This window comes from Lotus japonicus, chromosome 5 (assembly GCF_012489685.1).
Source record: "Lotus japonicus ecotype B-129 chromosome 5, LjGifu_v1.2".
Taxonomy (NCBI): domain Eukaryota; kingdom Viridiplantae; phylum Streptophyta; class Magnoliopsida; order Fabales; family Fabaceae; genus Lotus; species Lotus japonicus.
The window spans coordinates 44,738,438-44,810,310 of record NC_080045.1 but is presented as its reverse complement, the minus strand read 5'-3'; the positions used below and the strand labels follow the sequence as shown (position 1 = coordinate 44,810,310).

At 38.6% G+C, this 71,873-nt stretch overlaps 4 protein-coding genes across 7 annotated transcripts in view; 3 read left to right on the top strand and 1 right to left on the bottom strand.

The window, feature by feature from the left end:
- The first annotated feature begins 30,272 nt into the window (after window positions 1-30,272).
- On the top strand, window positions 30,273-42,009 carry LOC130717307 (probable galacturonosyltransferase 6). Of its 2 annotated transcripts, none has more exons than XM_057567489.1 (8): window positions 30,273-30,607; window positions 30,699-30,733; window positions 30,885-30,926; window positions 31,026-31,179; window positions 31,283-31,640; window positions 37,945-38,302; window positions 40,894-41,397; window positions 41,534-42,009. In XM_057567489.1, the coding sequence occupies exons 1-8, from the start codon at window positions 30,520-30,522 to the stop codon at window positions 41,813-41,815; spliced, it is 1,821 nt and encodes a 606-aa protein (XP_057423472.1). In that variant the 5' UTR covers window positions 30,273-30,519; the 3' UTR covers window positions 41,816-42,009. The 2 variants fall into 2 exon arrangements, with proteins under 2 accessions (XP_057423472.1, XP_057423473.1); XM_057567490.1 differs by having other exon boundaries at window positions 30,274-30,607; window positions 31,032-31,179.
- A 791-nt stretch (window positions 42,010-42,800) lies between these two features.
- LOC130718733 (photosystem II reaction center W protein, chloroplastic-like) lies at window positions 42,801-44,394 on the top strand. 2 transcript variants are annotated; one of them, XM_057569357.1, is made up of 2 exons: window positions 42,801-43,029; window positions 43,965-44,394. In XM_057569357.1, the coding sequence occupies exons 1-2, from the start codon at window positions 42,933-42,935 to the stop codon at window positions 44,267-44,269; spliced, it is 402 nt and encodes a 133-aa protein (XP_057425340.1). In that variant the 5' UTR covers window positions 42,801-42,932; the 3' UTR covers window positions 44,270-44,394. The 2 variants fall into 2 exon arrangements, with proteins under 2 accessions (XP_057425340.1, XP_057425339.1); XM_057569356.1 differs by having other exon boundaries at window positions 42,808-43,029; window positions 43,956-44,394.
- Window positions 44,395-47,845: 3,451 nt separating this feature from the next.
- On the bottom strand, window positions 47,846-55,891 carry LOC130719626 (uncharacterized). The gene is made up of 8 exons (XM_057570243.1): window positions 55,814-55,891; window positions 55,542-55,625; window positions 54,304-54,388; window positions 49,492-50,181; window positions 49,083-49,271; window positions 48,917-48,986; window positions 48,244-48,765; window positions 47,846-47,849 (listed from the first exon to the last, which is right to left on the bottom strand). Exons 1-8 carry the CDS (start codon window positions 55,889-55,891, stop codon window positions 47,846-47,848), a joined length of 1,722 nt encoding a protein of 573 aa, XP_057426226.1.
- Window positions 55,892-68,073: 12,182 nt separating this feature from the next.
- LOC130716944 (glutathione reductase, chloroplastic/mitochondrial) overlaps window positions 68,074-71,873 on the top strand; it is a 5,769-nt gene continuing 1,969 nt past the window's right edge. For both annotated transcript variants that reach the window (XM_057567006.1, XM_057567005.1), the window contains exons 1-7: window positions 68,074-68,470; window positions 69,049-69,274; window positions 69,385-69,663; window positions 69,758-69,934; window positions 70,482-70,535; window positions 70,632-70,780; window positions 71,792-71,855. In XM_057567006.1, coding sequence (XP_057422989.1) covers window positions 68,115-68,470; window positions 69,049-69,274; window positions 69,385-69,663; window positions 69,758-69,934; window positions 70,482-70,535; window positions 70,632-70,780; window positions 71,792-71,855 — 1,305 coding nt within the window. In that variant the 5' untranslated portion in view covers window positions 68,074-68,114. The remainder of the gene's footprint in view (window positions 68,471-69,048; window positions 69,275-69,384; window positions 69,664-69,757; window positions 69,935-70,481; window positions 70,536-70,631; window positions 70,781-71,791; window positions 71,856-71,873) is intronic.

Below are 71,873 nucleotides of genomic sequence, written 5' to 3'. Positions count from 1 at the left end.
TCTTCCTCAAACGCCTTCCTTCTGAGCTCTTCTAATGTCATTCTGTATGATGCCATTTTTTTTCTGAATATTATTCGAGATGTGAAGCTTACCTTTCTCTCCAACGCTTTATATAGGCCTCACTTTCTCTCTGAAAGTTAATGCTCTTACAGTTTCTCGAGGTTAAGTTCTTGGTAACTGACCCTTCTATTTACTCACTTGACCGGTGGTAAACGTTCATCCCTTGCATTAACTCTTCTATTTATTATCGCCTCACTCTGATTCTTACATCGTCTTCATTTTCTTTAAACTTAGACCTTCTCTAAGGGGGAGTACCTTGTACTTCACGCTAAGTTTTTCACACCCCGAGCTTTTTGCTTATGACAAAAAGGGGGAGTAAACCCAGTTTTTGATGTGTAAGATGTGTTAGTGTGACTTATTTTTCTTTTGGAGATTTTAAGAGTTCCACCTTCATGACCATAGATGTGTCACTGGGCAAATACAAGGAATACATTTCACTTCTTCTGAAGTGATTCTAAGTTGACTCTGATACCCAAGACTCTGATACCTTGTCCATGACTCTGATCACTTATGCGCTCTGATTATTCGTTTTTCATCTATGTCATAAGCTTTTCACTCTGAACTCTTATATGATTTAGCTCAGAATCTAGACTTTACTAACGTTTTCATCAAGTATTAGATTCAGGGGGAGCTAAGCTCAGAATCAAGCAGTGACTTGAATTCAGAATGAGCAAGATAAACTATTCACATCAGGATAAGTCTTATTCTATATCTCTAAACTCTGAGTGAATTCAGTTTAATGTTTAAGAATTGTTCATCAAAAATCTTAGTTTTGTCATCATCAAAAAGGGGGAGATTGTAAGATCAAGTTTTGATCTAGTAGTACAACTCTATGTTTTGATGATTACAAGTTAACCTTTTGATATGAACAATTGTGGTACTCTAACGTGTTTTTCTGAGTGTGCTGTTTACAGGCTCTGACCCTGACTCAATTTCACACAAATCAGAAGCACTGTGTATAAAGGGTAACCCAAGTAACGCTTTCGCATTCACCATGTTCAGTATGAACAGTGGAAAAGCTTCAGAAGATCTGAAGCTATACAAACTCTGATGAGGACTCAGTCGCTAGAAGCTCTGATGATCCAGAAGTTCTGACAACCAAGAAACACTGAAGGTTCAGATGTTCCGATGGTGTAGAAGACTCTGAAGATCCAGAAGCTGAATAGTGGAAACTCTGAAGTCCAGAAGCAAGAAACTCTGAAGGCCATGTTCTTCCCTCTGAGTTCAGAATCAGAAGATACAATGGTCAGAGGATCTGTGCTGTCCCTCTGACTCTGATCAACCGGCTTCACAAGTTCCTATACGAAGCATTCCTCTGATCAGAAGTCTCCTAGGTTAAAAGGTCAAGTCGCTATCCAAGTACAAAAGCAGTGTACCTTCCTGACGACCTACCTAACGTTCTCAGCCACAGCAGAAGCTGGATTTTCCAGAACTGCCCTCCAACGGTAGCATTTCCCATGCAACGCTCAACCCTAATCCTTGGAGTATATATAGAGGCTGAAGATTGAAAGAAGCGGCTAGAGAAAAGAAGAAACTAAGAAGCAACACACGCGCAAGACATTCAAAATATTCTAAGCTTTCTTTCATCTTGTAATTTATTTAGTTTACACTCAGCTTATTCAGAAGCAAACCCTTGTAAACACCAACCTCAAACAGTTGTTTGATTTTCCTTTAGGAGATCAAGGTTGATCGGATCCTAGAGAAGACTAAGAGAGTGAATCTTAGTGTGAGCTAAGTCAGTGTAATTGTTAGTCACTTGTAGGTTTCAAGTGCAGTTGTAACTCTTACCTGATTAGTGGATTGCCTTCATTCTAAGAAGGAAGAAATCACCTTAACGGGTGGACTGGAGTAGCTTGAGTGATTTATCAAGTGAACCAGGATAAAATCCTTGTGTGCTTTTCTATCTCTATCTTTTGCACTTAGTTCTCGAAAAGATTTGTTAAAATCTTTAAGGTAGTAGTTTTGTACTGAAAACGTTATTCAAACCCCCCCTTTCTACCGTTTTTCATACCTTCACTGCTGAGATATATTCTGCCTCTGCAGTGGATAGTGCAATGGTTGATTGTCTCTTGCTTGCCCATGAGACTAAATTGCTTCCCAGAAATTGACAATTTCCAGAAGTACATTTTCTCTCTGTTCTATCTCCAGCATAATCAGCATCACAATAACCTGAAAGCTTATACTCTGATGTTTTCTTACATACATGGTTTTCTTTCATCATGAAATGCATCATTCATGGCTTATGAACCTGTTTTTTTTTTTTCTTTAGAGCTATTAATTTTTTTACTTATTGTAACATGTTTGCTTTTATTCCCTTTGATATTGATTTAAAGAGGGCTAGAGACATGATCTCCCTTCAAAGAATTGTTAAGTTCAAACGTCATTTATATCATCTATCATGTTATGAATGATAACAATTTTCAAGAGTGTAAGTGTTGTGATTAAATATAACATGTGAATTATATTTCAAGAATTCACACTTATATCCCTCATCCTAACTCGTCTAAAGAAGCAACGCAAGAAGATGACAAGAAGAAGACATCTCCAAAGAAGAAGACTGACTAAATCATACAAGGCTATACAAGGAGTCAACCCAGTCAAGTGCAAGCAAGGACAAGGCTACAAGGGCAGAAGACACAGGGAAAGAAAGTCAAACATGCCACATCATCTAAGCATAAACAAAAAAGAGATTGATCAAAACGTCAACGCAAGATGGACAATAAAAGGAATGCTACATCTGCAAGCTCAGTTAAGCAAATAAAAGCGACATCTGCCAGGTCGACTATCGCTGAAGAAGAAGAAGAAGAAGAAGAAGAAGAAGAAGAAGAAGAAGAAGAATAGATCACGATACAAAGAAAGTCAAATCATCTAGATCATCTTCACAAAGGAAAAGCTCAAGCATCAAGATCATCTCTACAAGAACAATCAAAGCACCAGAAGTACACATGCAAGATCAAGCAAAGCTGTAAGATTGATTTACAGAAGAAGATTCAAAGCTTCAAGGACAAACTATGCAAGAGCATTCCAAGCTATTAGATCATTTGAGAATATTGTAATCAACGTCTACTACATTGTCTATCTCAATGCTTATCAAAGAAAGCAATGTTCAGAGAAAGAGCGTCATATTCAAATGGAAATAGCATTTTTCAATCAACTTCCACTCTACCTACTTCCTTCCTCTCAAAATACATCGAAACAAACAGAGTGTTAAGGAGAAAGTCAAGTGCTGAGAAATCACATGATACTCTACAAAGTGCGCTGACCAAGGAAACTAGTACAACATGTCAACATCAAAAGTATCCTCTTTCTCTCTCGTGCAAGAAATGGAGAAAAGCTTATTGTCTACGCCTACAAGCATCAATCTTATTTAGGCAACACAAGACAATTCATTTCTAAAGAAGATGATTTGGTCAAACACCATCAGGTATATTCTAAATGACGAATGGAAGAAAAGAATGAGTCGTGCTGAACTGATAGATCATCTAGAGAGCATAACAGTTGAAGCAAGGAAGCATCGTCTAAATTCTACAAGAACGATGAAAGCAGAACTTCAAAGAAGGACAACGTCTACCATGAAAATAAGTTTGTAGCTTCAGAAGGAAAGAAAGAAGAAAGGGCTTCACAGTCAAATCATCTAAAAGAAAACAGAATGACTGGAGCATGATTCATCGTCTGAAGATTTGAAGAACGATGAAGGACAGATTGTCTGAAGAAAGGTAAAGACGATTGAAGCAAAAGATCATATGAAGAATCAAGCTCTCACTTAAACAAGCTAAAAAGTCAAATCAAGTACACTTCCCGTTGAAGAAAAGGCTAAGAAAGCTTTGTGCAGAAGTTTCAAGATGAAATCCCAAGATCCGACACAATGTTTTGATGAAGATAAAGGAACCGTGGTGTCAGTATCACATTGTCATATTTGTTCACCAACGGATAGAAGTTCAGACCTCTGCTACCTGCTAGATGACAGATTGCATCTTTACGATAAAGTGTCTCCATCAAACAGTTCCACACTCTAACGTAAGTACGTACATTTTGTACCATTTGATCCAACGGCTAGAATCTTCATGACGAACAAACTCCAACGACTCTAAACCATCTCACAGAAGATTCAGAAGTATAAAGGAAATAAGTGAATACTTGAAGAGGCAGCGCTTGCGCTTGAAGGTATGAAAAACACTAGAAAAGGGGGGTTTGAATAGAGTTTTGAAGTTTTAAAAAGTTTCCCTCTAAGATTTTGGTAATCCTTTCAGTATAAAGAACACAAGTTGCAAGACATGAAGGATAGAGAAAAGCACACAATGATTTTATCCTGGTTCACTTGATAAATCCCTCAAGCTAATCCAGTCCACCTGTTAAGGTGATTTCTTCCTTCTTAGAATGAAGGCAATTCACTATTCAAAGATTGTTACAACTGCACTAGCACACCTTGCTCAGTGATTACCAAATCTAAGAACTAGCAACCCTAAGACAGCCTTGTCTTAGTCTTCGCAAGAATCCTGACCTCACTAGTCTCTCAAGGAAAATACAAACAAAGTTTGTAGAAGGTTTGGTTTACAAAGAGATGCTTCTAAAACAAGCAAAGATAAACACAGTAAGAACAATGAAGAAATATTGCTAAGGTATTCTCTTGTAGGTTTTCACTTGTATTGCACAATAGTTTCTTAGACAATTTTTTCTATCTTCAGCCTTTAAATACTCCACTGTTTAGGGTTTGTATCCGTTGAAAGAATCCATATGTTGGAGGGCACTTATGGAATTTCCAGAACTTGCTGTGGCTAATCATCGTAGGTAAGGCCGTTAGAATAGTACACTTGTTTTTGCACTATTGACAATGACATTGCCTTAGCCTAGTTGACTCTTAATCTTGGGCGACGCTTGTGATCAGAGTCAGAAGGAAGCTTGGATCTTCTGACCTTCAGAACTTTTGCTTCTAGACCGTTCACTCTGAACTTCTGGTCTTCAGAATTTGAAGTACTTTGGTCTTGAGAGCCAGCTTACTCTTGGACTTCAGAATCTTCAAGTGTTCAGCTTCTGGACCGTTCCTCAGAACTTCTGGTCTTCAGAACTTCAGTGCTTGAGTCTTTCAGAGTCCCCATTAGAGATTTAATCTTCAGAACATCTGAAGCATTTAATACCGTTCAAAAGAACGTAGTGATTGCAGAAGCGTTTCATTGGTTACTCTTGGGTCTTCAACTTCTGATAGATATATATATATATGTGTGTGTGTGTGTGTGTGTGTGTGTGTGTGTGTGTGTGTGTGTGTGTGTGTGTGTGTGTGTGTGTGTGAATCAGAATCAAAACCTGTTTGTCATACACTTAAAAGACAAACGTTAGAGTACCCTAATTGTTCATACACAATAATAAACTTGTTATAATCAAAACATAGAGTTGTTCCACATGACCAAATCTTGGTCTTACAACGCTCACAAAGATTGAGCTTCTATGCTCAAATCAATTAAGCATAAAAATAAGTCTCAGTGCTCATCACTCGGAGATGATCATCAACACAGTCTGCTTCAACATGAAGAGTAGTTCGGTCTAAGAGTCAAATCTTCTCTACATCTTTCATGTAATTGAACATACAATATATGCATAAGAGTCGAATATGACAAACTATACTTTATAGTTCCTAAGCTTAATTGATCTACAATCACTCTTAGAAGAAGAGATATGTGTAGAAGAAAGAAATCTTGAGAAAGATTGTTTTGAGAGAAGTCATGTATAATACTTGTTGTAAAGGAGGAGTCCTTCTAATACTTAGTAGGACGAGTCCTAATAATACTTGTAAGGAGGAGTCCTTTGAATACTTGTGCCTGGAGAAGCAGGGGCAAAAGAATACTCAACAATTCCTGGAGAGGCAATGGCCAAATAATACTCACTTATGCCTGTAGAGGCACTGGGAAAATAATACTTGTGTTTGCCTGGAGAGGCAGTGGCAAAAGAATACCCGTTATGCCTGAAAATGCATGTACAATAATTCTTGTATCGAGAAGTCCTTGATACTTGACCTTAGTGAAATAGGACTGGATGTAGCCCTATCGTTCTGGGGGTGAACCAGGATAAAATTGTTGGTGTGCATCGTCTACTTCCCTGCTCTTACATTTCTGTTGCACCAAATGATTTCAATAAAGATGATAGATCTTTCAATCGTTTGGAAATTGAAGTTTTTGGATGGAACAATTCAAACCCCCCTTTCTTGTGGTACTCTAATCAACTTCAAGAATAACCGACGTAAACCTTCATGTCTTCCAATATGATGATTGTTTCTCCCTAAGGGAATGTTATGGTTCCCTTGGAGAAAATCAACCATCACACTGGAAGACGTTATGCAAGGCCGCTCATAGTTGGTTAAAGCTCTTGGCTCCGGGACCCATTAAAACCTAGCAAGACCTTTCCACATAATTCATCCATCATTGGATCAACAACTGAGTTATGTCAAAGACTTTGCACTCACTCGTTCGGATTAAGTAGAGGACTAAGAGTGTTTAGATTCATTCTTGTCGAGGATCTACAAGGAGGGTTTCTCGATCCTGAAACTCCCTGTCGAGATCATGTTTCACATAGTAGTAGAATATTTTATATAGGGGTCACCCTTCGCATCACCCTTGGCTAATCGACAAACCCAGATGATAGCCGAATTCAAAAGGATACAAATGAAGTTTGTTAGCAAGGAAGACCACTTGGGTGGATTTGAGACAGTTGAGGACAAGCCGAGATAGAAAGGAAAGTCTAAGTCTAAGTCTAAGGAACTAGAGAAGAAATTACAACTTCCCAAACCGATAACTCAGTAAGTTTCCCCTAAGAGATATTTTAGCTCACACACTTCCTTAAACGCAAATTTATCAAAGATTTACCAATATATTTACTAGATTCTCAGTTGGCCCAAGTCTATAAGGGTGACTATTTTCCGCATGGAACTATTTGGGGTGCTGAGAAAGGGTATCGTCCTAGCTATGGTTGGTCAAGTTTCTGAGCACGACTTGGACTTTTGAGAAAGGTGGCCGATGGAAGATTGGTGACTGGCGAACAGTCTCTGTTCGTATAGATATGTGGCTTCCTATGCTAATGCATGGTGGACCTGATTCCCTATATTGGCCTAGCTCACTGGATAGTGTTTACACAACAAAGCTTGGGTATAATTTTATTATGAATTTTGCAGAAGGTTTGTTTTTTGGGGGAATGGGAACGACACAATAAGTGAAAAATCGCAACCGCTGAAGTTCATTGGTTTAAATTCAAGTTGGCAGGCTTTATTGTGATTTGAAGGGACATATCAGAGATAGTGGTTAAGATTTTGTAAGACCCGTTGGACCTTGTGCTATCCTAATGCGCTACATATGGCTTACACGCGTCAATTTATCGTGGTCCACGGCGATCATTGTTGGAACAGGGCGAGGGATCCAAGCGCTGTCGCCACAAGCCAACTTGTGGACTCATGGGATCAAAGGAATTCGCCGGGAAAGTCAAAGAATTAGTCTTAGGCTCTAGTTATCAAGCCATGTTGGCAATTATTTTAAGTCGTTAGGTTTTGGCTTTGGGTAACTTACTCGTGATTGTCGCCTTGTATTTACTTTTTCTTTAAAAGACACACTCAGCTCTCATGCTTCGAGCTCGGTGTCTTGTGGACTTGTGGACTGGGCGAGACCCTAGGGTCCCTCACCCAGGCGCGCCAGCTCGGGGCGACACGCGAGCCAGGGAGTTGGGCCTTTTCCTGGGAGGCCCAACTGGCCCATTAGGAGAAGTTAAGGGCGCCAAGCCCAAACCCCGAATCTATAAATAGGGAGCGGTTACCAATTGTAAGGGACTCTTAGCTCATTTGGGAAATAACAACTTGAAATTCAGTAATTTTCTCTCTCTAAGCGGTTAGGCTCTTACTCTCCCTAGATTCTCACATCACAATCCTCTCACTATGGGTACCGTACCTCATCTATATGTTCTTGGATAGAACAGTCGGAGATGAAAACCACCATAACAGTGTGACAGAACAAATTCACCTGAACCATCATTTGATTGCGGAAGGGAAGAATGGAGAAATAATAATCTAGAAGCTTAGGAAAAAGACTAAATTCAAACAAAATTCATAACAATAATAAATAAAAGGGTTTCGACAAAGTTTCCCGAATTGAAAATCCCTGAATGTTTAAAATCCGAATCAAACATGAACTAACTTTAATACCAAATCCAACATAAAACTTAAATGTAGGTTGTTGAGAATCAAATTGTCTTACTTTCGTAAGTTCTCATTCATGAGACTTGAAAGATTTACTCATCCTCACAACCTCACTACGCAATTCAAAGGTTTTTAGAGATCAAGTTTTGCTTCCTACACTTCAGCGCCGCTACTTGCTCCTTCATTGTCCATGGGTGGCTTGGATTCACAAGGAGGCAACCCCTGCACCAATAAAAAAGATAAGCATAACATTAATAAATATTTTTAATGAAGAAGAAAAAAGTCTAATTGTCTTTCCTACTTGTCCAGTATTCTCGGTAAACTTATTTGGTGACTCTACTTTTTCTTTAGTTGGCTCTTCAATTGAGATATTAGGAACTCTTTGACTGCTAGAACCTCTTGTGGTTCTTGGTTTCTTTTTCTTTCTAGTTGCAGGTGCCTCCTTCTTTTTTTCCTCCAAAGGGAAAATTTTGTTCCTAAATCCTTGCAATTGGTCATCTGGCCTGGTAATGAAATTTTTTTGAAACCGACATTTATAAATAGGAAAAATATAATAAAAAAAATTGTATGCTCAAATAGAAAAACAATTTATACTATGAAATCAATTCTTTTAAACAAAAACATTTATTTGTTTCTACATTTTTTAGGCATATCATAATTATCATATTTGCTTTAAATTTAGCAAATCCAGTAGTCCTAATACCTTTATTTGTTAATCCAGTTTTTTTATCAATCGAATTTCAGCATTATATTTTCTAAATCTTCCATACCAATATATTTTGTGATATACATACATTGAGAATAGGGACAAACTTGCATGAGTTATGTGCAAGGATAGAAAATAACAATATCCTCCCTCATAAATAAGCAAATGGGCTCTTATGAAAATAAAGGAGATTCTACGAATTGAATTAAATCATTCTAAACCGAACAATATCCAAAGTATAAGAAATCAGGGTCTATTATGTATGCCAAACATTCCACATATTTATTTGATTATAAAAATTATATATTATTCCTCCTTATTCTCTACATCAACTCATAGTTCCAATGAATACTATTCAAAGCACTTTGATGGCATAGACAATACAATTATTGATTAATGTAGCTTTAATTTTGGTTTCATGCATTTAAATATATACATCAATATTCACTGACAAAAAATACACACGAAATCTAACAAAGTATGACTATTAACCAACAGAGTAAGATCAGTAAGCAGAGTAGCTACATTTGCAAACTAAATGCATTTTATCTCCTTATCTGCTAGAGCTCATGGATATGCATTTTAGGACAAGGTAATTAAGATGCAAGAAATGAATATTTCAATAGAGATTTTATTTATTTATGAAAATGTGTGACCTTCTTGATAGCTCGATCATAATATCACCAATTCATAAGTCATGCATGGAATTGTTGCATAGTAGAAGAAATATTTGGTCATAGTATAATGTATGATGCTCATAAAGAGTGTTGAAAGCGAGCTTGTGAAATATAGTCATTTACACTAATTCCAAATTAACCATGTAAAATGAAAATGACTTTTAATACTCTCATTTATTTGGAAAGAAAAATACAACAAGAAGAGGTGAATTAGCTATTTGTCAAAGGGGACTAACCGCAGTTTGTTCAATGGAGTAGAACCTAAATCAATATTGCATATTGGACAGGTTGTCAACTCTTCATCTGTAATTTTATCATAAATGCACTTCCTGCAAACTAAACAACATTTGCAAAAAAAAAAGTCTATTAGGAAATTTAGCATGTCTTTGTCTAATCAGTGATAAATAGTCATGAAAAATGAATGTTTCACCAAACCAAACCTCACACGAAAAATCCATTATTACTTACATGAAAAATCCAGAATGTCATGAAATAAATTTAAGTAAATTAAAAACAATCTTGTTCATATAATGTTAATGCAGTATATGCTTGAATGTGATGTCCTAGACATTATTAGGAACATAGATACAGGAAATAGATTTCATAAGTGAAGTTAAAGATGCACAATCTCTCACAACTGTACACAATTATAAAAAACAATTCTGAAAAAACTACCAAAGATTAGTCACTCTACTCACAAATTCTTGTATAACTTTTTTTTATGATAAAGCAAAGAGTGAAAAAATAGCATAGACAGATGACTAAGGTCAAGGAAAGATTATAAGAAGTTCTTTATTTGTGTTGACTAAATTACCCAAGAGGATAACTTCACCACACCATAATGGACCAATAAAATTATTTATAAATAAAATATGAAATTTCAAACTCACTTATCTTAAATATTATTTGTCCTCCTAAGACAAGGATTGGTTTACCCAATATTTACCTTGGGTGATTTAAACAACCCCATTTTAGATATCATAATTTGTTATCTATGTATTATAAGAAGTTCATGGGAGATCATAATGAAGTCTTTACAACAGCTTGCTATTTAGGTATGATAGTAAGATACTACATGTCTATTAAAAACGTCATTTTAAAAAGGTACTTGAATTTCATAAATGATTCTCATATAGGTAATGATGTATGTGATCCTTTTACCTTATGTCACTGTTCAAAAAAAGAAGGTTATGTCACCAAACATCACATAACTAGGTGAATATCTAAGCTACCATTGGGCATACCACAAATAGGCAAGAGAGAATCTTTTCTTTGGGAAGATTGATAGAGTTCTTGATAATTTGGAGTGCAAATGAAGGGAACGGTAGAAGTTTTGGCCATAGATTATTCAGTCCGTAGCCCCTTTTTTTTTATCAAATTTGGAAGTAAGAAAGATCCTGAGGAAGACAGACCGTTTAGATTTGAAGTTTCTTGGATTGATCACCAATTAAGATGTTGAGAAAGCCTTGTAGAGGGAGAACCAGGTATCACAAAGGATCTTTCATAAATAAAAGATCATAAGTAAAAGAGGACTCATTGGTGTTTAACAAGGAGGCGTACAGTAATATCTTTAAACAAACTAGAGATAATGTCTAAATTTGCAAGAGTTCAATCTCTTATGAAAACATTATACTCTTTAGCTTTGCGATTTCAGCTTCACAGTCTGAAGAAAGAGAAGAATGACATCCTAAGTCAAGAAAAATTGCATTGGTTTCAAAATTCTCAAGCGCGATAAGTGTGGAGATAGAACTGCTTCCTCTTTTCACACTCAAAATGATATTCGTATAAAGAGGACTCAGTTCATAGATGTGACTCTTCAAAGGGAAGTCCTCACAACTTTAAATCACTTTTTTCTAACATTGAAGATTTTAATATGAGCTACCTTTTGACATCTCATCTGCCTAACCTCTAGAATGTTCAACGGGAGAAGTTGACCAAGGAGGTGAGTGGGAAGTAGATGTTCTCAACTGTGAAGTAAATGAGCTCCTATAAAGTTTTGGGTCCTGATGGGTTTCAAGCAATCTTTTTCAAGGAAAATTAGACTTAGTGGGGGATACAACGGTGTTGTTTGTCAAGTAGGCATTCAAATGGTCGTTCTCTGATACATTGGATTGTTGATAGTTTTGTCGTTATGATCCCCAAGAATGATAACCTCATCAATATAAGAGAGTTCCACCCGTTTAGTCTTTGTAATGTGCATTAAAATATCATTACGAAGATTCTTGTCAACTGTAAAGGGTTAATGCTTCATGATATTATTAGCCCCCACACAGAGTAGTTCTATCTCAGAGAAATGCACTAGTGATAATGTGATAGTTCTTCAATATGTTACCTACTAGTAAAGAAAGTTGAAGAGTGAGACAAAATACCTTATAAGCTTGATTTGGAAAAAAGGCTTGTGATAGGCTTGATTTCCACTTTTTTAGGCTACTATGAGGGAGTTTGGCTTTCTAGAGAGAACTTTGAGGTTTATGTTTTACGTGTCTACGCCATCTCTATCTTATGGAATGGGAAAAGAGTGATTGGGTTTTGCAAAAAAAAGGGGGCCTTAACCAAGGAGATCATTTATCCCCATTCTTGTTTGTCTTATTTATGAAAATGTTTAGTTCAGCTATCTTGATGAAAAATCTAAATGGAAGGTTGGAGCCAATTAGAGTAGCAGGTAATGAGTCGGGTCTTTTGCATTTGTTCTTTGTGGGACGACCTTTTATTCATTAAAGCTAAGGAAAGCTAGGTTAGAAAACTAAAAATATTATTGATGATTTTGTAAGGCCCCTAGGCTACGGGTGAACGAGGAGAAGTCAATAATCTTTGGGGTCCTTGGGTCTTGCTATGGTTGCGAGGGCAGCTTTGTGTAGCAATGCTTCTATCTAGTTTATTAATAGTATATATAAATTTCTTGTTTTCTTATTTTTTTAGAAGTGTATTATAAAGAGCGATTTTAATTTTTTTATTCACAAAATGAAGTCTAGATCAACGACTTAGAAGGGTAAGCTTCTTAGTAGAGCAGAGAGAATTACTTTACCATAGTCCGTTCTCGCAGCTATGCCTTCTTATTGCACAAGCAATGTCTGGATATTGCAAAGGGGTTGTGAGGAGGCAGATGAAATAATTTGGAGATTTGTGTGGAAAGGTAACAATTTACACATTCCAAAGTTTCAAAGCAAGATTGTTTTAGTTTCTATTGCGTGTTCATTATCGAGGTGTTGTTTTTCTCTAGCTTTGGGAATTAGAACTAATCTGCTTGTTTCACTTCTAAGTTACATCATAGGTTAGAGTGTGTAAAGGTTCTGGAAGTTGGATGCTTGCTAGTTTTGGGTTTATAGAATTTTTAAGAGAGATTTTGGTTTGAGGACTACAATGTGATTCTTGAAAATTAGTGGACGAAACTAAAAAAGAATTCGAAGACGGGATCCAGCCTTCGTTGGTGAAAGGTGAATGAAGATAAAATCACGGTGTGATCCTCTATAACCCTATCTCTTTTACGATTATGTATCTCTTTTACGATTATGCGTTGTTCTTAATTTGGGTATTTTCGCATATTAGGGCTTTTATGTGAATAACGTTTTTTTGGATATTAAGAATTGTATGTATTGTATTGTATTCTTTGATTCATTGATATCCATGGGTGATTTTTTGTTAGTTGTGTTTCCGATGTTGTAAACTTTGATTCTTACAAATTTTCTGTCTCGATATCCTCAAACGGAGAACGAGTAATAGATTACCAGATCGTTGGAACGATATTACCAAATCACTTGTAATAGATTGGCAGGTCGTCGTTATAGATTACTGCAACTTGCTGTTGAAAATTTAAGATTGTTAATTTTTTCAATACCTTATTCATCCTCCCACTTAGGTATATTATCAGAGTTTTTACATGCAATGCTGAGATAAACTAGGATGATATATAGGAAACACAAAATATAATAAAAAATTGAAAAATTGAGAAAATTAACATTAGATTGACTGGAAAAAAATGGTATCAAAGGTATAGAAGATTAAGATCAAAATTCTCACATGTATGAAAGCACAAGTAGATTTTTGTGGCCTCCTTAAGCAAGTTGTTACAAAGCTGACAAGAGAATCCAGGAATAAGTGAATTCGTCCTCACAGGGAGAATTGGGTTGTTCATCTTTTTTCCACTAATTAAAACCTCACTTTGAGCCTTGTTTCACACTCACACATGTATCAACCTCGCCACACAATTTGTTTTTACATACAACTCCTTATAATCACCTGCATTCACAACAGCATGCAAAACCACATAGATATCAATTGAAAAATGAACAATATTAAATGATTTTTGCTTAAATGTTAGAATGGTAGAGGGACCAAAACATACCTAGCTAGCCATGCCTGGATCATAGGAGATAGGTGAAAGATGATTTAGTGAGATTTAAAAAGAGTTGATGCAAATGAGGGTGGGAACTTTGATCCAGACACAAGTGCTTTTTTTTTTAACCTTGAGCGTGTGTGTGTATGACATCATCAATTAATACTCTTATGTTAGGTCTTTTAATATTTCATTAATTTTTAGTAACAACTTTGAAATATGAGTCAACCTGTATTAATTGGGGAGAATGCAAATTCAACATGGAATTAATTCTTATTTAACTTTTTATAAAATGTTTTACTTTTTACACGTTTTCATTAATTGTGGGTGACTTTATATGAAGTGTCAATTAAGATATACAATGATGACTTTGAATGTGGTCATCCAAAACAAAGAAGGATATTAATTTTATAAATATTTTACTTTGTTCTATTGAATTATGATAATAAATATAATACTAAAAAATGTATCCATTTTTGTAAAGTGATAAATATTTTTTAAATAATTAAGAGTCAATAAAACTTTTATTTGAAAATAATATTTTTAAAATGTTACACCCAAGAAAGTTTATTAACCACTTAAGACTTAAGAGAAGATAATATTACATATTTTTTAATATATAAGTCCGACAACTTATTTAATTATTTAAATATAAATTTTAAATAATTATAAATTTCATAATACACTTTTTATTACTTTTTAATTTGTTCTTGCTCTATTTTTATTATTATATCAATTTATGATGCTTATTATATGAATTTTATTTTAATAAACATCTATTTAAATGTTAGTCATGCTGTCTTTTGGTAAAAAAAAAAATCCGTCTATTAAAATGAGAAAGTGTATACTTTATGTTCAATATGTAAATAAATGTTATGAATTTAAAATAAATTTTCCAAGTATAACAATGAAAATCTAATATCCAATTTCTTTTTTTTTTCGGTACCGCGGAAAGACTAATATCCAATTTCTAAAAATATAATATTCGATAACAAAATATTCTAAATTTGAAGCGAAAATCTCATACGTTGCAAAGACTACTTAGTAGTGCGTGTGATATATATATATATATATATATATATATATGGGGCATATCAGGTGAGATGACTGGTTTATTGTGAGAGATGAGAGCATCTACTATAAACCGTAAGATTAATATCAACAGTTTGGATTCCAGATCAATACATTACTGTAGCTTACAATTCTAAATCTGGTTTCTCAACTTCCACGCGCATCTCCTTGTTCTCCTTATCTTCACCAAATCGAACTCAAGGCTTCCAACTTTAAACCACTGGTTAAAATGTTAAACGTAATAATGACGGATTCACCATGAACCTTCAAGATTTTATCATGCCATACCCAGAAAAAGGGTTTTATCATCCCTAATTTTGAAAAAGTCAAGTATAGATTTGATATACGCGTGAATTAGAAGAGGGGATTTGCAGAAATCGTGAATGGATAGAGTTTTTTCTGGGGAAAGCAGCGTTCCATTCTGGTCACAAACGACGGCGCGCGAGAGAAAAGTGAGGAGCCGGTGATGAAAGCGACTAGACTGCCATGTAAGGGGAGAACGAGGATGACGAGATCAGGCGATTTCCTTGCCAGGTGGGTTGAGAGACGAGGTTTTCGTTTGCGAGAGGGGAAGGGAAGAATGGTGAGGAAAAGAGAACATGTTGAGGAACAATAGGGAAGAGGGAAAAGGTCGTCGTTTACGCGTAGAAGGGAAATGAAGAAAGATGTGTGTGCAGTTCACGCGCGAGAAGAAGAAGTGTGACTTGCAATTTAACCATGGAAATGCGGTGATATGATTTTTTTAATATGAAAGTAATCTTAACTGTTAATCCAGATCCAATGGTTATCATTACGTGCTCTCACCTATCTCAATTCGAGAAATTACTTAAGGGAAAAGAAGAACTAAAATTCGAGAATCATCAATATGGATAGGAATTGATGTCGTTAGGATAAAAGTAAAGAAAAGAAATTTGATTCACAACTATATAATGCAACCTCATCTTACATAATTCAAAAAATATATTGATATTTATGCAATGGATAGTAATATGTTATTATTCATAAGTCAATTTTTTTTGGAGTTTTCTTGTCCCAAATTGTAAGCCACTTCTCAATGTCTTTGAAGCATTTTTGAAAAGCATAGAATCATGTCACATGCATTACCACTGAGAATGCCAACGTCCAACTACTCAATTATGGTTAAAAAATTATCAAAGAAACTAACTCACTAGTCTACATCGAACTTCGCATTTTCTTAATTCCCACATATTTGAAATTTATAACTTAAAGTTCAAACCATAATTCCATATCAGTTCATAATACACTCATCATTACAAAACATCATATCATTATTTTTATTCAACAAAAATCTCAATCTTAAACAAACTCAAAGTTCAAACATCACATGAATGTGAAACTAATGATTGAAGAAATTACTGAATGGCCTAGATGTATTGAAACAGGAAAAACACTCCTCAAAATGTTATGAAATGCATTTGCAATTAACAAAAGCCTTGACAACCGTTATCCCCAAAAAATCCTCATGCTCTACGTGGTTTTCATTCATCAGGAAATGCATCATTCATGACTTATGAACCTTTTTTTTTTTTTTTTTGCTTTAGAGCTATTAAATTTTTTTACTTATTGTAACATGTTTGCTTTTTTTTTTTGAAGTTGGCTTCAAATAAAATTAACTCAAAGCAGGCGATGACGCCATTACATCATTGATCACCAAATGATCAGCAGCATGAGGAACCTCCTCCACCCAAACAGAGTCGGGGAAATCAGAAGCATTCCTCGCTAAAAAATCCGCAACATAATTGCCAGAGCGTCTTACAAAAGATAAATCAAAAAAACTAAAAGCAGGAATTAAAGTACGACAATCACGAACAATAGCATCTAAATAAGATAAACCAGTTGTCCCCTTCTTCCACCAAGTAAAGAGCTGAAGACAATCCGTCTCAAAGCACACCGAACGAAATCCAAAATCCACAGCCAATTGCATCGCCCAACGGAGACTCGAAGCTTCTCCAAGCAAGGGGGAAATAACATTAACTGGATAATAAGCAGCAGCTCCCAAAACCTCTCCATTTGAATCTCGCGCCACCATACCATAACCACACACCCCATCCTTGATGGATGCATCCACATTAACCTTGATCAAACCCACATCTGGCCGCTTCCATGTTGCTGCGCGAGCCCCTACCTCTGGACGGTTAATGGGCTGTGCGTCGTCCCTAGGATGGAGAGTAGAGCATCTACGAAGCACCTCCCCCACATCCAAGCGTCTCCCTCTAAAAACCATTGAGTTTCGAGCTTCCCATGTCGCATACAAGAGAGCTTGAACAGCAGCTGTAAACTCAGGTTCATCTTCATGCAATACCGCCACCATAAACTCAACCATGGAAGTGAAATTCTCCATCCGTATTGCCAATTCAGAGGCAAACCAAACTCTCTCCACAGCTGGGCACTTGAGGAAAACATGCTCACATGTCTCCACCTCTGCTTCACAAAAAATACAACAAGGGTCTAGAAGCATACCTCTCCTTGCAAGGGCACCTCTTACCGGAATGAAACCTTGAACTACTCTCCAAGCCAACTCTTTACACCGAGGAAGAGCTGGGCTAGCCCAAAACTTCCGCCAAAGAGAAGCATGCAAAAGTGGCAGGGAAGAGGACGACGCCTCTTCACGGATAACCATATCCCTGAGATATTTATAACCTGATTTGCACACATAAACACCATCAGAGGTATCATACCAATAGAGAGCATCAGTATTACCTTGATTGGAAAGTGGAATGGCCACAATTTTCTGAACTGTGGAAGGACTAAAGACCTCCTCTAAAAGCTCTAAGTTCCAACGCCCATTTACCAACAAATCCGACACCTTTTCCAATCTCAGATCTGCAATTGCCTCATGCCTGTACACCAAAGATGAACCATATGGAAGCCACTTAACATTAAGCAAATTGATATGGGAACCATCCCCCACCCGCCACCTCAAACCCCCCTCAATCTTTCCACCTGCCTTCAAAATACTAGACCAAGCATAACTTGGTCTATACCCTTTTTTCGCCACTAAGATCGAAGAAGAAGGGAAATAAACTGCCTTAAAAATTCTCCCCAGAAGAGATTCAGGGAACATATAAATTCTCCACCAGTTCTTAGCCACCAAAGCCTCATTGAAGGCTCTAAAGTCTCTAAAACCAAGACCTCCGTCGCATTTATTTTTGCAAAGATTAGCCCATCTCGTCCAATGAAGACCTCTCCTAGTTACATCACCTCCCCAAAAAAAGCGAGCAATCATTCTGTCAATATCTGCCCATATACTATCAGGCAAAATAAAACAGGACATAACATAAGAAGGAATAGTCTGTGCAACAGATTTAATAAGTATTTCTCTTCCAGCTCTGGAAAGTGATTTTTCCTTCCAACCTTTCAACTTTTTCCAAACTCTCTCCTTAACAAACTTAAAAATTTGTGTTTTTGACTTACCAATAATTGTTGGTAAACCCAGATATTTATCAAAACTTTCCACTGCTTTTACTCCCAACAGCTGTGTAAGCTCATGAAAACAGTTCTCTGGCACATTGCGGCTAACTGAAAGCATTGATTTATCTAAGTTCACCACCTGGCCCGATGCTCGCTCATAGGTTCGCAAAATGGTTGTCACACATTCTGCTTCCTGAGCATTAGCACGGGAAAACACAATACTGTCGTCTGCAAACAAAAGATGAGAAATAGTAGGTGCAGAACGAGCAATTTTAATTCCATGCATACTAGAAGACATCACTTGACGCTCAATTAGAGCAGAAAACACTTCACCACAAAGGATGAACAAATAAGGAGACAAAGGGTCTCCTTGTCGCAACCCCCTCTCGGGTGCGAAATCTGGTTGTGGATTTCCATTAAGCATAATTGAAAAATTAACAGTGGAGACACAGCTCATAATCAAATTAACCCAACAAAGTGGGAAGCCCATTTTTTCCAACACCGACCTTAGAAAAGGCCACTCAATCCTGTCATAAGCTTTGGACATATCCAATTTCAATGCCATCATGCCATTCCGACCATTTATTTTCTTCTTCATGTAATGAAAACATTCGAAGGCAATCAAAGCATTGTCCGTAATTAATCGCCCCGGAACAAAAGCACTTTGAGAATGACTAATTAAATCAGGCAAAATCAGTTTCAAACGATTTGCAATTGTTTTAGTAATAATTTTAAAAACCACACAACACAGACTAATAGGCCGAAACTGATTAGCATGCACAGATTTCTTAACCTTTGGAATTAAAACCAATAAAGTACGGTTAATAGTACCTGGCGATCTTGTTCCACTTAAAATCTCCAAACAGAATTGAGCCACATCATCTCCAATTATAGGCCAGAATCTCTGATAGAAGAGAGCTGGAAGTCCATCTATTCCCGGTGCCTTCGTCGGATGCATCTGGAAGAGAGCCTCCTCAATATCCTCCTTAGTGAACGGCTCAGAAAGGATCCCCACATGAGCTGCAGACACCCTGCCGGCTACCAAATCAGTCGTTTCCTCTATCCCAACAGGTGAAGAGGTAGAGAACAAAGCTCCAAAGTAGTCATAAAGCACCCTAGCAATGTCTCTGTCATCCTCAAATTTTCTCCCACTATCATCCTTAATCAACTCAATCAGGTTCCGGCGTCGCCGCTGTGAAGCTTTCTGATGAAAGAAACTAGTGTTTCGGTCCCCATGTTTTAGCCATGATGCTCTTGACCGTTGAGCCCACAGAATCTCCTCCTGCTCAAGTAAAACATCTAGCTCCTGCTCTGCCTCTCTGGCCCTCACCACAACCTCCTCCGTCTGATCTTGCCTCTGCAGTCTCTCAAGTAACCCTCTCAACTCTGAAATCTTCCTCGGTAAATCCCCAAATTTCTCCTTCCCCCAACTCTGAATAGTGTCACTGAGCTGTGAAATTTTTGCTGTGAAATCATCCCTCATGCGCCCCCAAGTCTCTGTCACCACTTCTGCACACTCATCCCCTTCCTGGAGCCACAATTCCTCAAAACGAAACATCTTTGTCCTAGCCATCTCCTTCCTCATCTTCCGAGTACCGCTAAAAATAAAAATAGGATTATAATCTGACCTGTACCGCGGAAGGTGACTAACTGAAGTAACAGGCCACAGTGAGTCCCATGCCTCATTAACTAGAGCATAATCCAACCGCTCCTCAATAGTTCTTGGTTTCTTCCTCTTATTAGACCATGTAAAACGGTAGCCCGTAAAATCAACCTCATGCCAACCACAATCAACACAAGCCTGAGACGCCTCCTGCATACGCTCCACATTAGGTGGATCCCCTCCCAGTTTATCTGCCGGGGAGAGGATATCATTAAAGTCACCAAAACACATGAAAGGAATAGAGCTATCCGGGGTAAAACGGCGAACCATCTCCCAAGTCGCTTGCTTTCTCTCATCAGGGAACCCATAAACTCCCAAACACCTCATCTCGGATCTATCCTCAGGAATCATCACATTGAATAGCAAATGATTTAGCGATGCTGATATCATCTCAACCTCAACCTCATTATTCCAAAACAAACAGACACCACCTGCTCTTGATCTCCCTTGACCCGCACATTGAACTGGAAAAACATTCTGTAGCCCTCCAATACCTCTATGCCTCAGAACCTCAGACTCATACAACCTCGTTTCCATGACTAGTACCACATCAGGAGCTTTTGAGTGGATGAGCCTTTTTAGGGCCCGTACTGCCCGCAGGTTCCCAAGCCCGCGGCAGTTCCACGACAAGATCCTCATTGAGGTGGGCGGGACTGCTCCGCAGTCGCCGCCATCCCCAATCCAGAATCAGTATTAGATTTTTTAAAAGGTGGTGACACACTTGTAGGCAAGTGACCAGCCAGAGAAGAAGCCATAGCTCTCTTCCTGGAATTATTTCCCTGCTCTTGTTTGTCACGGATTTGTATACCTGTATTTCCCTTCCTTATCACATGTTTTCCTCCAGAATTATAAACTTTTTTGCTATCAAAATTAAAAGGAAGTGGCTCATTCACCATCCTATTCTTACCCTTCACCTCTTGCTGTTCACTTTTTCCTCCACCTTTGTTGCTATCTTCCACTAAATTATCATTGGACAACGTGGCTATAGCAGGGGGTGGAATTTGAGTATTATCACCTTGCTTTACTTCATCAATCTTCAAATTTAGCTTCTGGTCATTCTTCTCGGTTACGGTATTCCCCTCAAGGTCCCCGACCTCGTCTTCGTCCTCTTGTGCGTGATCCTCCTCAAGATCAAAATCTTTCTCTTCCTCTCGGTTCCAGTTCTGATTCCGGCGGCCTCCTCCACCATATTCCCCCTCAGCCCTCAGCCATGGCCCGAACTCTGGAACTTGCAGCACCTCCATCTCGCAATGCTTTTCTATATGATCTAACCGGCCACACCGGTAGCAAAAATTAACCAACTTTTCATACTTGAAACGTACCGCAATCGGCGCTCCACCCACCGCTGCTATTTTCTTTCCCCTCCTCAGTGGCGTCTCAACATTGACCCACACTCTGAAGCGTAGGCCAAGCCCAAAGTATTTGTCCCATCCCAGGAAACCATCGAACGCACCACTCAAGGATCTGGTAAGTTTTTCAGATCTGTAAGTGTACAGTAGGCCAACAGCTTGAACCCAGAATGGCACCCGGTTCAGCGGAACTGTGAACGGATCCACGCTGGTATTGAACACGTTCAGGGCGATCATGAAGCGATCGAAGAACCAAGGGCCCGATTGTAGGACAAGGTTTCTGGCGTTGGTTGAAGTGAACCTGAAAGCAAACAGGTTCCCCCCCACATGGCGAACTTCTTCGCAACTTCTTGATTCCCAAAGTTTTTCCATGCACCTGATGAACCCCATACGACTGACAGTATGTGGAGCCAGAACTCTTCCAATAAGCCACACATCAGCTACAAGCATTGGGTCAATCTCCACCTCTCCAATATTCAGAACCTCATCCTCATCACCCGCAAGAACAAAAGCAGGATCATCGTTGAGGGCCATGGTATAAAAGAGCAACAGCAAACGAAAAACGTAGGTGAGCAAAAGTAGAAACCCCAAGCAGCGTAGTAGAGAACTATGCCCTAGGGAAAAAAGCCAAACAAAAGGGCTAACTGGTTACGTTGAATGCAATATGGGCCCAGAAAAACTAGACGGCGCAAGCACTCCCAAGCGACGGCGGCGCTGACTTTGGTGACTCCCATGTTTGCTTTTATTCCCTTTGATATTGATTTAAAGAGGGCTAGAGACATGATCTCCCTTCAAAGAATTGTTAAGTTCAAACGTCATTTATATCATCTATCATGTTATGAATGATAACAATTTTAAAGCGTGTAAGTGTTGTGATTAAATATAACATGTGAATTATATTTCAAGAATTCACACTTATATCCCTCATCCTAACTCGTCTAAAGAAGCAACGCAAGAAGATGACAAGAAGAAGACATCTCCAAAGAAGAAGACTGACTAAAGCATACAAGGTTGTACAAGGAGTCAACCCAGTCAAGTGCAAGCAAGGACAAGGCTACAAGGGCAGAAGACACAGGGAAAGAAAGTCAAACATGCCACATCATCTAAGCATAAACAAAAAAGAGATTGATCAAAACGTCAACGCAAGATGGACAATAAAAGGAATGCTACATCTGCAAGCTCAGTTAAGCAAATAAAAGCGACATCTGCCAGGTCGACTATCGCTGAAGAAGAAAAGGAAGAAGAAGAAGAAGAATAGACCACGATACAAAGAAAGTCAAATCATCTAGATCATCTTCACAAAGGAAAAGATCAAGCATCAAGATCATCTCTACAAGAACAATCAAAGCACCAGAAGTACACATGCAAGATCAAGCAAAGCTGTAAGATTGATTTACAGAAGAAGATTCAAAGCTTCAAGGACAAACTATGCAAGAGCATTCCAAGCTATTAGATCATTTGAGAATATTGTAATCAACGTCTACTACATTGTCTATCTCAATGCTTATCAAAGAAAGCAATGTTCAGAGAAAAGAGCGTCATATTCAAATGGAAATATCTCTGACATTCTTATGCTCTGTTTGGATGGAGAGGGGAAAATGAGAGGAAGGAAAACAAGAGGAAATAATATAAGAGAAAAGAATTTGAAGGGAAAATGAAGTGATTTCAAAGTTGTTTGGATTGATAGAAAAAGAAAGGAAAATGAATGGAAAAGTAAGAGTAATATTTTCATATTACTATTTTACCCTTTTATTTAAATCTTTAAATCAAATCATATCTCACTTTTTAAATACATGTGAAATCAAGATATCTTTAAAATAAATTTAAAATATTTACTAAAACATTATAATTATAAATTTATATTTATTTATCTTCCATTTATAACTATTATATTCAATATATTTTTATTAATTTTTTTGTTACAATATTTTTATTAATTTAAATGACAGTAAAATATCTGAAATATATTAATTAATTAATTAAATAATAAAATTAAAATAGCTAATGAACTTTAAAATGTATACAATTGTTAATATATGAGTAAAAAATATAAACATTCACTAACTATCACACTTATCAAGGCATTTTTCTTTGCCCTTTGCTAGTTTTCACGGCAAACTTGGGTGGAAAACGTTTTTGGCATTGTGCTGGTACTGTTTTCCTCTCCCCTCCACTTTCCCTGCTGTTCCAAACGTCTGGGAATAGCATTTTTCAATCAACTTCCACTCTACCTACTTCCTTCCTCTCAAAATACATCGAAACAAACAGAGTGTTAAGGAGAAAGTCAAGTGCTGAGAAATCACATGATACTCTACAAAGTGCGCTGACCAAGGAAACTAGTACAACGTGTCAACATCAAAAGTATCCTCTTTCTCTCTCGTGCAAGAAATGGAGAAAAGCTTATTTTCTACGCCTACAAGCATCAATCTTATTTAGGCAACACAAGACAATTCATTTCTAAAGAAGATGATTTGGTCAAACACCATCAGGTATATTCTAAATGACGAATGGAAGAAAAGAATGAGCCGTGCTGAACTGATAGATCATCTAGAGAGCATAACAGTTGAAGCAAGGAAGCATCGTCTAAAGTCTACATGAACGATGAAAGCAGAACTTCTAAGAAGGACAACGTCTACCATGAAAATAAGTTTGTAGCTTCAGAAGGAAAGAAAGAAGAAAGGGCTTCACAGTCAAATCATCTAAAAGAAAACAGAATGACTGGAGCATGATTCATCGTCTGAAGATTTGAAGAACGATGAAGGACAGATTGTCTGAAGAAAGGTAAAGACGATTGAAGCAGAAGGTCATATGAAGAATCAAGCTCTCACTTAAACAAGCTAAAAAGTCAAATCAAGTACACTTCCCGTTGAAGAAAAGGCCAAGAAAGCTTTGTACAGAAGTTTCAAGATGAAATCCCAAGATCCGACACAATGCTTTGATGAAGATAAAGGAACCGTGGTGTTAGTATCACATTGTCATATTTGTTCACCAACGGATAGAAGTTCAGACCTCTGCTACCTGCTAGATGACAGATTGCATCTTTACGATAAAGTGTCTCCATCAAACAGTACCACACTCTGACGTAAGTACGTACATTTTGTACCATTTGATCCAACGGCTAGAATCTTCATGACGAACAAACTCCAACGACTCTAAACCATCTCACAGAAGATTCAGAAGTATAAAGGACCGTTCCTCAGAACTTCTGGTCTTCTGAACTTCAGTGCTTGAGTCTTTCAGAGTCCCCATCAGAGATTTAATCTTCAGAACATCTGAAGCATTTACTACCGTTCAAAAGAACGTAGTGATTGCAGAAGCGTTTCATTGGTTACTCTTGGGTCTTCAACTTCTGATAGATATATATATATATATATGTGTGTGTGTGTGTGTGTATGTGTGTGTGTGTGTGTGTGTGTGTGTGTGTGTGTGTGTGAATCAGAATCAAAACCTGTTTGTCATACACTTAAAAGACAAACGTTAGAGTACCCTAATTGTTCATACACAATAATAAACTTGTTATAATCAAAACATAGAGTTGTTCCACATGACCAAATCTTGGTCTTACAACGCTCACAAAGATTGAGCTTCTATGCTCAAATCAATTAAGCATAAAAATAAGTCTCAGTGCTCATCACTCGGAGATGATCATCAACACAGTCTGCTTCAACATGAAGAGTAGTTCGGTCTAAGAGTCAAATCTTCTCTACATCTTTCATGTAATTGAACATACAATATATGCATAAGAGTCGAATATGACAAACTATACTTTATAGTTCCTAAGCTTAATTGATCTACAATCACTCTTAGAAGAAGAGATATGTGTAGAAGAAAGATTGTTTTGAGAGAAGTCAGGTATAATACTTGTTGTAAAGGAGGAGTCCTTCTAATACTTAGTAGGACGAGTCCTAATAATACTTGTAAGGAGGAGTCCTTTGAATACTTGTGCCTGGAGAGGCAGGGGCAAAAGAATACTCAACAATTCCTGGAGAGGCAATGGCCAAATAATACTCGCTTATGCCTGTAGAGGCAGTGGGAAAATAATACTTGTGTTTACCTGGAGAGGCAGTGGCAAAAGAATACCCGTTATGCCTGAAAATGCATGTACAATAATTCTTGTATCGAGAAGTCCTTGATACTTGACCTTAGTGAAATAGGACTGGATGTAGCCCTATCGTTCTGGGGGTGAACCAGGATAAAATTGCTGGTGTGCATCGTCTACTTCCCTGCTCTTACATTTCTGTTGCACCAAATGATTTCAATAAAGATGATAGATCTTTCAATCGTTTGGAAATTGAAGTTTTTGGATGGAACAATTCAAACCCCCCTTTCTTGTGGTACTCTAATCAACTTCAAGAATAACCAACGTAAACCTTCATGTCTTCCAATATGATGATTGTTTCTCCCTAAGGGAATGTTATGGTTTCCTTGGAGAAAATCAACCATCACACTGGAAGACGTTATGCAAGGCCGCTCATAGTTGGTTAAAGCTCTTGGCTTCGGTACCCATTAAAACCTAGCAAGACCTTTCCACATAATTCATCCATCACTGGATCAACAACTGAGTTATGTCAAAGACTTTGCACTCACTCGTTCGGATTAAGTAGAGGACTGAGAGTGTTTAGATTCATTCTTGTCGAGGATCTACAAGGAGGATTTCTCGATCCTGAAACTCCCTGTCGAGATCATGTTTCACATAGTAGTAGAATATTTTATATAGGGGTCACCCTTCGCATCACCCTTGGCTAATCGACAAACCCAGATGATAGCCGAATTCAAAAGGATACAAATGAAGTTTGTTAGCAAGGAAGACCACTTGGGTGGATTTGAGACAGTTGAGGACAAGCCGAGATAGAAAGGAAAGTCTAAGTCTAAGTCTAAGGAACTAGAGAAGAAATTACAACTTCCCAAACCGATAACTGAGTAAGTTTCCCCTAAGAGATATTTTAGCTCACACACTTCCTTAAACGCAAATTTATCAAAGATTTACCAATATATTTACTAGATTCTCAGTTGGCCCAAGTCTATAAGGGTGTCTATTTTCCGCATGGAACTATTTGGGGTGCTGAGAAAGGGTATCGTCCTAGCTATGGTTGGTCAAGTTTCTGAGCACGACTTGGACTTTTGAGAAAGGTGGCCGATGGAAGATTGGTGACGGGCGAACAGTCTCTGTTCGTACGGATATGTGGCTTCCTATGGGTTGCCCTGTTAACTACCGTGAGGATATTTTTTCCGATGTTGGTGTTGTTTTTGTTTCTTATTTGATTAATGGATCTCATTGGAATAATAATTTAATTGAGTTTGCTTTCTGTCCTTCCACAGCTAAGCAAATATTGGCTATTCCTTTGCCAATGCATGGTGGACCTGATTCCCTATATTGGCCTAGCTCACTGGATAGTGTTTACACAACAAAGCTTGGGTGTAATTTTATTATGAATTTTGCAGCAGGTCATTTAGTGTCTTCCTCAAGCTCAGGTACCTTGCTGTCAACGAGTTTATTTGCCAAATTCTGAAAAAAGTCTCGCGCTTCCTCTCTGCAAGGAAGTGGCGTGGCGGTGGTGCTCGAATTATCTCCCTATGAGGGACATCGTTCTCCGCCGGCGAGGGATGGATGTGGAAGAGGTGTGTGGCTTGTGCGAATTGGAACCAGAGACGGCTGATCACGTTATGCTCCACTGCACAGCGAGTAAACATTTCTGGTTTGGTCTCTCTCTTTCTCTCCGCCTGGAGTAATTCCCTACAGTGAATGATTTTATGCAGACCTTCATGAACATAGTAGATTTGAAGGGAGTTTCTCAGTGGCAAACGAGTTGTTATGCCCTGTGGGAAGCCCGCAACCATGCAGTGTTTGATGGTTGTCGTTTCTCCTGTTAAGTAGCGTTGCAACGCTCCTCGGGCCTGGGATGTGCGCAGCCTCCGACGGTTCCAGCACCTTTAGCGGCAGTGCAAGCTTGCTCGTCCGGGAAGAGGCCAGCGTCGGGGCTTGTCAAACTGAATTTCGATGCCTCTTTCAAACCAGATGCGGGACTAGGGATGGTTGTTCGAGATGAGGAAGGCATGGTGTTAGCTGCAGCAGCGAGCTTTCCGGTAATGGTTTCTTCACCAGTTCTTGCCGAGGCTTTGGCGTTACGATGGTCCATATTGCTGGCCATTGACATGGGGTTCCGGACTATTTGTTTGGAAACGGATAGCCTCCAGCTTTTCCACCGTTGGAAGAAGCCTCCGGATGGAAGGTCTTATTTAGCAGTTCTTGTTCGTGAATGCATTGGTCTTTGTCGTTTTTTTTATGTTGTTCGTCGTTCTGGCAATACTGTTGCGGATGTTCTTGCCCGAGAAGCTTCCACTTACACCGATTTAGTGTGGATTGAGGAAGTTCCCCCGACAGCTAGCTCGTTTGTAATTTCTGACATTTTGTCTTCGATGTCTACCCGTTCTTAATGATATTTGATATGTTTCAAAAAAAAACCAATATATTACGTATACCAAGCTTGCAAACTTACCCCGACAACCAACACCTTGGAGTAGTTTCACCACAAATATGGCTAAACCTTTCTATCTTCCACAACGGATACGAGCACAACAATGAGAAGTATGTATACCTATGAGATGCAATGTACTCATACGAGAAGGGAAAATCCTCTATTAAGAAAAATGTAAGAGGTAGACTAGAATGAATGAGTATTTGGCTATATATTCATTTTATAAGTTTAAAAGGAGAACTTTGCACCTTTAATGAATTTGATTTGAATTTGATTGTTTTTGTCTAATTTATGCTTATCACGAGTGATTGAGTTCAAGCATTTTTTAATTTTAACTGAATTGAGAACTTAGTATTGTGAGCAAGAGGTCAAATGGAAACCCTCACACCATAAATAAGATATTCAAACCCATCATGCCTTGTTGGGCCCTCTTCAATCCATGACAAAGATTCAAAACCCTCGTACTGACACTATGAAATTGCTTCAACACATGTACTAATTTGAATATGTGAAAACTTTTAAGTGTGAGTTAAATTCAAGTGTTGACCTTTACTATTTAGCAATGTTCTGAAAACCAGACCGGACCGGCCGGTCCAACCGGTTCGACCGGGAACCGAACATAGTACCGGCCCGGAACACACAGAAAACCGGCTATACAGAGGACCGGAGTTGAACCGGACAAACCGGTCAAAACCGCGGGTCACCCGGTTATTTCCGGTTCTGTCTAAACCACCAAAACGACATCGTTTTGGGGGAAAATTTTTTAGAACCCTTGTCTGGTTCGAAGGGACAGAACGACATTGTTTCCAGGTTTGTTCTGAAACAAAGCTAAATCTGCAAACGGTGAACCCTTGTCTGGTTCGCCGGCCTTCACCCTCCCTGCGACGGCGTTGTCCTCTGCGGTGGCGTCTTCCGGCGAGCACAAGGGTTTCTGGCGCGGAAGGGACAGGGCAGAATTGAAGGTTGTGGGCTTGTGTGAGGTTGATTTAGGTGCTTTGGCTGGTTGTTGATGGGTGAGTTGCTGTGTTTGTGCGTGTTTTTTGGCTGGTTGCAGGTGGGTGTTTTATTTCTTGTTTATGTTGTCTGGATTACTGGTTTTGGGTCTTGCAGGTGGGGCTTTGAAAAATATATGCTAATAATGGGATTGGGTGCTGTTGTTTAGTTGAGGAGGGGGGACGAACGTGGCCTTATCATAAGGGATGATGGAGTTTTACAATGAGAGTAGTGTTGTTGTGATGATGGAAGTTTTTAATTTAGATTGTGATATGTTGATTATCTTTTCTTGTGTAAAAGGGGTTGCAAAGATGTCACAATTGAAGGGTATCTGATTATGTTGGTTAATTTGTATTTGGAACTATTTGGCTTCTCAAGTTTAAAGTTTTTATTTCAGTTTTGCTTTGAAAAGAAAATGTAATGTAATTAGGAGGTGAATAAGTGAGAAAAATTATCACTCTTAATTGGTAGTATTTAACAGAGATTATTTTTTATTTAAAAAAGTCATCACTCTTAATTGTTATTACTATAAAGATGTCATAATTATCTATATATTTTTTTATATGTATATAAAATTATATTATTTGAATTGATACAGTTCAACCCCGGTTCAACCTCGATTCAACCTTTAAACCTTAAACCAATACCTCAACCGGTTCAATGACCGGTCCGGTTTTCAAAACATTGCTATTTAGTTACGTACTCTGAGACACTTTTTCAAGTGCCTCATATTAGACATCACTCAGAAAGTGGTGTAAGTATCTATGATTTGCCTTGTTAGCTTTCACACTAATCTTTTATTCTAATGTAATATTATTTTTTTGAAATTTAATGTAATATCATTTTTTAGTTTTATTTCATTTAAATTTCTAAATATAAAAAGATAATAATAACAATAATAATAATAATAATTCTCACTTTATCATTTTATTTGTTTATCTCTTTTTCTATTATAAATATAAAACCATGAGGTGTCTGAGAAGTGTCAACTACTAGTATCATCCATCATTACTCTCAAATCGTCAAAAAATCATGGTTATAAAAACCGGACCGGTCGGTTAGATCGGTTGAATCAGGAATCGGACCCTTGGTCGGTCCAAAACACTCACAAAACAACCTGGGAGAAAAATCATTGCTGAATCAGGAGAACCGCATCAAAAATTTGTGTCATAAATTAAATACAGATTTATTTCCTTATATATTATATATTTATTTTAAAATAATATTATTTAACTTACAGCAGTAATACCGGTTGGAACACGGTTCAACTACGATTGAACCAATAAATCTTTAACCAGTTCCCTCACCCGTCCGATTTTAATAACCTTGAAAAAAAAAATGGATCAATAGAAAAAGAAAGTTAATTTTGGTCCTTCTCACTTCTCAGTTCTCACAGCTACAGGCACATCCTCACAGAGACAAACGATAAACATGGACGATTCTTCCCTCTCTAGCAACGCCAACTACACCTAAAACCCTGGCGGTTTTAACCGCGTGTTTCCTTCTGCCATCGGGATCTGAATCTACCAAATGTGCTTCTCGCGAAGAAGGATCTGGAACCACAACACTTGCTTCTTCTTCCTCCACTGATGAAGCAAATTCGCCACCGCCGGAGGATTCTCATCCTTTGTTTGCTCTCTCTCTCCGTCGTTGCTCCTCTCGTTTTCGTCTCTCTAGGTATTTCCCTCTCTCTCTCTCTCCGTCGTTGCAATGTCGCTTTGAACTGCTTTGGTTGACTTTGTGTGCATTTCTGTGACCAACGTTTCAGGGAGAAGTGAATTTCTTGAAGAATTGTATCGTGTTGTAAGAATCCTTACCAGTTTCTTTCTATGTTTATTGAAAATGTGATTCTAGGCATGAGGAATTGTAGTTAAACTGGAAGAAATTTTAGTCTGCTTCCTCAGTAGCAATTGAACTATATGTTGAAATTGGATTTGTTTATCTTTGGTTGCAGACATACAGGACAGGTAGTTTGAAAATAAATGCTGTAGAACAGGTAGTGGAAGATTTGATTAAGTTTTTGTTTTCGTTCTCCCAATGAATTGGAAGATAAATAGTTTAAATTTATGATTGCGATTTCGGGACTGTTTTTGAGATTCAGGAAGGTTCTGAAGAATTAGAAGAGCCAAATGAAGTTGTTTATATAGAGAAAGATGTTGTTTCAACAATTACTTACGATTCAGGGAAGAATAACGAGTCTAGGGAATCTAGAATTGCAGAGTTCAGAAGTATCCCTTTGGAAAGAAATGGTTGGTATATGTTGGTTTATGCTGTACTGTATAATTTTGGGTCTTACTTTGTGCTACTTAAGTAATCTAATCAACTAATACTGGAATTTGCATCGTTATCAAGTTTCAGGATTGGGGAATGGTAATAAACAACACAGAGGAGCTCAGCAGAAAAATTTATCCTCCAATACTGAAGATACAAATACACATGCTTATTCACAGGAAATGTCAAAGGAGAACATTAAAGGGACACATATGCAATCTGGTCGAAAAGCCGGCCATCATCACATTTTAAACTCTCGCTCTAATAAAGTGAAAAATCAGAAGGTTCTAGAGATTAAGGATCAAATTCTTACTGCTAAAGCATACTTGAAATTTGCACCACCAAACAGCAACTCACGCTTGAAGGAGCTGGAGCTACAAGTGAAGGAGTTGGAAATAGCAGTTGGAGAAGCCACCCAGGATTCAGATTTGTCAATGAGGTAAAGTTTCTTATGCAATTTTATGCTTGCACTTAGTTCAGAAAATAGCGTATGTAACAAACGCAATCTGGAAATTTAACAAGAAAACTACTGTTTTGCTCCTTGAAAGATTTATACATGACACCCTTTTTTCATTTGGGCTTCTGACTACTGGTTTTTTTAATTGAATCCTAGTATGTGTGTGCTTGTGTTTGTGTGTGTGATGTGTGTATTTTTAAATTCGATTCACTTTGGTCCTTCCTATCAACTGCACTGGTTGAAGCATGGAGGTTGTACAGAAGGGTTAGTTGAAAATTAAATGTACAATGAGTATTTAATAGAGCTAATTACAAATGGAGAGATCACATTAAGAGCTGATGAAAACCAGAATAACAGAGTAGAGGAAACAAGGAATGAGAATGAAAAACACTGATTAATACTGAGAAAAACAGGAAGGTACTCCCTCCGTTCCAAAACTATTGTAGTTTTAACTTTTTTATTTTGTTCCAAAACCATTGTTGTTTTACATATCCAAAGCACTTTATCTCATTCTCTTCCATTCATGCCCTCATTTAATATTACACCACCCAAGTATCACCTCTTAATTCCACCAATCACAATTCTCACCAATTAGTTGACCAATGATTTTCATTTTCTCTCTTTCATATAACTCATATTAAATAAGGGTGTTTCAGTCAAATTATAACATCAATTAATGAATTCTTAATCTTTGTGCATAACCCTTTAACTACAATAGTTTTGGAACGGAGGGAGTAAATACAATAGCTACTGCTATTGCCCAGAGTAAAACTCCTATAGAGAAGAAGAGACTCTCTTCACTCTAATCATAACATACTAATTCTCATCATACCCTCCTCATGCTAACAACCAACCTATATGAGGAATCTCTCACACACTCTCCTTCCGTAAAACCCGTAACCAACTCCTACCGCAGCTAACCTCTCTCTTCCAGCTCACCATTCTCCTATTATTCCTTCCTTTTGTTTCTCCTCACGTAGACTTGCCAGACTTTGGGCCCTGCATCAGACTTAGTGGCCCATTTGTCACCTGGGGGTCCATCAATGCCACCGGGTTGAGAAGCAACCTTGTCCTCAAGGTTGAACGCGGGGAATTGGTTCAAAAGGGTGAACTCATCTTCCCAAGTAGCCTCATCCATCGGTTTGCCTTGCCACTGAATCAAGTACTGCTTGACGTTCTCTCCATGTTGTTGGATGGTACGAGAGGCTAAAATGGTCCCTGGTTCCGCGGTAGAAGGTACCTCCACTGCGAGGCCCTCGGGAAAATCCTTGTCAACCTGGTAGTTCCCTACTGCTTTTTTAAGCAACGAGATATGGTAAACAGGGTGAATGCGAGAGGTAGGTGGCAACTTGAGCTTGTACGCGACTGCCCCAATGCGTTCCACTACCTCAAAAGGTCCATAATAACGAGGGGAAAGCTTGGGATTAATGCGTTGAGCCACTGATTGTTGCCTGTGAGGCCTCAGTTTCACGAAAACCCACTCACCAAGCTCCAGCTGTTTGTCTTTCCGCTTCTTGTCAGCCTGAGATTTCATGCGACCTTGTGCACGGAGAAGGTGAGCCCGGAGTTGACGCAAAGCCTCGTCTCTATCCATAAGTTCACGGGCCACAGCCTCCACCTTTGTCTCCCCAATTGTGAAGCGCAGCATGGAAGGTGGGGTTCTACCATAGACCACCTCAAACGGAGAAACCCCTGTAGACGCATGATAAGTCGTGTTATACCAGTATTCAGCCCATGGCAACCACTGAACCCAGGTTCGAGGCTGATCCGCGATAAAGCACCTTAAGTAAGTCTCTAGACAACGATTTATGACCTCAGTTTGGCCATCCGTTTCCGGATGATAAGCCGTGCTCATAGCTAGGTGAGTCCCCTGTAGCTTAAAAAGCTCAGCCCAGAAATTGCTTACAAATATGGGGTCACGATCACTTACAATTGCCTTTGGAATACCGTGCAAGCGTACCACCTCTTTGACAAAAAGTTCTGCCACTCCCCGAGCTGAAGTTGGGTGCTTCAAAGGAATGAAATGCGCGTACTTGGAGAGGCGATCCACCACGACAAAAATGGCATCAATCCCCTTAACCTTAGGTAGCCCTGTTACGAAGTCCATGGACAGTTCTTCCCATATACGCTCAGGGATCGGTAAGGGCTGGAGCAAACCTGCGGGTGAAGCTGCCAAATACTTCTGGCGCTGACAAACATCGCACTCTCTTACAAATTGCTGGATTACACCTTTCATGCCAATCCAGTACACATTTGCAGCCACCCGTCGATAAGTACGGTAAAAACCTGAATGACCACCTTGAGGCGTGGCATGGAACTCTTGCAACAACTTAGGAATCCAACCGGAAGACGCAGAAATCACCAATCGTCCCTCATAGTATAACACTCCCTGAGTGTAAGTATACCCAGGGTTGGTTGTTGGATCAACTTGGACTGCAGAGATTATGGCTGCCAGTTTAGGGTCTTGGTGGGCTTCTGCGACTAAGTCTTGTCCCGCAGCCCAATTGGAGTAAGAAATGATGGATTACAAAGCCCCATCCTCAAATTTTCTTGATAACGCGTCAGCTCCTTTGTTGGTAGGCCCGGGCTTATAGATGATGTCAAAGCGATACCCTAAGAGTTTTGCAGCCTAGTTTTGTTGATCTTCGGTGGTAATCCGTTGATGCAACAATTGACGGAGACTCTTTTGGTCGGTGCATACTGTGAAATGCCTCCCTAAAAGGTAGTGTCGCCAGTGTTGTATTGCCAGGACAATTGCCATCAGCTACTTTTCATAAGCGGACTTAGCCAGGTTGCGATCACTCAAGGCCTTGCTAAAGTAGGCAATTGGTTTCCCATGCTGTAACAGAATGGCTCCTACTCCACTGCCAGAGGCATCACTTTCAATCACAAACGGTTGGGAGAAATCTGGTAATGCTAAGACGGGCTCAGTGATCATGCGAGCCTTCAAAGTTTCAAAAGCTTGCTGGGCTTGAGGGTTCCATTTGAAGCCTTCTTTCTTGGTAAGATCAGTCAAGGGTCCTGCGATTTTGCCATAATCCCGCACAAACTTGCGGTAGTATTCTGTCAAGCCCAGGAAACCGCGTACTCCTTTTACATTTTTAGGAGTAGGCCACTCGGTGTTGCTCTGAACTTTGCTAGGGTCCATAGCTACACCCTCGTGGGACACAATATGCCCCAGATATTCCACTGCGCCTTGTGCAAACGTGCATTTCTTGCGATTGGTGACTAGCTTTTGCTCCCTTAGTCTTTCAAGCACCGTGTGTAACTGTTGCAGATGCAATTGCCGGTCAGAACTGTACACGAGAATATCATCGAAAAATACCAGGATGCTTCGCCGCAATAAGTCCCTGAATATGCTATTCATCAGGGCCTGAAAAGTTGATGGCGCATTCATTAACCCGAAAGGCATTACCATATATTCATAGTGCCCCTCATGCGTCCTGAAAGCTGTTTTGTGAACATCTTCCTCCCTCACTAGGACTTGATGGTACCCAGACTTGAGGTCCAGCTTCGAGAAATAACGAGCGCCATGTAATTCATCCAGAAGTTCATCAATTACTGGTATCAGAAATTTGTCAGGAACTGTGGCTTTGTTCAACTCACGGTAGTCAACACACATCCTCCAGGAATTGTCCTTCTTCTTAACAAGGATCACAGGGCTTGAAAATGCGCTTTGGCTATGCCTGGTAATTCCCGATTGCAGCATCTCTTTTACCTGCTTCTCGATTTCATCCTTATGGTGGTGGGAGTAACGATTCGGCCTCACGTTCACTGGTCCTTGTCCTGGCAGCAACGTGATTTGATGCTCTGGCGCTTTGGGGGTAAACCACTGGGAGCGACAAAAACATCTCCAAATCGACTCAGCAAATCTGCCAATTGATGACTCTGCTCCTCGGAGAGGGTTGGTGTGTGCTTGCAGGGTTCATCTGGAGATGGAGATCCCAAAGAACCGAAAGTACACAGGGCTTGGGTGGAGGACTCAAAGAAACTTTGCAGGGCCAATTGTTGTGATTGCAGCCCATGTTGACCCTGTAGGAAAACCCAGGTACCCTCTTGTTGGAATTTCATCGTTTGCTTGCTCCAATTGACAAGCATGTCGCCGAGTGATGCTAACCAGGTTACCCCAAGAACCAGGTCGATGCCATCAAGATCAAAGAGAATAGTATCCACTGCCGTTTTGTAGTCCCCAATCTCGATTCTGACCTGCTCACACCGGCCACTGGCCATGACCTTACTACCATCCCCTAGCAATATGCGCATCTCCGGTGTTGCTTGCACCGTCCACCCCATCGCCTCTGCCACTTGTTTGGAGATGAAGTTGTGGGTAGCGCCTCTATCTACCAGAATCATAATAGGCACACCCTGAAGTGTCCCCTGCAACTTCATCGTATGAGCTTGCAACGGTTCCGCTCCTAGCTTCATGATACTCAATTCTCCGTCAATCGCCGCCGCATCGGGGTCCTCGGAGTCTCTGGCAGCTTCAGCGTCACTTCCGTCTTCCTCGCCATCCTCGAGGAGCATGATTCGCAGTTGCCGATCGGGGCACTGGTGAAGGGGATGGAACTTTCCCCCACATTTAAAACAAAGCCCCTTTTGTCGTCGATCCAAAAGCTCCTGGTAAGGGAGATGTCGCACTCCCCGATCTCGGTGAGTGGAACGCGACGGTGGCTTATCTTCTCTTCGCTCACTCCGGTCCTCTCGGTTCTTCACCATAACCCAACCTTGATTGGGCTCTCGACCCGGTGGGCCTGACCCGTTAGATGACTGATGGGTTGAGCGATTATATTTACCCGAGCCATAGTTGGGCCGGGTTCCACCTCCTTTTGACCCGGAAGAAGAATAAACCGGTCCATGGAGCTCTGTTTCAACCGCTTTGGCCAACGGGATCAAACGGGAACGGGGCAGCGACGCCAGAGCTCGTAAGCTCCGTACGCGAGCACGAATGTCTTCCCGGAGTCCATGAATGAAGTATCCGAAGTACTGCTCGTCTGGTAAATTCGGCGCTTGGGAGAGCAAGCGCTCAAACTCCATAACATAATCATCAACGGATCCTCGCTGTTGAAGATCCGAGAGCTGCTCGTAGACATCGCCTTTGTTGGCGGTGCCATAACGCTCCAGTAACTCATTAGTGAGTTTTTCCCAGGTCAGGTCTAGGTCAAGATGCAACAGTGAATTGAAATAGTGGATCGTTGATCCTTCCATACATAAGTGAGCTAGATTCACCTTGACCGCAGGGCTTGTTCCCATAATATGGAAATACACCTCTGCTCGAGCGATCCATCCAGCAGGATCGTCTCCATTGAACAAGGGTAGTTCAACCTTTTTAGCAGACTTCCGGAATTCATCCAGTAAGCCTCCATCCAAACGGGTCCATCCAGAAACAAAAGAAGGACCTCCTTGCTCTGTTCCAGATCTGGAAGGAGTAGCGTTGTTGTTAAGCACGCTCCCAGACTCATCGCGCTCAACCGATTGTTTGGACAATCGCTGGGTCAAAAGATCGAGCAGACGAGCTTGATTGCTCTCTGCTTGTTCCTGCATCGTCACCAGAGTGGTTCGTAGGTTGATGACTTCGGTTTCCAGAGCTACGACCTTCGCTTCCATTTTCTTTGCTGGTGGCATTCGTTGTCAAAACCTCGATGATGAAACACTGGTTTCCGTCTCGTAACTATCCGGCAGGTCGGACCAATTGATGAAAACCAGAATAACAGAGTAGAGGAAACAAGGAATGAGAATGAAAAACACTGATTAATACTGAGAAAAACAGGAAGGTAAATACAATAGCTACTGCTATTGCCCAGAGTAAAACTCCTATAGAGAAGAAGAGACTCTCTTCACTCTAATCATAATATACTAATTCTCATCATACCCTCCTCATGCTAACAACCAACCTATATGAGGAATCTCTCACACACTCTCCTTCCGTAAAACCCGTAACCAACTCCTACCTCAGCTAACCTCTCTCTTCCAGCTCACCATTCTCCTATTATTCCTTCCTTTTGTTTCTCCTCACGTAGACTTGCCAGACTTTGGGCCCTGCATCAGACTTAGTGGCCCATTTGTCACCTGGGGGTCCATCAAGAGCCCTCTATTTTTCAGGGACCAAAACATAAGTTTTTCACAAAAGTTCAAATTATAATCAGTCAGTTGAGAAATAATTTAGTTATTATTGTCTTCCTGTGCTAAAGCAATGATGTAAAAAGCATTCATGCAGGAAATTGATGTAATATGAATTGTTTAAAAAATTTACAATATTTTTCAATCTGAAAACAAGCAAAGCTCACAGTGTTTTGCAGAAAATGAGACACATGGAGGCTTCACTGTCTAAAGTTAGCCGTGCTTTCCCTGACTGCTCTACTATGGCTTCTAAGCTTAATGCAATGAAGCGTAACACTGAAGTGCAAGTCCGGTCTCTACGAAGTCAAGCAACATATCTTGTTAATCTTGCTGCAAGGTCTGCCCCAAAAAGCATTCACTGTCTTTCTATGCGGCTGACTACAGAATACTTTGCCCTGAGGCCTGAGGAGAGAAAGCTTCCAAATGAACATAAGATTCATCATCCTGAACTTTATCATTACGCTGTGTTCTCTGATAATGTTCTGGCATGTGCAGTGGTTGTCAATTCTACTGTCTCGTCTGCCAAGGTAAATTACCTTAATTTTTTCATTTGGATTTGTGTCTCTATTTGTTTTTTCCCCTTTTCTCATTATCATTCTTTATGTTTGCTTTTGAGATAATGTTATATTTGCACTGCTCCTACTTCAACTGTTGAAAGAAAAAAAAGATACTAGCTGATGATGCTAATAAATTTAGCTATCATGTTATTTCATTGTAGAGAAGCTTACACTTAGTCGGTTAGTCCATTAGTGGTTGCTTTGGAATGTCGATGTCCCTCTTGTCTCACATGGGCCAAAAGTGCTTGATTTCTTCACTAAATGTTATCTACATATGATGTGGTGAACAAAGGAGCAAAGTAGTTAAAACTTAAAAGCAAAACTCTACCTAGGATCAGAGGGGGGAGTGAAATCGTAACTTGTAGAATCGTAAGATTCTAATATAAATTAAATTTCAATCACTGCAAAAACTCTTGTACATTAATCTTATGCCATAAGGTCATAATAACTTGTATGAAAAAATTAATAATTGAGAAAATTTGTAACAACTTAACTACTACAAACACAACACCATGTTTTGACAAGTGACAAAGCATTAAACATAAAACACCAGAGCAGAGTAGGGTTCTTGCTACCAGTGCTAGCAGAGAGAGATCAAGTGAAACACCTAGACCTAGCGAGACTGATAAAAGGGGGAACAACTGAATGAAAAAGAAGGAAGGGGAAGATGGGGTCTCATTGCAGCAGATTAGCAGTTAAACCAGCAGAGCTCTTGCAGGGTAGATATTGCTGAAATTAGGTGTAATAATTCAACTTACCTGATGCTAGATACTGCTTTGAAACATCGAAAAGTATTTTGAAAAGCTTGATATGTAAGATAAAAAGTATACTTTTGGGGTGCGAAAGGGGAAACTGTGCCTACATGTCAAGATTGAGACTAATGTACACTTAATACTACTTTAAGATGTTTATGAGGCTGCTTCGCTCATCTCTGGTTTCTCTTATGTGACTAGAGTAATATACACTTGTTAGAGGTCCTTGGAATTAGAAGGAAGATCAAGCAGATATATAATTCTTGGGATGAAAGTATAAGTGTAATGGCTGAAAACATGAAGAAAAAGTATGGTAAGTATCGGGGAATACTTGACTATGAACATGTTGTCAATTTGTTGTCACTTTAGACTCTAATATAATTGAAGTTCGTAAATTGATTAATCAATTTTTTAACTGAGACAACTAATTTGAAAGATAAATTAGAATATTGTTTGAAGTCATGTTTTGAGGATTATTATTGTAGGATAGAAGGCTTTAAGGTAACTCGCAAGAACCCAATTTAATGAAGATGATCCTTATGGTTTTAGTCAATTTTTCCGTTTAACTAGGTATAACAAATCTGAGTTAAGTAAGTAACTGGAGAAAGCTATATAGAGCCATGAGGTTCTGGATGTCTTAAACTGGTGGAAGTCAAACTTAAACCAATCTTCGATCCTTGTAGACATTGTCAAAAGGTGGTGGCTATACTCGTCTGCATCATGCCCTCGAAATCTACCTTCAGTCCCAGAGGATGGGTGCTTGATCTGTAATGTAGTCCTAGTTCCTTACTATTGAAAAGAGTGGAAGCAAGCACTTGTTTGCACGTAATGATGAAGGTATTCTATTAATCCAATTTTTTATGCAGACAAGTAGTTACTTCAGTTTTGGTGTTTGAGAGCTGAAGTGTTGGTCAAGCATCATTCTTCTAGAACTACAGGTAGATTTAGATGTCACAATGGAGACAGACATAGCCAACACCTCTTTTCTATTGTTTGCAAAGATAAAAAGTCGGCTCGAGTTTAGTTTCCAGTTCCACTAGTTTAGGACATTGAAATCTCGAGGATTCTATGAGGTTTTCTCTAAATTCTTACTTGGATATTTTGTTCCCAATTCGATTGGGAAAATTGGCTATAACCTTAACCATAAGAATCATAATTACTTCCATGAAATCAGGTTTCTTATGAGTGACCTTTGGGATCCTCCGCCCCACCATTATATTTTCAAAAAGTGACTCTAAACAAGATTTTAATTTATTTCAAATTATCTGTCTCACCACAGTTAAAATTTTATTAATCAATCACTTTACGGACATCAATTTTTATCTAGTTCTAAATTACAACAGTTTTCTTTTAATCATAAAAATAAATACCATAGTTGACAATATGTTTAGATTGTCAGAATTTCTCCGATATGAACGAAGAGAGAATCACAGTGTGAACAAAGAGAGAATCAGACCTGCAATTCAAAAGACTCATGAATCCAAAGAGAGTGAACTGAAAGATTATATAAAAAATCTTTGATTAGGGTTCATGAAAGGGGAGAGGGTTATGGTTCTTCAGGCCTTGGTGCACAAGAAAAAGAAAGTGGGTTAGAGTTTGGGTTTGTGAAGAATGAAAATGGAATGGCGATTATGGTTCTTTAGGCCTGGGTGCACGAGACACAAATCTACATATTTTTATGGTTGGCTGTCCTCTTTTTTCATTATTCTCCTAAACCCATAATTCTTAACAGTTTTCATTATTGACCTATTCGCATGATTAAGTTTGCATATAATTGCAAGAAAGCTTGACAATGGGTCTAAATTGCAGGAACAGGAAAAACTTGTTTTCCATATTGTGACCAATTCACTCAGCTTACCAGTGATCTCAATGTGGTTTTTATTAAACCCTCCTGGCAAAGCCACAGTCCACATACAGAGCATAGACAACTATGCATGGTCTTCCAAGTACAATATCTCTGACAGCAGTCCCAGATATGCTTCTGAATCGAACTACCTGCTTTTCTACCTGCCAGACATTTTTCCTGCCCTAAACAAGATTGTGCTCTTTGATCATGATGTGGTGGTGCAGCAGGATCTCAGTGGACTATGGAATGCCGATATGAAAGGAAACGTAATTGGAGCAGTTGGAACTTGTGAGGAAGGCAAGCCCTCATTTCTTAGGATTGATACGTTCATAAACTTCTCAGATCCATCAATTGGAGAGAAGTTTGATGTCAATGCTTGCAGTTGGGCATTTGGGGTGAACTTGTTTGATTTGCAACAGTGGAGGAGACATAATTTAATCGCAGTCTATCACAAATATTTGCAAATGGTATGCTTAAAATTGAAAAAAATAAAACATCATTTGTGTTATATTAATTTGTTTGAGCAGCTGATCATTTCTTTCACCCTATAACTTCTTAATATAAAGTATAATGCAATCATGATATAAATGTGAATGGTTGCAGGGTTCTGAGAAGCCATTGTGGAATTGGTACACTGGACGTGTGCCTTTAGGTTGGCTTACATTCTATAACAATACAGAGTTGTTGGATAGAAGATGGCAGATTCTTGGGCTTGGTCATTACTCTGGTATCGGTCGAAATGAGATTGAGGAAGCTGCTGTTATACACTATGATGGCATTAGGAAGCCATGGTTGGATATTGCAATGGGCAGATACAAAAGTTACTGGACCAAATTTTTAAATTTTGACCATCCGTTTTTGCAACAGTGCAATCTCCAGGAATAGACCAAAATTTGTGTGTCTACCTGGACCTGGCTTCTATAGTTGGCACATTCATTGCTTGAAGACGAATTTCTAGCATGAACCACCGCAATGGGAGGTTCTTTGTAAACCATTCAAGTTTACCACATGATATATTTTTATTTAATTGGCCGAGGTGTGATGAATAGGCAACTAAAAATTTCTGTAAATTGCAATCATGTTTTGTTAGTCAATTTGACGAGTTTCCACAAAAAAAGTTTAAAATAAATATTTATTAATTTTAGATAAATGTAAGTTCATTTTTTTTTCTTGGTCAAGATATTTCAATAGCCACTTAGAAAAATGTAAGTTTATTTTTTAAAATGTAGGTTCATTTGATTTGATTAAATGATATATTATCTCATTTAATTTCATAAAAAATCAATATAAAATTTTTTGAAATGATAAATAATTTATAACAATATTTTTTTGAAATGTATAAAAATTAAATTATTTAAAGTGATAAGGTGGAAAGTCAGAAATTTCACTAATTTGTTAATTGAGTTTTATAAATAATTTTATTGGCTCAGTAGTCATGGTTAGTTAGCCCCATTGGATAGGTTATGCAACTCTTAATTAAATGATACTGATTAATAGTCAGACATACAAATAATGCACAACGTAAATGTGTTTGTCTCCTTCTTTCTCATTGTGAGTATTTGTTGGATGTCTGGGTGTGTTCAAATCATTTTTCTTATTTGAAAGATGTATAGTTCCATATTAACAAAAACTTACAATTGGCTGCCAGGTCCCGGACAAAAAAGTTTAGTCATCCACTTTCCTAATTATTTTCTGTTGTGGGAGGGGGAGGACTGAGGACTGGAGCTTAGATTTAGACTATGTGAGTAGAACTGACCTGGATTATTTGACACGTGGGTAAAAATGATTGGAGTAGTGCAGATAAGGATATCTAGCGAGTGGCTTCCAATCTATCCATGATTTGTGGTGCATGCTGCCTTTGCATTGTTTGACAACTTCATATGAAATAAACTGGTTGGTCCCCTTTGTTTGTCCACAGAACAAACGAAGCCTCCTGAGTCATTTGCATCATTTCCTTTTTCCAGTCTATAATCATTCACAGTTACTAAAACAAAGAGAGGAAATGGCAACCATCTCCGCCACTATCACTACCCCATCGATCACCCGTGCAGGTCTTGTGCAAAAGCGTCCTCTTGTGATCTCTTCCTCTCCAGTTCTTGGTAAGCATTTTCCTAAATTTTTATTGTGAATATTGGATTGCATGATATCTTTCTGAAACACAAGTCTTAGCTCTTTCAATGTCTAGGTTCCTCAACCAATTTCCATCACTTTATAGAGGGTAAATCAGTGCTAGATATTAAAAGAACACTGAAGTGTTTTAACCATGCATGTGCAAATAGATTATCACAATCTTAACACAGTTAATTTCAGAATCATTGATTGTAATTGTTTATTTTATCTTCTTAAGTTAGTGGAGCCAAATTTTGTTGACAATTGCATCTGTCAAGACAATAAATAAAGGGTGAAGCAATAACAATTTAAGGGTTTGTTTGTGTGTTTGCAGTTTTCAAATCAAAACAGTTTTCAGTTTATGTTTGTTACGACTTGTTTTCAAAAACAGTTTTTAAAAACAGTTCTTTATTTTCAGTTTTTAAAACTAAAAATTCAAAGCAGTTAAAATGTTAAAATGTGTTTTCAGTTTCTGTTTTTAGTTTTCAGATATCAGGTTTTTAAATGTTGGAAAACATGTCATTTAAACTGTTTTAAAAATTGAAAATTATAAGTGCAATCAAACAGACCCTAAGAGTTTTTCATAGGATGAGTTTTCTTGAGAATTTTAAGAAACAAGTTCTAGTTTCTATGGTCACATCACATGTACATGTTTTAGAATATATATCAGTTGGCACCAGGACACTCACTTCGAGATTAAAATTGTACGATGCTCTTCTTATGAATTAAGATGAAAGTTTGTTCATATTGTACTCAACGTGTACCCAAATACGATACACGCGGTTAGGATACCAATTGAGTGGAACTTGAATGAACTTTTCATCTTAATAGCTTTTTTTTTTCACCTCGAGGTGAGTACTATCATCGGTTTGCACTTGTGTCAACGAATATCCCAACATATTGTTAATTGATTTAGGTTTGCCAGCATTGGCTAAGGTGGGAAGAGTGAGGTGTTCCATGGAGGGAAAGCCTTCTGGGCAGGAAAGCAGCTCAAAGATGGGAATGGGGGCTTCTTTGATGGCAGCTGCCAGCGCTGCAGCCATGTCAAGCCCAGCAGCCATGGCCTTGGTGGATGAGAGGTTGAGCACTGAAGGAACCGGGCTTCCCTTTGGGCTCAGCAACAACCTTCTTGGTTGGATCCTTTTTGGTGTCTTTGGTCTTATCTGGGCTGTTTACTTTGTCTACGCTTCAGGCCTCGACGAGGATGAAGAGTCTGGGTTGTCCCTTTAAACTAAAGCCTGGCCCTGGGTTGGGTGTGGTGATGGTTAATTTGTAGAAATTGCAAAGAATACTCCAGTCATTTGGTGTTGTATGGAAGCAACTTTGTGTTATTAATTTCCTCTTGTTTCTTTCAACTCTCCTTTCATTTCCACGGGCTCTTTAACTCGTTCTCTATTTTCTTAATAACTTAAAATATCATCTAATCCTTAGGCAAGAGAATAATCTTGGGCATTGTTAGGCACACAAAAGTGCAGAGTCTTTTCTAGCAATTTGTTTTCATGCTTGCATTCAAGATCCCAATCTAGAATCTTATGTTCAAGAGATGAGTCCAGTTGACCAATAAAGAAAAGGAGATAGAGGAGTCCATTATGCTTGCAAACTAGCTGCAAATGCTGAGGTCTGTGTAAGGAAAAAAAAAAGATGATACTAAAACTCAAACACAAATTTTCATACTTGTTATACACGAGAGAGAAAAAAAAAAACAATTGTGACAGTAGCTGTAGGATGCCATAATCATCATCCAATGCTGTAACCATCCTCAACTACAACTTCATCCACACCCTGCTCCAAAGGTTGTTCAGCACCCTCTTCCACACTCTGCTCCACGGGTTGTTCAACACCCTCTTCCACACCATGTTGTCCAGCTTGTACCTCAGGAGGTTCCTCCTTCTCTCCAAATGGCAATGCTTCAACAACATTTTCCACCTCGTGTTCTATATAGAAATCAACTTCAGCCTCAAAATTTAGATCATAATTGGCTGCCTCCATTGCACTCATATCGCTAGAAAATCCATCAGCTTAGCAAAACCAACATCTCTCATTTTCCACCACAACTTAACAGTTTCCTTATTGTACCTTAAGAAACTTCTTCAACTAGGATTGTTCCCGTGCGATGCACGGAGACGCGATTCTACAATTTGTTAAAATGCTAGGATTGTTCCCGTGCGATGCACGGAGACGCGATTCTACAATTTGTTAAAATGAATTAGACAATTTATAATTGAATTATACCATTTATTAAAATGAATTAAACATAAGGGGTAATTTAATCATTTTAATATACTTGATTGTAAGCATTTTATTAAACTGAACTCTACAATTTATAAATGAATAAGGCAATTTACATATCATACTATTTTTTTTTTGTTATAGTAGGAAGTGATTTACATATCGTACTTAATTGTTTTACAATCTTTACAATTATATAAGTGTAAATTAATCATTTTAGAGGAGGGCTCTATTGTATTCTGGTCCGGTGCAATTGCTAAGTTAAAAACTTATCAATTATTAAGTCATGGTGCAGAAAAATTTCAATACAGCTACATAGCAATGGCGGTGGCAAACAGCTTTTTCCTATTTCAATTCCTTCATTCAATTTAGTGAGAAGTCTTATTAATAATATATTGTATTACATAGTGGCGTCGTTATCTTATTGCTGCTCCTTGAGGTGTGGTTGCTGGTCACTTGGTGCTACCCGGCCCGTAGCCATGGAGGCAAAGAAAGAATAAATGGAGGAGGAGAAAGAGTAATGTGATGGAGGAAGAAATGGGGGAAGGTATCACGTGATGTATTATGAGTGTTAATCCTAGCCTTTAAATTCTAATAAAATCGATGGCTATGATTTGGAGTAAGTTTTTTAAGTTACTCCTGGAGTAAATTGAGTCCTTCTCATCACTTTAATATCTATATATTATAATTATTTTACAATATTATTATGTTTAGTCCCAATCAGATTTATAGCATACTAGTTCCGTAACCCGTGCGTTGCACGGAAATTTTATGTTGTAATATTTTAATAAATAAATAAGTTATTTTTGTATAAGGCAACCCTATAAAGATAGATGAGGAGAAAAATGAAATAAATAATTGTAATTGTAATTGTGTTGTGTACATCAAACATTTCCAAAAACTTCCTTAAACACTACATTTACAGTATTGGTCTGTTGTTTGGCCGTCTCATCGAGTATACAAAGTTTAAGACCTTTTCTTGAGCGTACTCAAGAAAGAGCTACATATAACTGACCATGAGTGAAGACGGGCCTTGGAAGGAAGAGTCCAACCTGAGATAGTGTTTGTCCTTGGCTCTTGTTTATGGTCATAGCAACGCATATTGAATTGGAAACTGTCTTCTTCTGAATTTAATTGGAAATTTGGAATCAGAAGGAACCAAGTCCATTCTTAAAATGTGCACTTTGTCATTGACATTTTTTCCCGTGATAACAGTTGCACCAATAAAACGTTCGCCAAGTTCGTCCACAATTAACCTAGTTCCATTGCATAAACCTGCTGCTTGGTCTATATTTCTCAAAAGCATTATTGGAGTACCAACTTTCAACAAAAGTTTGTGGTTAGGCATTCTTGAACTTTTAGTGTCGTTCAAAAATTCGGTGGTGAACCACTCACCTTGGATTTCAGAATCCTCATCAGATCGCAAGCCAGAATCGGAGCTCAGATATTCATGCTCTGGTGCAGCTATCATCCCAAACATGTAAGTGTTTATCATTTCAACAGCCTCTAGTATAGGTGCTAATATTGCCCTATCTTGAAAAAATTGAGGGTCTTTCATTTTGTGCGCAAGGTCAGGATATGTATATTTAATCAATTCCATTAATGGGTCAGGACTAATTGGGATAAGCAGATCTGGCGGGATTTGGACATCGTACTCTCCTGCTCCGAAATCTGGATGGTCGCCATTTCCAATTTTAAGAATCCAATCTGCAAAGTCTTTGATTTCTTTTGCTTCATCAGCCGTCTCAGCAGCGGTTAGGCGCATGTTCTTACTCAATTTCATAACTTTGCAGTGTTTCCACAATGAGGAAGAGTTTACAGTAGATTCGACGATTTCCTGTCTGCTTCCTCTAGTTATTACAGGTAGTATTTGTCTAAAATCACCTCCAAGTATTACTAATTTTCCTCCGAAAGGCTTATAGGCGTTATCTTCATTTTTCGACCTCATTAAATCTCGGAGTGTAACGTCTAAAGCTTCGAAACAATACTTTTTCAACATTGGAGCTTCATTCCATATGATAAGACTTGTTTCAAGTAGAAGCTTTCCTCGTAGACTTCCCTGCTTTATATTACATGTCGAGGTCTCTGTAGCATCTAATGGAATGCAGAATTTAGAATGAGTTGTTCTGCCTCCAGGCAAGAGTAATGATACTATGCCACTGGAAGCAACGGTAAAAACAATTAGTCATTTGGATCTAAGTGACGCCGATAAAGTGTTCCACACAAAAGTCTTTCCAGTTCCACCATATCCATATAAAAAGTAGAAGCCTCCTGAGTTTGACAACACAGATGTGACAACCCTCTCATATACAGACTTTTGCTCAGGTGTAAGCATACTAAGCAACTCTTCATATTGTACCTTTAATGCATCTTTGTCATAGTTTAGTTCATCAACAATAAATCTATTGTCAAATTGCAAGACTTCATCATATTCTGGAGTTGGCAAACATGGGTAATCATTTAATGACCTACCATTTCTTTGGAGCAACTTCTCAATTTCAATGATACATAAATTTTTCAAATCAGCATCTGCGATTCGTAGGCCTAAAGTCGAGAATAGTGATAAACAAATTATTTTTAACTGTATCGAATATAACTTATGTTGTTCACAGACAATTCATTAATTATATTGCGCAATGTGATTTTTTAAAGTATTGAATTTCAATTAAATTAAATCTAAGCAATAATTAAATTAGGCTTAATCCAGTTTTTGGTCCCTATCCTTTGTCATAAATATGGCTTTAGTTCCTCGTCGGAGCAAAGGTGGGGATTGGTCCCCAGTTTTTTGCAAAATAGTTGGCTTTGGTCCTTCCGGCAGGTTGGGTCAACGCCGGAGCTCCGGCAGCTGATGTGGCCCTTGTCATGTCATTTAATGAGCTTAGGTGGAATTTTTATTTATTTATTTCATTGAAATTATTAAAAATTTAATTAGGATTCTCATGATATATAACTCGCCGATGCCTGGAGGGATATACTGTAGTCTGCCAATTTTAAAACCCCTCTTTCTTGGTTTCCAGATTCCATCTTTGTTATGATAAACAAATCTACTGGGAAATTCAGCATATGTTAGATCCTGCCCTTCTCGGTATTTTTCATTAGCTGCAAACCAAGCCATAAACATTGTGGGTTTTTTACCACTCTTTTCTAGAACATCTCCAACGTCTTCGTCATCATTATAGTATACCAAATATTCATTTGGAAGATGAAAATTTAGTTTTTTCACAGATGGCCATCGTTTGTGTATGGTAAAGTCAAATGTTCTCCAAGTTGCCTCACACGGAGAAAGATAACGACAATCATAATATTGCTTTACCTCATCCATTGGCTCTTTCGCTTGATCATCGTTGTCCTTATGTGAAATTTCAAGCATTGCTCGGTCTGCGCCTTTGTTGATATATTTGAACAAATATTTTATAGCATTGGACTTGTTACAATACTCGACATTTATGTGAGCTTGATACCTCATAAGGAGCGTGGGATTGTAAGGCACAACATACCTGCAATGTAGGTTATGGCGAATATAGATTACAATTGTAATAAATAACATATCTGAGGTATCCTTCTTTTTTTCACGAAGTTAGGTTTTTTCAAATTGGTATCAATTTAGTTTACTCGGAAAGCATATTACATTTGTAAAAATTTACATACCTGTTATCAATTTCAATGTCTTTTTTCTTGATTACAATCCCTATTTGCCTTCTTTTATACTGCGGATAGCCTTCTTCGTCAATCATTGTGGTGTTTTAAAATTTTTTTGGAAAGAATTTAGTGCACCTACCCTTCTCCATGCATGGTGATTTTTTGTTTGCACTACCACACAGTCCATGTATCATGAAGTTAGAAACTACAACGTGCAATTCGGGATATAACACTGGATCAGGAAGCTCGGCAGAGATGACTTTGTCAATGTCGTCCCCAGTCTTCAACTTATTTTCTCCTTGCAACCAAATCAGTATGTGCGCGTGAGGAAGTCCTCTTTTCTGAAATTCAATTGTATACATGCCTAAAAACAAACATATTAATGATTAAAAAAGTTTCTGTAACAGCTTGACATCATCTTTAGCTTATTCTAAATTACAAACATATTCTTCTTCTAAAAAGAAAACAAAAAAGTAGAATAATTCAAAAGTTTTAATTGATTAGAGACGTGAAACATGATAACTGAGCAATAAATTTCACAACATAAGTGAGGCATAGTAATGCATGGAGAATGTATTACGCACTTGCATCCACTTTTTCAAATAAATGACCATTTTTGAAATCTTTAATCAGCTGGTTCATCTTCATCTTAAAAATGCGAACTAAAATATCTGGACGCTCATCTGGGCGGGATCGCCTCGACTCAACAAACGACTTGATTTCTGGCCAATTGGTGTTGCATGTTATAGTTATGAACAAATCTGGATATCCAAATCTCTTGCAAATTGCCATAGCGTCTTGACAATTATTGAACATGTATCGTGTGCTTCCCATGTATGAAGCTGGCAATATGATGCGCTTTCCAGTTGTTGTAGCTTCGGTGTCGCCCCTAGCTACTGCGTCATGTAATCCAGAATAAACCTCAGCTCTGATCTTATTTTGATTAAATCTCACCCAATTTAATCGTTGAGATTCTATCATGGTATATGCATCAACTATAAATTGTTGAAATAGTCGTCCAATACGAATTACATTGTCGTATTCAATGCGTCTATCCTGAATACGAAAAGCAACAAAGTTTTTAAGAGTAACTGAGTCCCTTTTGTTATATTGATCCTCCACGACAGGTTCCCTGTATGGGATGTCTTCTTGATAACCATCTTCTCCATATGAAAATAACAAAGGATACTGCAGGGGGATGTAAGAAACATGATTCTCGTGCAACCTTGTGAATGTGTCTGTAGTGTCCTTTACAACAACATCTCGTTCGCAGTCTAAATTAATAAAAACATGACATGTGGAAATTAGAAAGCATTATGGCCCACTTTGGTGGATGAGCTTTATATATTATTAAGATTAAAATTAAGATTAAAAACATATATCTTATGGTACCATTTACGTGATAAAAATAAATATTATCCATAAAAGTATTGCTTAATGATGTTTTCTTTTGACTTTTTTTAATTTGTAACGATTAATTACAACAAAAAAATATAAGAAAATCACATATATCTTGCAATATTTGCATAATGATTACGTTTTTTTTTTCTTTCTAAAAACCTCAATTTTAAATTTTAAAATTTTGGAAAAGGGATTTTTATATTTTATCAATTTTTCCAATTATTAAAATATTTTTTTAAACGAATATATCTCTGATTTCACTTTGTTTCTAAAAATCCACTACTAAAAAATTTATGATTTTTTCATTTAAAAAAACTTGGTATAAAGTTAAAGATGTGATTTTGTTTTGTTCCACATGTGCCATTAAAGATTGTCGAATTCCTATTTAATAATGATTCACATTTTAAATATCAAAATGTATTAATTGAATGAATTAAATGTTGACTTTATTGATTTATTGAGTCATCATTTTAGACCAATGAGAATTCATCAATTTGGACCAATCATAATAAGACATTTGGAAATTCATGAGTGACAACCAATAGAATAAAAACATGTGTCATTTAAGTGACTATATGACCCACTTTGGTGGATGTGCTTTATATATTATTAAGATTTCAAAAGTATGGAAAAGGTAGTTGTTATTATTTTCCAATTGAAACGCTTGTATTATTAGCTGGCACAATTTAATTCCTGTGAGAGCTCTATATTCACAATCAAATTAAAATGCTTATGTATATTTACTCTTAAATCATTTAAAAAGTATGAGAAAAGTACTAAAATTTTTATAAAACATTTTCTATTAGTTTCAACTTGAAATCATTTTCATGTAAAATATTTCTCACGTAGGAGCTTTTTACTATATAATTAATAAATATAGACTAAATATGTTTATTTTTCTGTAATTCCCCGTGACAGCCTTATATTCGCAATCAAATTATAATGCTTATGTATATCTACTCTTAAATAATTTAAAAACTATGGGAAAAGTACTAAAATTAAAACAAAACATTTTCTATTAGTTTCAACTTAAAAGAATTTTAATGCAAAATGTTCCTCCCCGTATGAGTTTTTTAATATGCAACTCAAAAAAAAAAGCTATATATGTTCATTTATTCCAATTCTTGACAAAATTTCATATTTTTATATATATTTACCTTTAAACTTATGAAAAAAATTCTAAAATTCTAACAAAATTTATCGTTTGTTATTTTCAACTTGGAAATATTTTGATATAAATGTTCTTCTCTGTTAAGTCTCTATTTTGACAATTAAATTAAAGTAGTTATATAAAAGTAATAAAATTATACTAAAACATTTTCTATTAGTTTCAACTTGAAATTATTTTCATGCAAAATGTTCCTCCCCATAAGAATTTTTTACAATGTAACTTAAATATAAAAAATATTGACGATATATGTTAATTTATTCTAATCCGCATATCATAAATTCTTAGTATCAAAATTTTGTATTTTTATATACATATTTACTTTTAAACTTATGAAAAAAATATAAATCTATATTAAAATGCTCTCAAAATTGATCATATGTTATATTAGGTAGTAGTTAATAAATTCCCTGAGATAAGTGAGAGTAGTTGACTATATTCAATGAGTTGATATTTAATTTTTTTTTTGTTTATTCCAGAGTTTAAAATGATGATATAAGTCTCAATTCTACGTTCAAAAAATTTGCAATTACAAAGGGTCTTGCCCACATTTTTTTTTTGTATAAACATCCGGTACCCGCTCACCCTTTGGGTCTTGCCCTTAAATTTACAAAAAAAAATTTCAAACAAATTTTTTTAAAACAAATCAAAATAATTGTTAATGATAACAACCTTTACCATTAACATAGCACCGAGTTTTGTACAACTTTTAATCCCATTTTGTTTTCAAAAGATTGACTTGCTAAAAAATTAGTTATACTAAATAATTAAGTTTGTTCAACTTCATTCCCCGTGAAGAATAATGAAAGAACAATAATATATATTCAGTAAAAAAAACCAACACTTATTATATTTCTACCGTTTAGATGTCCATTGGTTTCATTACATGATTTAGAAGAGTGACAAATAATGAAAAGAACAATAATATATTTCAATAAAAAAACAAACACTGATTATATTTCCACTGTCTAGGTGTCCATTTGTCTCAACCAAGGCATAATGGTGTGATTCTTCGAGAGAAATTTCTAAACATAAGGGCAGAAGCATGTAGTAGTGGCATAAGAGCCTTATTTTCACTTATTAGAATACACTGTAAATTTTGTATGTTGTTTCTAATTTTGGTAATTCTAGAAAATTTGAGTACCTCCTTTCTATTCCATCATGAACAATAATCACAATATTTTCCGCCAGTGCACTATCTTTGTCCCTGAAGCTTTTCTTGCAAAGAGGAAACTGAAGCACATGCAGAACATGTGTGAATAACCTAGAACTAAAAGGATAATTTAGTCTACCATCAAGATTCAGAAATATAAAAAAAAAACTTAAATGAAACCATAAAAGTGTAACAATGAATCAAGTAATGTAAGAATGAGCAAGTAACGTTCAAAAAAAAAAGACATTTGGAAAATCATTGTAACAACCAATAAAAAAAAACATGTGACATTAATGTTGCTATATGACCCACTTTGGTGGATGAACTTTATATATTATTAAGATTAAGATTTCAAAAACAAAACACTTGTAACAATTATTCCTAATTTAACAATGTTTTATATTCTTGTTTTTGACTTTTAGTCATATATCACCGGCTATGTTCATATAATTAGAAATGATTCATAATATTAAATATTTCTACATATATCATGGGCGAAGATTTGCAGGTATTGAAAATAAATTCAAAACGTAAGTAAGAAAGGCTGGCCGTGAAAGAAATTGGTCAAAATTTGAATGTAATAATAAAGGCAATTATTCAAGGTGGTGCAATTATTCAAAACGTAAGTAATGATAAAGGCTGGCCGTGTAAGGAAATTATTCAAAATTTGAATGTAAACAAATTTATTGAATGTAATAATTGCAGGGTGAATTTGTTTGAAGGTCAATTGCATGATTTATTAACATTTATATGTATGGATTAATTTATTTATTGAAGTGAACCAATCAAAAGTAGCCATGTGGAAATTAATTTCGACCAATGTGAACCAATCAAAAGTAGCCATGTGGAAATTCAATGAAACCAACCAATAGAATGCTAACATTTGGAAATTATAAAGCAATATGACCCACTTTGGTGGATCAGCTTTATATATTATTAAGATATTCATATAAACAGGAACAATGAGTCCATAATTTCAGCCAACAATGACTGACTATTTTATTAAAGAGTATTTGGTGGGACTTATTGAACAAAAAGAATACACACAATCAATATCTCCAACTTATATTTGTCCTCTTCAGATAGTGGCAGCAGCATCAAGCAAACCAGTAGCAAAGATATGCATAAGATCCAAAACTTATAATCGTAAACTCATAGTACAACAAAGCTATTTTTGGAACTGAACTCTTCCCTGGTTGGAGCAATAACTTTGATCTCATTTTGTTTTCTTGATGTTCCTACATTCATAAGGAAGAAATGCATAGAGGTAGTAAAAAGCATATTATAGCAAGATTTCCATACAATATAGAATTAAAATGAGTTTAATAAGATTTGTCAATTTCATAGGAAGAACTCCATAATGCAAAGCAGTCTAGTCTTGAGAATAACCGGGTTCAAGAGAAAATCATATTAAAAATGTACACAAGCATGTAAAATAAAACCATAAGGACATGAACAATAAATCATCAAGCTTTAGTTCACAAAATGGCCTAGTCTAGTTCAATCGATAATGCTTGTTTTGTAAATATTTTGCTGTAGAATTCATGACTTTCTCTAACATTAGCCCATGAAATGATAAAAAATAATCTAATCAGCATAACTCAGGCATGAGAAAAAAGTGTGAACACACCTTGTCCCAAAGGAAAAAAGGCACAATATGGAAAGAGAGCTTACACGACACATTCTGCCCCTCCTTTACAGAGTTCAACCCACAACAACTATAGTAGCAAATTTTCATCTCAGTCTCAATTCCAACAACCTATTAAGAAATAATAGAGATCAAATGTTACAGTAGAGACCAAACACTCCGGGAACAGATTAAAACTTAGCGAAGGATAAATTTATTCATGAAGAAAACAATCACCAAAAAATAAATTATTCATCAACACAATAAAATCAAAGTAAATCCTATGAACATGGGCAACACAGTAGGTAAGACCAAGATTGAAAAACTCATTCGCTGGTGTAGCAAAAAAGGAAGGGGTATAGATAAGTGAGAAACCACGAGTAAGATTCAATGATATAGGTTTAAAATTCATAGCTGGGGCATGCAACTCTACAATGCAAAGCACCAACACAGCCAAACAGACTCATATATATATAAAGATAACTGCAATTGATTTTACACAGACCACAAAGGCGGCAGAGTAACCGTAATTGGATTGTAGACACAACCAACCATGTTAGTGGTAAACTTGATGGCATTGCTACAACGAAAACAACAATTTGAATAAGCTGGATTGAGGAAATCAAAATTTGGAAGGCTGAATTCTTGGAGTTATATGAATAGTGTACTTTTCAAGAGCAACAGAAGAAAAAAAACAAAGCAAATGAAGGCTACACTCTTGGATAACAACCACCATCAAAGTGAAGCTTGGATCAACCTGCAAACAAAGAAAAAATGAATTTTCATATTGTAGCTGAAAAGTAATAGTCATATAAAAATGGAGGGAGGAAGAAAGAAATGGAAGCGATATCCTAGAAGAAACCAGAAGCAGAAAATAAAATAAAGTAGGCTGAGAAAGGAGGCAGAGAGACAACTCAGCAGGACCAAGTAGGCTGGGTTATGAGGCTGCTATGCAGTAGACACACAACCTATAAAGTATAATTAACAGGTGGCTTTGAGAGGTAGAAGGTACCTTGATAGCGCTCAAATCGCATCCTTATGAAACATCTCAATCTTGGTCAATATGCAAACGAAAATCAAATAAAGACTGGCCTATCATATTGAACCCAAATTGGCAATCATCACATTTTCTAATAGTTGTTAGAATGTCAAAATTGACACGCTCACAATAACATCACATTTTCAACTTAAAGCATAAAGAAAAATACACACATTGAGCTCCATCACATGAAAACAATTTTAAACCCCATTAAAACTAAAATTCTCACCCTCATTGGACAAATACCTTACAAATGGTATCAAAACCAACATTAGTTTCAACAAACTGGTTTTTAGGATCTCCATTCAAAGTCACAGGAACGCCAACCACCTGCAGAATCCCAACAACTGTGATCAATATATTTTTATGCAAAATATACATTTGAAATTAAACTAAACGATATGAATAAGTACAACACATAACTCTGAGATTAAACCAGTAACAAAAATTAAAAGATAATCTCAACAATAGAGCTTTTATAAGCAGCCCTTGTATTGCATTTACGATGACAAAATTACAAAATCCACAAGATAGTCCCAACCATACCTTGGTGGGGCATTTTGCTTCAGCAAACGTTTATGCAAGCTGGGCAGCATCTGTGTCTGATGTCACCCCTAATAGATAATGTATTTCAACATTCAGACACCTCTTTCTAAAAATGTAAAACTATAAATGAAGATCTAGTAAGATCAAGTTTCAAGTTGTTGCATGCAGCAAGAGCAACATTAACTTGCTCTGTGGTCCTAATTTGATCTTTCGTCCGACCAAGCAATTCTTAACCACCTAAGAAAGTAGCGATAGTGTCATAAGAAGGAGTTAATAATTTTCTGAAAGATAATTGACAAACTAAAACAACTTCATTTGCCATAACCAACCTTGATTCTTGTATGTGGAAAGATTATCTCTAGAGTTTTCTGGGCAAAGAGACCTTCTGAACCACCTGGAGAAAGGAATAAACACATTCATTGGATGAACAACCAACCGAGGAACATCTCACAATTCAATTTATAAGCATAACAAAAAAGGAAGATAAAAAGAAACCAGCAATACATGTCGGGTATAGGATGGGTTAGGAGGCTGCTATACAATATAGAGACAACCTGTAAAGCATAACTAACAGCTGGCTTTGGGAAGTAGAAGGTACCTTAATAGCGTTCAAATCGCAGCTCTATGTAGAAGGTACCATGATGTAGGAACTTTTTAGGATTCCAGCTTGCAACTTTAAGCTGTAAAAATTGCGAAAGGGAGTCGTAGAATAGGAAAGGGAGGTCAGATTTGAGATCAAATCTGAAATCTTCTAGCTGTATGAAACGACTGAGGCGACCGCGGACGTGGTTTGATGTTGAAGACAATGAACAGTAACCCTACATTTTCCAGGGTGATAGACTGATAGTCTTCAAAGCGGATAAAAAATGCAACCTCCAGGCCCAACCCACACGAAATGAAACGGGACAAAAAAAAAAGTTGCGCATGAACAGTGCAATAGGATTTTGCTTTTTAAGTTAGTAGATTAGTCCTCAAAATATCTCTCAATGTCCACATTGTACACCGCATCAACCCCTCCTCCTATGTACCGCAATGCAGGGTCAAACCTAAATTTCCCCATGTGATGATACACAACAGAAAAAGCCACTTCATAACAACAACAACAACAAAAAAGAAGCTCAAATGTCAGTAAATCCTAAACCAGAACATAACTCTCATCCATATACAAAACAAGGAAACCCATCAAAGCCCTAAGCCCGATCATACCACATCCTAACCCAAATCAAATTAACCCTTAACAAAAAAAAAACATCAAAGCCCTAAGCCCTAAGATTCACGGATGCGGGTACATACTGAGACGTGATTTTTTTTAAATGCTGGGTACAATTACGGGTACGATTATGTTATGTTAGTATATATATCTTTTAAAAAATTATATATATATATATATACAATTAAAAAAGTATATAATAAAAACACATTAAAATCGAATTAGAAAAATGCACCATGTTAAAATTTATTAAATTGAAAGAAAAAGTTTATAAACAACCCTTTTCACAAGAAATCTTGGACTACGTGTTCATTGTTATGCCTCCACATCTATTTGTGTAAAACTCGTGACTGAAAGGGTTTTCATCGACCCATGATATCGTGTATCGCTTTCTAATCTTCTGTTCTGTACTAGGGAGATCTGACGTAGAAGACTGACAGAAAGTAAACCCTAGCAGAGTACTAAAAATATCATAAAGGGAATATTCTCATTAAATGTTCAAAAGGTACTTTTTACAAGGTGTTGACCTCTCCTTTTATAGAGGGGATGGTCATGATGTGGACTTTTGTTGTACTTGGGCCTGAAAACCGGGGCCCAAGCCTTTATACATATAAGACAAATCTAAAGGAATCTTCCAGCTGGCGTGTGGGCCTATCTAACGGGCGGGCGGGATTCAGTGTTGTTCTGTGAATCCCGCCAAGATTGACTTTCGTTCCTGGTTGCTCATTTTGGGCGGGCATAAGCATGACTGACTTATGTCCCGCCCAGTCCACATGCCCCCAAGACATGAGGCTCAAGTTCCTTGAGTTGAAATGTCTTTAATGTGTCTGCTTTATAACCTTTTGATGTGCATACCGTCGTTCGGCGTGTTGCCGTATCCATGCTTGTGCCTTCATCGCCACTTTGTTGTTTCGTCAATATGGCGCCATTCTCAATGTTCTGTGGTATGTCGCCAAATTATTTTTGTTTATACATCGCCTTCATCATAACCGTAATGTCCACGTCTTTTCAACTGACGCACGTATCCTTATTTTCCGGGATTTTGTTATCATTTGCCATAAATGCAGTTGTGCGTCTCGAGGAGTTATGTCTTTTCGTTTCCTACCTTTTCAAATTTCAAATCCCACGATCCCACGACCTTTCCCACTCGTTCTCTCTCTTCCTTTTTCTTCTATAAATACCCTTTCTACCTTTCACTTTTCACTTTCCTGGAAACTTTTGTTCTGAAAACTTTTCATCGCAGCTTTCACTCTCTTCTTTGTTCTCCGGTGATCCTTTCTTACTCCGGCCGTCGTCATTGCGCGGTGCTCCCCCATTGCCGACGTCCTCTTTACTCAATCCTCCACTTCTTCCTCCGGTGAGTCCTTCCTCTTTCTCTTTTCTTGACACTGTTCATCTTCTTCCTTTTTTGTTTTGGACCTGTTCATCTTCTTTTTTATTTTTATGAAATTACCCAGTATGTCGACGCAAAACTTTAGCATTTCTTCTTTAGAACTCACTTCACCTTCTACGGAGGGGGAAGTTTCTGCCCCCACCGTTATCGAAATTCATTCCTCGCCCTCCACTCACGAGGATTCCGGTCCCGCCGGTTCCGTTGATTCTATTCTCTCCTCTAATGGAGATTTGTCCTCGCCCGAATGGCGTTCCAACGCGCATTTAGTTGAAGATAAGTGTCTTTGGCGCTCCATCTGGGGTAGTATTGGAAGCATCAGCTCTCTTCGAATATCTTCTCAAGGGTTTACAAAGATAAATCCCGCCACTTCTAATAACGAAGATCACCTGCTAAATGTTCTTCCATGTGGCGAGGATGACTGTGTTCTTTTGCGCAAAGAACCAGCCGATGAATCGCCTGATTTCTTTTTTGTTTATGGTTATTTCTTCTTGGACTTGAATATCAAGCTTCCCTTCTCGCCTTTTATATGTCACGTTCTTTCTTTTCTGAATGTGGCGCCTTGTCAACTCCAGCCCAACGCCTGGGGTTTTATTCGCTGTTTTGAAATTCTCTGTGAACATTTGAGTTGCACTCCCACCTATCCCTTGTTTTTCCTTTTCTATAAGACAGTCACCACAAAACCTACATCTGTCAAGTGGGTTCCCCTTTTGGCCCGCAAGAACATGAGCCGATTCACCGCCCTTAAAAGCCATTATAAAGTGTGGCAGAAAAAATACTTCAAAGTTATGGAGTCACCTGAAATGAATAACTTATTTCGAGATTCCGATAATAACCCTCTCTTCCCCTTTTACTGGACAAAAAACTCTCGCCGAAAAATATCCGTTTCATACGACGCCTTGGATGAATCCGAGCAGGCCATCGCCGATTACCTCCGCACATTACCATTAATCTCTGGTCACGACTTGATTGAAGCGTCGAAATCCGGCACTTTAAATCAATTTTTTAGTAAGTTTATAATTTTTGCACAACTTGTTTTTCTTTTTGTTCATGTACCTCGCCTAATTGATGCTTTCCATGCAGCCACGATGGGAAAAAGCAAGGTTGATGCAAACCCCATCAAGATGAAGGAATACCTCGCCCAGTCTGCTGCGGCGGCGAAGAAAAGGGCCGTCGAGACTGAGCAGAAGAAAAATAATGAAGGCGCTTCGGGCTCTGACAACATCAGGGACCCAAAGCGCCAAAAGACTTCAAGCGCTGCTGGCCGCAGACCTCTTCATCAATCCACACTTGATCCCGCCGGTTTAGCTTCTAAAAGTAATCCGGCGGAAAAAAAGAAAGGGAACGACAACGTCCCGCCACCCCACCAAGACTCAAGCATTATCAACCGCCCGCCAACTCCGTTTGGTCAAGCTGGCCCTAGCTCAGCTATTGGTGGCGAGGCTTCTCCCCCTTTGCTGAACTTATCTGATCCTCACTTCAACGGGTTGGACTTTATGACCCGTACTTTTGACAATCGGATCCATAAGGATGTTTCTGGTCAGGGCCCCCCCAACATTGCTTCTGTGGCGATCCATCACGCCCTTTCTGCCGCCAGCACTGTGGCGGGGATGGCTCAGTGTGTGAAGGAGTTGATCTCAACCAAGAACCGCTTTGAAAAGAAGGCAGCCGATTATAAGGCCGCATATGAGCGAGCTAAGGCTGACGCTGAGGCTGCCAACAAAAAGCTGAAATCTGCTGAAGAGAAGTGCGCTAAGTTAACTGACGACTTGGCGGCTTCGGACCTGCTCCTTCAAAAGACCAAGTCTCTGAAAGAAATCATCAACGACAAACATACTACTGTTCAGGCCAAGTATCAAAAGCTGGAAAAGAAGTATGATCGTCTGAATGCTTCTATTTTGGGGCGCGCCTCACTCCAGTTTGCTCAAGGTTTCTTGGCGGCCAAAGAGCAGATAAGTGTGGTTGAGCCAGGCTTTGATCTCTCCCGCATTGGCTATTTGAAGGATATTAAAGATGGCCAAGTGGTCGGCGATGACGACGTTAGCCTTGACCTCCTTCCTCAATTCGATGATGAAAGTGAGCCTGAAGAAGATGCCGAGGATGGGAATGAGCAGCACAAGAATGATGATCAAGAGAAGGAGGACCCTCAAGTTGGGACAAGCCAGGGCAACGACGCCAACAATGAGGACCTGGCTTGAATTTCTGTTTTTATTTTATGAAGTTAAAATTTTGCTTTGGGCATTGCCCTGTTGTTTATTATAATTCCAAATCATGTATGGGCGTCGCCCCCCTTTTCTCTCTTTTAAAGAAGATCGTTTTAAGTTCATTCGTTGTTACCTTGAGTTGTTACCAACTTTTGTTGTTACTACTTTTTTTGTTACTTAGGTTTACATACCTTAGCCGATTTTTCGACGAGGCTTGGTTTCTAGTGGCCACTAGAATTGCCAAGGCTTGTAATATTTGATGGTGATACTTTCTTATTCCGAAATATTTATTCGCGGTATCATATACCTTGATACGATTTGCATTGCATGAACTCGTAATATAAAAAATATAGGCGATTCTGTTGAAATGATCTTTTCATTAACTTTCTTTCATACATGGGAACAATTGTCCCTTCATTACATCTGTCGCCTCATTAAAAACCTTTTCAAAGAAAGGGAAAAAGAGTGCGACTTCATTCACCTTTGTTGTTTTTTGTCTTTTTAACTAAAATATTGCTTCAGATGTGAGGCGTTCCATGTCCGTGGGACCCTCTGACCATTAAGCTGTTCCAACTTATAAGCTCCTCCTCCAATATCGCCAATAATCCTGTAAGGCCCGCCCCAATTGGGTGAAAGTTTGTTGTGTTTATCGGGTATTGTATTTTTTCGGAGCACTAAGTCTCCTACCCTCATCTTTCTTGGCACTACTTTCGTTGTGAATTTTCTTGCAATCTTCACTTTTCCCGCCTCATTTCTTATGTGCGCCTCCCGTTGTTCCTCTGGCAACATAATTAGATTTGCTACCAGGTTTTCCCCGTTGTCATTCTCATTAAATCGAGCTACTCGCCAACTTTGGTTTTCTATTTCCACTGGGAGCATGGCGTCAGTCCCATAAGTTAAACGATACGGGGTTTCCTTTGTGCTTGACTGTTCAGTGGTGTTGTATGCCCAAAGAACGCCTGGTAGCTCCTCCGCCCAAAGCCCTTTTGCTTCATCCAGTTTCTTCTTTAGACCTTTCAGGATAACCTTGTTAGCCGACTCAGCCTGCCCATTGGTTTGTGGATGTTCCACAGAGGCAAATCGCATCTCGATTCCCATTTCTGCACAAAATTCCCGGGTAACACTGCTTGTGAATTGGGTTCCGTTATCCATTACGAATGCCATGGGGACCCCAAATCTACAAACAATCCTTCGCCACAGGAAGTTCCTGACCTTGGCGGCTGTGATAGTCGCCACTGCTTCGGCCTCTATCCACTTTGTGAAGTAATCAACCGCCACGATGATATACTTCATTTGTGCCTTCGCTACCGGGAATGGTCCCAAAATGTCAGTCCCCCACATAGCAAATGGCCAAGGCGCCATCATGGTTGTTAATTCCTCCGGCGGAGCCTTGTGTAAGTCAGAGAAGACTTGACATTTTTCACATTTCTTAACATACTCCAGACAGTCCTTCTTCATTGTCGGCCAATAAAACCCTGCTCTCAAAACTTTTACCGCCAAGGATCTCCCGCCGATATGGCTGGAACACACACCTTCATGGACTTCCGCCATTATTCCATGGGCGTCCTTGATGTCAACACATTTGAGCATAGGAGACATGATCCCCCGTCGATACAACTCCCCATCCACCAATGTGTAGAAACTGACCTCTCTACGTTTTGCCCTTGAGTTCAAATCATCATCCTGTGGGGAGTTCGGTAGAAAAATTTTGATTGATTCCATCCACGAAGGCTCGCCTTCACTTATTGATCTCACTGCTTTGAACTTCACCTCCACTAAATCAATACTTGGGCGAGGCAGGGTTTCTTGAATGACCGTTTGGTAATTGCCAAATCGCCCTGTACTTGCTAATTTTGCTAACACATTAGCCCTCTCATTTTGTCCCCTCGGGACATGCTCTATTTTAACATCTTTGACCTCCATCATCAATCTGCGCACCACTTCCAAGTATTTGGAAAGTTGTGGATCCTTCACCTGATACTCGCCTTTCACCTGCTTGACTACTAACTGCGAATCTCCTTTGATAAACAACTTCTGGACCCCCAACTCAATGGCTAGCCTTAAGCCAGCGATCAGAGCCTCATATTCAGATTGATTGTTGCTCGCCTTGAACTCGAATTTTAGAGACTGTTCAATGATCATTTTATCTGGACTTTCAATTGTTATCCCAGCCCCACTTCCAGTGTTATTAGAGGATCCATCCACAAATAGGACCCATTCTCCTTGAGTATTCTCGCCTTCCGTGGGTGTTAATTCCGCCACGAAGTCGATCAAACTTTGGATTGTGACTTGGCCCCTTGGCTCATATTGTATATCATATTCTGATAATTCAACTGACCAGCTAACCAATCGTCCTGATAAATCAGGCTTCTGAAGTACTTGCCTTAAGGGAACATCAGTTTTAACTTTAACTTGGAAACTTTGGAAATAAGGCCTGAGGCGCCTCGCAGTTTTCAGAATCGCCAATGCAGCCTTTTCAATTTTTTGGTACCGCAACTCTACCTCCTGTAAAGTATGGCTCACGAAATATATAACTTTCTGCTTTTTTCCCTCTTCCTGGAGCAACACCGTACTCACCGCCTTGTCAGTAACTGCTAAATAGAGCACTAATGGAACGCCTGGTGTTGGCTTGGAGAGTACTGGTAATGTGGCCAATGATTCTTTTAATTTGGTAAAAGCTTGTTCGCATTCCTCTGTCCACTGAAACTTTGAATTCTTTTTTAAGCATGTGAAGAATGGGGCCGCTTTGTCACCCGCCATTGGCAAGAAACGTGACAAGGCGGCCATTCGTCCTGTCAAACGTTGAACCTCCTTTACACTTGTTGGGCTTTTCATCTCCAAGATCGCCCTTCCCTTATCAGGATTCACTTCTATTCCTCTTGATGTCAACATAAATCCCAAGAACTTTCCTCCCTGGATCCCAAAAGAACACTTCTCAGGATTCAACTTCATTTGATATGTTCTTAATTGAGTAAACGCTTCCTTGAGATCGCCGCCATGATCACTAGCCCTGGCGGACTTTACAATCATGTCGTCCACATATACCTCCATATTCCTGCCCACTTGTTTTGAAAAAATTTTATCCATGAGCCGTTGGTACGTGGCTCCTGCATTCTTCAAACCAAAAGGCATTGTCTTGTAACAATAATTCGCCTGATTGGTCATAAATGCTGTACTTTCTTCATCCGATGGATGCATCATGATTTGATTGTAACCCGAGTAAGCATCCATGAGACTTAAAAGTTCATTCCCCGACGCTCCATCCACAAGCTTATCAACATTGGGAAGTGGATATGAATCTTTGGGACACACTTTGTTCAAGCTTGTGTAGTCCGTGCACATTCGCCACTTCCCATTGGATTTTTTGACCATCACAACATTGGCGAGCCATGTCGGGTACTGCACCTCACGGATGAAGCGGGCCTTGATTAGTTTCTCAGTCTCTAATTGTACTGCCTTATTCTTTACATCACTCATTCTCCGTCTCGGCTGGATGACTGGGGTCGCCCCTGGTCGAATAGCCAATTTGTGAGTGATCACATTGGGATCAATCCCTGGTACATCATTGATGGTCCATTCAAAGAGATCCAAATTATCACCCAGCAGGGTGATCAACCTTTCCTCTTGCTCCTTTGTTAAACTGCTGCCAATCTTTAAAATTTTATCCTTAATTTGCACTTTCTTGGTTTCTTCCAGAGGTTGTGGGCGGAAATCATCAGCATCGTCTCTTGGATCCAAACTAAATCCCTCTTGTGGAAAGATTTCCGTGATTCTGTGACTTTCTTTGGCGGCCTTACGCCCATAGAGCGCCACACTTCTTAAATAACATTCTCTTGCTGCATTTTGGTCCACATGCAATACCCCAACCTTTCCATTGCAGGCTGGATATTTAACAGTCAAATGAGCAGTTGAAATGACCGCACATAGCTTATTGAGGGTGTCTCGCCCCAAGAGTACATTGTAATTGGCTCTGCACGCCAAGACTAAGTACTTCACTTGAAATTTCTTTACAAACTCTCCTTCGCCAAAGGCAGTTGGTATTTCCACGTATCCCCGAACAGTGACACGGTCCCCTGTAAATCCTACCAAGGTTCCTTTATACGACCTCAAGTCTGATTCTTTTAACCCCAGGCGATCAAAGGCATCTCCATAAATGACATCTGCCGAAGATCCCTGGTCCAAAAATACTTTCTTTGTTACATAATTGTTAACCCTGATTGTTACCACAATTGGATCGTTGTCATGGGGGATCACATGCGCAAAGTCCTGAGGGGTAAATATGATAGGGGAGTGATTCACCCAGCACTCGCTTTCATTCGCCTCATGTACTGAATGTACTGCCGCCACATAGCGTTTCTTAGCCTTACTTGAAAGTGCGCCCCCGCCGAATCCTCCTGCAATAGATGAACATTCCCCAACAGGATCGCCCAACTCTTCAACTATCTCCTTGCCTTTGCCTTTGTCCCCTTGGGTGATCCTAGCAACCTCTGGCGTCGCTGTGTCTTTAACAAAGTTCGCCAAATGGCCAGCCTTAATTAAACGATCAATTTCCCTCCTTAAGTTCCAACAATTATCTGTCGTGTGCCCCAACGCTTTGTGGTACTCGCACCACCTATTGGTATCCACATTAGCTGGCGACCGCCGTGGTGGTGGCGGATACTGCACAATGTTTGTCTGCCCAACTGCCCTTAAAATGGTACTTAAGGGTGCATTCAACTTAGTGAGTGGCGTTGGGGTTGGCGGAGCACCATGCTGACCAGTTGCGGCTGCAGTGGGACCTTGGGAATTTCTGTGCCATGTATTTTGAAATCCGGGTTTGGAGTTTTGATATGGTCCCGGTCTTGGTATACGGGGGGTTTGCGCTACCCTAGTTTCCTTCCCCGCCTTGGGTTTCTCCTGTGAAACACCGCCAGATTGAGACTGCTTGCGTCCTTCCTCTCTTTCTTGTTTCTTCTGATCATCTTGCTCAATTAATATGAATTCCTGAACACGGGCACGAAGGTCCATCATGTCTTTTGTTGGCCGCCTCGTTAAGTCACGATTCAAATCACCCGCCCTGAGGCCATTTTTGAAAGACGCCAAACATACATCCGGATTGTCCTCCTCCAACTGAACCGCCATCTTACTAAAGCGTGCCATGTAGCTTTTTAACTTCTCGCCTGGCTGCTGGTGTATGCTGATAAGATCAAACATCGTTGCCTTTGTGGTTTTATTGGCGGAGAATTGAGTTAAAAATTTCGTGGACAAATCAGTGAAATTGTCAATGGAGAAGGGCGGCTGGCGGATGAACCATTGCATCGCCATCCCCTTGAACGTTGACGGTAACAACCTACACTTCACCTCATCTGTTGCTCCTCCAATAACCATTTTTGTGTTAAAGTAACGCAAGTGTTCCATGGGGTCAGAGTCGCCAGAAAAGGCGTCCAACGCCATCGTTTGCAGATGCTTTGGTATGCCCACCCTTGTGATGGCGGGAACAAAAGGCTGGAATTCAACAACGTCCTCGGCCTCGAGCCGTTGTTCTTGCTTATAGTCTTGTCGCTGAGTTAAATACTGCACCTGGGCTTGCAGCTGCTCGTTCTGGCTTTGTACTTTTTGCAAAGTGTCCAACATTTGTTGCAAGGCCGCCGGAGTGATTCCCGTCACCACCTCTGGTGCTTTTCTCGGAACGCTGGTTTTGAGGTCATCCAGATTTACATATTCAGGCGGCGCTGATCGTCGCCTGACTCCTGGATCTGATCTAGCTATCAGATCTGAAGGTCTCCCCGAAGCTGCATTCACCAACGACGCCGGTGACTGCGCCACTGAGCGAACCCCCTCCGAAGAAGCCTCCTGCTCCGGCTCTTGAAGTACTTCTTGATTGTTATATCGTCCACCGCCGCGGCCGCCGTGACGACCACCACCTCTCCGGCGATGATCGCGGCGGCCCACGCCACACGAACGAGTTTCCATGGATCTTAAATCTCACCTTCTATGTCAAGTAATAGATCGAGGTAAGACCCACAGACGGCGCCAATGTTCTGTACTAGGGAGATCTGACGTAGAAGACTGACAGAAAGTAAACCCTAGCAGAGTACTAAAAATATCATAAAGGGAATATTCTCATTAAATGTTCAAAAGGTACTTTTTACAAGGTGTTGACCTCTCCTTTTATAGAGGGGATGGTCATGATGTGGACTTTTGTTGTACTTGGGCCTGACAACCGGGGCCCAAGCCTTTATACATATAAGACAAATCTAAAGGAATCTTCCAGCTGGCGTGTGGGCCTATCTAACGGGCGGGCGGGATTCAGTGTTGTTCTGTGAATCCCGCCAAGATTGACTTTCGTTCCTGGTTGCTCATTTTGGGCGGGCATAAGCATGACTGACTTATGTCCCGCCCAGTCCATCTTCCTATGCACATCAGAGACTTACACAAAACATGGGCTTTCACAAAGAAGACAAATCATAAAATGAAAGACCACGTCAAGAGATGCAACAATGTCGTATTGATCTAAGCAGAGGGGGCCGCACAACTGTGAAAATGCACGAACAACAGAAGCTGGTGGGCTGCTAGCGGTGAAATGAGGGAGGTGAGCTAGACAAGAAATAAGAATCGAGAAAGGCATGGACGCTGAGGGGATAAGTTTGTGAGAGCATATGAACTACATAGTTTAAACACAAAAGTACCGAAAGAGTACGCACAAAGTACCCAAGGATTACCCAAAACGTATCCATGGAGTACCCTTTTCTTAAAACAAAAACTTTTAGTTACGTTCTTGGTACATGCCAACCGCCTACCCATCCCTGATATGGGTCACCTACTCATACCCGGTATGGGTATGCAGCTGATTTCAACCTATAGGTGCTTCACAACCTAACCTAGAATGAAATCCCATAGCTCGTATCTTACATGTGTTAGAGTACAACGACTCACATATATCGTTGTTGCCCTCACCCTAGGCCCTGCCTCTTTCATGTTCATCACTATGAACCGCATCATGATCACCTCTTTCGTCTTCTCCTTCCTTGATGTCTCACTTATTCTCCTTGTCGTTCATCACTTCTTCTCCTTCATGGTATTCAGTGAGTGATTCAGAGCAACTCAAAGTTACTAAGTTAAGTGATAGTTAGATTTGTAAATCAAGTTATTTAGGGTAAAAGAGTTAAGAAAGTGAAAATTTAATTATAAAATTTACATAAAATAAGCATTTCTAATGTCACCTCATCACTTAACAGAATTCACTAACGACAATGACTATTTTCGTTATTTCTATAATTTTTTTAGGGACTTATTCAAATTCACACCTATTATTTTACTAGGAGGAAAAAGATATTTAACCATAAAAACAAAAATTATGTTAGATATTATTCCTCCATCGAGTAGTCCAAAATCTATTTTTCAAAAAAAAAGTCGAAAATAAAAGCTATAAATTCATAATCGATCGACAAGCTAATAAGGCATCCATCTTGTTCACGGAAAGACAAGTGATGAAGCAAGCAATGGCTGCTACTTCACTTTCTTTCTCATGCTCGCCAACTCTAACACGTACCACGCACTTCTTCACCAAAACTTTCCCACTTTCTCGCCCTTCCATTCTCCCTCTCTCCAAATCCTTAATCTCTCTCTCCTCCCCCCGCCGCCGCACCTTCGCCGTCCGCGCCGACTCTCAAAACGGCGCCGACCCCGCCCGCCACTACGACTTCGACCTCTTCGCCATCGGCGCCGGCAGCGGTGGTGTCCGAGCCGCTCGCTTCGCTGCAATCAATTACGGCGCTTCTGTGGCTGTCTGTGAGCTCCCTTTCTCCACCATCTCCTCCGATACCACCGGAGGTGTCGGCGGCACGTGAGTTTCCGTTCACTAGGCTAGGGTTTTTCATTGCAATTTTTATGCTGCATTTCAATTGAATCAGATTAGGTTTATTTTGATTGAACTAGCAAGAAATGTGAATTGATAAAGGCCCCGTTTGGAAACACAGCTTAATTAAGCGCTTATGGTAGCGCTTATGCATAAGTATTTTACATTTTTTATTGAAATAAATTGAAAAATAAGCTATATATAAGTATAAGCTCTTTTTCATAAGCTATCCTGAATAGCTTATGAAAATAAGCTCAAAACAGCTTATGGCAGGTCATAAGCTGTTTGCATAAGCTCTCCCAAATACTGGCATAAACGCATATACTATCAGATAAGCTCAAATAAGCTCTGCCAAACAGGGCCTTATGCTATCAGATAAGCTCAAATGAGCTCTTCCAAACGGGGCCAAAATACAAGTTCACAAATTAACTTTTCTACTTGTTAGTTTTTCCTGGTGTGATTGTTCAATCTTATTGAAATTATCAACAATGCTATTGATTTTTTGTTATGGCTTTCTGAAAAATCCAAATGCATATCTGTAACTTTTTTTTGTGTTATTTGTATAGCTGTGTTATACGTGGGTGTGTGCCAAAGAAGTTGCTTGTCTATGCATCAAAATATGCTCATGAATTTGAAGAAAGTAATGGTTTTGGATGGAGATACGAGACGGAACCCCAGCATGACTGGAGTACTTTGATAGCTAATAAAAATGCGGAGTTGCAGCGTCTTACCGGAATCTATAAGAATATATTGAACAATGCTGGTGTCAAGCTGCTTGAAGGCCATGGAAAGGTGGGACGATGTTTTGGTTCTATTTCGAAGTACTAAATAGCTTTGTAATTGAACGAAAGATGAAGTATTTATGTTTATCATGTATTGACAGTGCTTTTGTGACCCAACAGATTATAGATCCTCACACGGTGCAAGTTGATGGGAAGTTATATACTGCCAAAAATATTTTAGTTTCTGTTGGAGGCCGCCCCTTCATTCCTGATTTACCTGGAAAAGAGTATGTCATAGATTCAGATGCGGCCCTTGATTTACCATCAAAACCGGAGAAGATAGCTATTGTTGGTGGTGGTTATATTGCCTTGGAGTTTGCTGGCATCTTTCATGGTTTGAAAAGTGAGGTTCATGTATTTATAAGGCAAAAGCAGGTTTTACGGGGATTTGATGAAGAGGTAAGAAACCTTGGACAATATAAAGTATTGTATGGTTACTTCATGTTAACGCTTTCTTCACAGTTCACATTCAAAATTTGAACTATTTCTGCAGGTTAGAGATTTTGTTGCAGAACAGATGTCTCTAGGAGGTATTGAATTCCATACTGAGGAATCTCCCCAAGCTATCACGAAGTCAGCTGATGGTTCGTTAACTTTAAAGACCAACAAAGGTACAGTGGAAGGTTTCTCGCATATTATGTTTGCTACAGGACGGAGACCTAACACTAAGGTATAAAATTTCAATTATGTAATTTTTTTCTGCAGTTGCTTTTTGGTCAAACTATATTCCATACTGAAAAAGTATTTTCAGCATAGAAAATGATTTGGAGGGTAGATGTTTGTGGTTACCTATATTGACTTTCAATTAAAAATATGTGAATAAGGTGAATAAGGACACAGTAATAGAATTCAAATGATCAAATGGCAATAGTTGAAGCATAACCGTATTTATTCTCTTAAATGTCCATGTTTTCCCTTAATACACCTTCAGGACTATAAATATGTGTCTTTTCAAACATTACAGATTCAGTTCCATGCTTATTTTTCCTTGAATAATTACGGGTTGATGCTGAATGTTAATTTCTATATGATTTGTAACTTTTGAACTCCAGTTTATATGCACACACTTCTTAATTGGCTCAATTTCCTCAAAGGTTGCATACTCTTGAAGTTTGTTAGTCAAATTTTGTCTGTGCAATTCTCTTCTTATTTTATACATGTAACAGAAAGAGATACTAACATAGTGGATGCATTTATGAACTGCAACTTCACTGCAGAACTTAGGGCTGGAGTCTGTTGGTGTGAAAATTGCTAAAGATGGAGCAATAGAGGTAGTTTAAGCTTATCACTGGTTTTCATCCATGTCATAGTTATTCATATGTTTAGTGAGTCTTACTTATGCTTCCTACTACTCCCGTTCCACCCAGGTTGATGAATACTCTCAAACATCAGTTCCTTCAATTTGGGCAATTGGAGACGTTACAAACAGGGTGAACCTCACTCCAGTTGCTTTGATGGAGGGCGTGGCATTAACAAAAACGTTGTTTCAGAATGAGCCAACAAAACCTGATTATAGGTATTATATTCTTAATGCATCGCACCAAACAAGAGTACAAGTTCCAAGTTTTAAATGTAGAATAATTTTAGTTTACATTCTTTGTATGACTATGTGCATTAAGCCGGAGCACAGATGATTTCTTGGATAGAATGTTATTGATAATCAATGGTTTAAAGAAATGAACAGGGCGAAAATGTTATCCTTTGATAACAAGGATTACTTTTGAAGTTTATGCCAAAATATAACTCTTGCCCTAATGCCCTATTAGTATGATCATCACTGTTTTTTGCTAAAATTATCTTGCTATATGTTGTAATTCAGTCCTGGTTTCTCTCTAATATATTGTCAGGAACCTGTATTACTAAAAGCCTTTAATGGTGACTTTAGTGAACAGTGTGTGGATGTCAAATTTATATCATCAAATGACTTCTTGTAAAAAGTCATTATTCTAAAACCAACTGTTTAGACAATTGTTATTATTATGTTGATCTTGCATGACAATGTTAAAAATTTGGACTGGTTTTATTTTGTTTGAGAAGTACTTTCTTCAGCAATATTTGATAGTTAACAAATTGACACTTGACAGTGAATTTATGACTTGCGTTTGTATGATGAAATTTACAATTACCAAACCATTATTTCTTAAAATGTCCAGATGCTAGCATGATTTCCTTTAAATATATTTTTAAAATTATGAAAGGGCTGGGTAGTTTGTAAGAGATGGAGAAAAAATGGATTGCTTACGAGGTTTGATATTTAGGTGTTCAATATTGCTAATGGTATGGGTTAATCAATGTATGTGGCTCCTTGATGGTGGTTGCTGCTGTTCTACCGCTAAGTGTTAACAAAACAAATATTCTGTTACTCATTTGTGCTTATATTTAATGTTTAGATTTTGGTTTCTGTTTTCCAGTTAACTTGATCACTCATATTCCTGATCCTGCTTGTCATATTGGTGGTCGTATATAGTCTGCTGTGTTTTCGTAAGACAGCCTCCTAACTGATTGTCTTATGTTCATCCTTTTCCAGAGCTATTCCTTCTGCTGTGTTTTCCCAACCACCAATTGGAGTAGTTGGTCTTACAGAGGAACAGGTGTAAGAACTATTGTGT

What these genes read in the sequence shown, in the direction of transcription:
- LOC130717307 (XM_057567489.1), top strand. Translation starts at nt 30,520, where the DNA reads ATGAAGCAAATTCGCCACCGCCGGAGGATTCTCATCCTTTGTTTGCTC. An exon ending in AAATAAATGCTGTAGAACAG is followed by an intron (nt 30,927 to 31,025) that starts GTAGTGGAAGAT and finishes ACTGTTTTTGAG; the next exon opens with ATTCAGGAAGGTTCTGAAGA. An exon ending in CTACTGTCTCGTCTGCCAAG is followed by an intron (nt 38,303 to 40,893) that starts GTAAATTACCTT and finishes TCTAAATTGCAG; the next exon opens with GAACAGGAAAAACTTGTTTT.
- LOC130719626 (XM_057570243.1), bottom strand. Translation starts at nt 55,891, where the DNA reads ATGCTGCCCAGCTTGCATAAACGTTTGCTGAAGCAAAATGCCCCACCA. An exon ending in GGAGGGGCAGAATGTGTCGT is followed by an intron (nt 50,182 to 54,303) that starts GTAAGCTCTCTT and finishes TTATTAATTTAG; the next exon opens with ACTGCGAACGAGATGTTGTT. An exon ending in ATTTGAAAAAGTGGATGCAA is followed by an intron (nt 49,272 to 49,491) that starts GTGCGTAATACA and finishes GTTTGTTTTTAG; the next exon opens with GCATGTATACAATTGAATTT.
- LOC130718733 (XM_057569356.1), top strand. Translation starts at nt 42,933, where the DNA reads ATGGCAACCATCTCCGCCACTATCACTACCCCATCGATCACCCGTGCA. An exon ending in CTCTTCCTCTCCAGTTCTTG is followed by an intron (nt 43,030 to 43,955) that starts GTAAGCATTTTC and finishes TAATTGATTTAG; the next exon opens with GTTTGCCAGCATTGGCTAAG.